The sequence below is a fragment of the Triticum urartu genome, chromosome 2A (assembly GCF_056163025.1).
Source record: "Triticum urartu cultivar PI428250 chromosome 2A, HENAU_Tu73, whole genome shotgun sequence".
In the NCBI taxonomy this organism is placed as follows: Eukaryota; Viridiplantae; Streptophyta; class Magnoliopsida; order Poales; family Poaceae; genus Triticum; species Triticum urartu.
Genome location: NC_141874.1, coordinates 650,137,480 through 650,209,158, shown reverse-complemented (window position 1 = coordinate 650,209,158; position 71,679 = coordinate 650,137,480). Strand labels below are relative to the sequence as shown.

The window sequence follows — 71,679 nt, the reverse complement described above, 5'->3', positions numbered from 1 at the left end:
TTACCCAAAGCGCAGGTTGCTACCCCAAGTTGAGGAGGAAGCATTAAAGCCTACACCACCAGTGTATGATGCGGCTGACCGGCCACCTTGTGGCCGAGACAAAGCGGCATATCAGCCCGAAGTCCAGACCGCACCCCGTCGCCAGTCAAACAAAAATACCAAGGCCCGGGGTAACATGCAGGACCTGCGAGAAGTATTGGAAAACAAATCGGAACATAAAAGATCGATCTACGGATCACAGGGGCACGCCCAACGCGTGACGACGACTGTCACGCCGGATACACTAAAAGCAAATCCGGCCGGGCCGAATACAACAGACAAGACTCATATGAACTGCGTCGTGATATAGACCGGCACAGAGGCGCCGCTCACCCCCTATGCTTCACTGATGAAGTAATGGATCACGAGTTCCCAGAAGGTTTTAAACCCGTGAATATCGAATCATATGATGGCACAACAGACCCCGTGGTATGGATCGAAGATTTCCTCCTCCATATCCACATGACCCGCGGTGACGATCTACATGCCATCAAGTACCTCCCATTAAAACTCAAAGGGCCTGCTCGGCATTGGCTCAATAGCATGTCGGCAAACTCCATTGGTAGTTGGGAGAATTTGGAAGATGCATTGCTTGACAACTCCCAGGGCACTTATGTGCGACCACCATATGCCGATGACTTGAGTCACATAACCCAACAGCCAGGGGAATCAGCCAGGAAATTCTGAACTCGGTTCCTAACTAAAAAGAACCAAATTGTTGATTGTCTGGATGTCGAGGCCTTAGTGTCATTTAAGCATAATATCCGCGACGAGTGGCTCGCCCGACATCTCGGCCAAGAAAAGCCAAAATCCATGGCAGCCCTCACGACACTCATGACCAGCTTTTGCGCGGGCGAAGATAGCTGGTTGGCTCGTAGCAACAACACAGCAAGCAACCCTGGCACATCAGAAGCCAGAGATAGCAACGGCAAACCCCGATGCAACAAACACAAGCGCCGCAAAAATGGTGAAAACGCCGAAGATACGGCAGTCAATGCCGGATTTAGGGGCTCTAAGTCCAGTCAGCAGAATGGGCCACTGAAAAATGACAATCCGGGTCCGTCCAGCCTGGACCGCATACTCGACCGCCCATGCCAAATTCACGGCACCCCAGGAATACCAGCCAATCATACTAACAGAGAATGCTGGGTCTTCAAACAAGCCGGCAGGTTAGGTGCCAAAAACAAAGATAAGGGGTCTCAAAGCGGCGATGGAGACGAGGAGCCCAGCTCGCCGAGTACAGGAGGGCAAAAGAAATTTCCACCGCGAATCCAAACGGTGAACGTGGTAAACAACACCTACACTCCCAACCCGGACTGAATGCACACCCTCAGGGATGTCGACTTAACGGAACCAGTCGTCCCACAATATAAACTGGGGCCAATCCCCTTCAACCACATGGATCGTCCGATTAACACCACTTAGGGCAATCTAGCCTCACTAGTCCTCGACCCAATAATTAACGGGTTCCACCTCACACGAGTCCTTATGGACGGAGGTAGCAGTCTAAACCTGCTCTACCAGGACACAGTGCGCAAGATGGGCAACGATCATTCGGTGATCAAGCCCACTACAACCACCCTCAGAGGTATCATACCAGGTGTGGATGCCAGCTGTAGAGGCTCCATCGCCCTGGAGGTAGTCTTCGGATTACCAGACAATTACCGTGCCGAAGAGTTAATCTTCGATATTGTCCCCTTTAGCAGTGATTATCAGGCACTGCTCGGACAAATCGCGTTCGCTCGATTCAACGCGGTGCCACATTATGCCTACCGTAAGCTCAAGATGCCCGGTCTGCGCGGCGTCATCACGGTTAATGGCAAGGCCGAACTTTCCCTTGGCACCGAGGAGTATACCGATGCCTTAACAGCAGGAGCTACAAGTGGCACCTTCCAACCGAACCTCGAGTCAACGGCCCGATTCTCGGACACCGCCAAAGGACATCGAACTACTTCGCGGCAGGATAGCCTGGCTCGTCTAGAGCACAATTAAACACTCCGGCGAGGGCCAGGACATGCCACATACCGCGGCTCAACCGCTCTGTGGCACACAAGCATTTCTTACATTTTGTTTGTAGGTTCAACTTTGCGCAGACCAGGACTGGCGATATGGAAGCAGCCCGAACGCACAAGGGAATCCTTATATATTCCCCGCGATGACCATCCGACTATACTCCGGATCCGCACACAGCTTCTTCCCCCCTGGTCTAAGCAGGTTCCACAGTCATATTTCTTTTCCATCACATTACATGTACTCACACGCATCGACGTACTACTCAAATACAACATGTGGATTTATATAACACTTATCTACTGTTATTTCTTGTTGAAACTCTTTTGTCAAGTGGCATCCGCACACCGCGATATGCCTTAAATATGCCAGGGGCTTCATTTTACCCATAATACGGCAATCAAGTCTGAACACCTTCATGGAAGTTCGACACCCCGAACTTATAGCATTATATGCATCAGCTCTGAATCATGTCTTGGGTCAATAGTTGGGTTTGCCTGGCTCCCACGTTTTGGTACCTTACGTTCCGCTATATCGGCTAAGGTAGCACTGGGAGAACTACTGCAATTGTGTCCCGGTTCTTCCGGACGAGCACCTCAGTAGAGAAAGCCGAAAACTGACTGTCATGATGCGGCGAGAGCTGGTCAGTTGTTCGAGAGGTTGTAAAATCTTTAAGGATTTTCCGCATAATGTCATAACCAATGCAGTGTGCAATGGATCGGCTTTCTTCCGATCAGGCGCTTATATAGCCCCTCTTGTGGTCTTCCGAACACCAGGGGCTGCGCCTACCTTACTTTTCTAAAGCTCCTATGGCTAAGTGAGAGTGATAAAGCCCTATAGTCTGATTGCCTGGTTCGTTGTGCTGAACACCTCCTTCGAAGGACCCAAAACTGGGATAAAGAGTGATCAGGTTTATCCCGAACACCCCCGTACTTCCTACGTGGGGGCAGAAGCCGACGACTGGCCAACTCTCAAGATTAATATATAAAACGGCCGGGCAGGAGGATAATTTTTTATATAACAGGCAATAAATAATATCAATGACCTTGTTCAACATTACAAAGGACAACATGATTGTATTCATGGAAATATAATGTCCTTGGTGCATTGCTCCGCCACTAGGCAGGATCCCTTTAGGACACTTTCATAATATAATTCGGGCTTGCGGTGCTCCTTACCCTCTGGCAGTCCCTCGGTCATCAGCTTTTCAGCATCCATCTTCCCCCAGTGCACCTTTGCGCGGGCGAAGGCCATTCGCGCACCCTCTATGCAGACCGACCGCTTGATGACGTCAAGTCGAGGGCAGGCACTCACAAGCCGCTTCACGAGCCTGAAGTACCTACCTGGAATCGGCTCGGCAGGCCATAGCCGGATAATTAAATCCTTCATGGCTAGTTCGGCTGCCCTATGCAGTTCAATCAGCTGTTTCAGTTGGTCGGCAAAAGGCACCGGATAATTCGGTGCCAAATACTGCGACCAGAAGAGCTTATCTGCAGTGTTCCCTTCTTCGACTCGGTAGAATTGGGCGGCATCCGATATTCTGTGGGGCAGTCCCGCAAATACCCCTGGAGAAATCCGAACTCAAAATTAGAAACATCATTTTCTCCTCTTATACTTGCTTTACATGGAAAAAGCCTTACCCGCCGCGATCGTCCTCGCCTCTTGGATCTCCAGCAGGGCGCCTTGGGTTTCCCCCTGGGCATCGCGCGTGGCCTGATGAGCCCTGGCGAGTTCGGATTCTTTCTCCGTTAAACTCTGCTCCAAGGTCTTGCATTTCTTCACGGAATCTTGAAGCTCCTGCTCAGCTTCAATAACCCTGGCCTCGTACTTCTCACAAAGAGCCTGCTCCGCGGCTGCCTTTTCCTCGGCCTCGGCAACAACCTTCCTCAGAACCTCGACTTCGGTCATCGCCCCTGGCGCAAATAATGAAAGATATTTTATCATACTGAGAATTTGTTCGCACTAAACACGAACAAGGCTAGCGCATACCTTGTTTATCCTCCAACTGCCTTTTCAACCGGCCAAGTTCTTCTTCGGCCCGCTCCAGACTTTGATTCAGTCTGGAGACCTCCGCAGCATGAGAGGCAGCAGCTGCCACAGACGCCTGCTTATAAAAGAAGAGAGATAGATGTCATCAAGTGAGTCTTCCTGCGAAAATAAAATTGATCCTCTGTCCGGTCCTTCCTTGCACCGAATAGTGTATCAGGGGCTGCTATCCATACTATGACACTCTCTGAAACCTCATAAAACATACCTCAAAGCCTTTTATAAGGCTGATACAGGCTTCATTTAGTCCACTCTCAGCAGACTGAATCTCCTTAATCACCACACCCATCAGGGCACGGTGCTCATCGACGATGGAGGCGCTCTTCAGCGCCGCCAACAAAACATCCGGCACCTCTGGTTGGACAGAGATTGCCAGTGGAACAGGCATGCCCCCTCCAGCCGAGGGAGGCCGCCTGCTTGATTCTGGAGCCGTATTGGTCTCCGAAATTGCGTCCGGCTGGGAGCCGAATTCAAGATGGCTCCCGCCGTCGACCCCCATGTCTCCGGCCCCCGAAGTTTGACCTCCAGGCGCCACTTCCACGATCCCTTCCCCCTCCTTGGTCGGGGTCCTTCTGGGACGAAGCCTCGGTATTATTCACATATTTGGGGGAAGGGGCCTTCGGGGGCGTCCCGCTCTCCATAGCATCCGAGCTCAGCAAATCCTCTGATGAGGATCGTTCGGTGCGGACCTTGCCAGACTACAAAAAATATATAGCTCGGGTTAAAATATTATGCCATGATGAGTCCGGACGCCTAAACGTGTTCAGATTTTACACTCATGAGTTCACCAGGGGCTGGGCCCTGGGATCCCATGCAGGGTTGCTATCGGCGGCGAGAGTGGACTCTTCTGGAAGAGGAGCTTTTCCCCTTTTAGGCGACTCGGCCTCCAAGTGTATGGAGGCCGCCCTCTTCTTTCTTCCCCCTGCCGGGGATTCGTCTTCCTCATCCTCCTCGTCCTCTTCGAAGTCAGAACGGATGTTGGAGCCTTCGGGTATTGTGCCCGAAGTGCCGCAGTGGCGAAGGCCGCCCCGGGTCTTTTTGGCCTCCTTCTCGGTCTTCTTCTTCTTCGGCGCCTTGTACGGCGCTGGGCCAACATCTTCGTCAGAAGTGGGCCGACCGGTTCTTCGGGCAACGGGGCTGGACAATGGATCCGCCCCGCCTTCTTCATCCAACACTAGGAGAGTTGAGGAAAACACATTAAGAATTTCCCTTGGGTTATGCGGATAAAACGCATAAAAACTTGTCGAGCTTGCAAGGCGGGACAGTTGATACCCGCGGTCCTCGGCCGAGTCCGGCCATGACTTGTCGTACTTGAAAAGCACCTTCCAGATGTCTTCGTGCGAAGAGCCGTAGAGCTTTCGCATGGTCTGGTGCTTGGCCGGATCAAATTCCCATAGATTGCAAGTCCGGTGCTGACAAGGCAGGATCCGGCGAACTAACATCACCTGGATTACATTGACAAGTTCGATGTTCTTGTCTTCCATATCTTTAACTCGCGTCTGGAGCATAGACAGTTCGTCCGACGAAGACCATTTCAGGCCCTTATGGGGCCAGGACGTAAGCCGCAGAGGGGCTCTAGATCGGAACTCTGGAGCAGCAGCCCATTCCGTGCTACGCGGCTCAGTGATGTAAAACCACTGCTGTTGCCACTCTTTGACGAAATCATTAAAAGCACATGTTGGCCTTGTAATGTTGGGCATCTTGCTCACCATAGCGCCTCCGCACTCGGCGTGCTCGCCGCTCACCACCTTGGGCTTCACATTGAAAATCTTCAGCCACAAGCCGAAGTGTGGCGAGATGCGGAGAAAAGCCTCGCACACGATGATGAATGTCGAGATGTTGAGGAAGGAATTAGGGGATAGATCATGAAAATCGATCCCGTAGTAATATATGATGCCGCGAACAAATGGGTGGAGGGGAAACCCTAGCCCGCGGACAAAATGGGGGAGGAATACAACCCTCTCTTGGGGTTCCGGAGTGGGAACGGTCTGTCCTGCTGTCGGGAGATGGTGGCCGATTTTTTTGGCCAGATACCCGGCCTCCCGAAGCTTTTTGATATGCTTCTCCTGGACGGTAGAGGCCATCCACTTGCCTCCTGCTCCAGATCCGGACATTTTCGGAAGGCCTTTGTGGGCGTAGAAGACGAACGCTCAGGTGCTGGGGCTCGAGCGAGGGGGAATGGATCGGGAAGAATAAGGCGTGGGTGAAAAGGAGGAGTCCTTGTCCCTTTATAAGGGCAGAAGAAACTATGTGTCTCCCCACTTGCCTCGTAAACTCGCTTATTCCCCAAGCACCATAATTGATGGCGCGGTTGGGTTACCCACGCCCGTATTGATGAGAATCCCGTGATAAGGGGACACGATCTCTGCTTCGACAAGACGTGCCCAGAAAACCGCCTCGCAATACGCGTAGTAGCTGGTTGAGAAAAACAGTTCGAATAATGACCGGGCCATGGCGTGATGTCACATTATGAAAAGTTGTCAGCAGATTAGATTTGTGGGAATATTATACTCTCTATGATGGTATGTGGAATTTGTATTGCAGAGCCGGACACCATCCTTGTGTTCAAAATCTTCTATGGAGTATTCGGAGAAGGAACCCGCCTTGCAATGCCGAAGACAATCTGCGCGCCGGACTCATCGTCATTGAAGCCTGGTTCAGGGGCTACTGAGGGAGTCCTGGATTAGGGGGTCCTCGGACAGCCGGACTATATACTTTGGCCGGACTGTTGGACTATCAAGATACAAGATTGAATACTTCGTCCCGTGTCCGGGTGGGACTCTCCTTTGCGTGGAAGGCAAGCTTGGCAATTCGGATATGTAGATCTCCTCCCTTGTAACCGACTCTGTGTAACCCTAGCATCCTCCAGTGTCTATATAAACTGGAGGGTTTAGTCCGTAGGACAACAACCATCATAATCATAGGCTAGCTTCTAGGGTTTGGCCTCTACGATCTCGTGGTAGATCAACTCTTGTAATATTCATATCATCAAGATCAATCAAGCAGGACATAGGGTATTACCTCCATCGAGAGGGCCCGAACCTGGGTAAACATTGTGTCCCCTGCCTCCTACTACCATCCGCCTTAGACACATAGTTCGGGACCCCCTACCCGAGATCCGCCGGTTTTGACACCAACAGTGAGTTCCCAATTCCGCCTCCCAAAACTCCTTATCTGGAAAATACACAGCTTTTAGTATTCTTGCGCTGAGTGATCCCTGCTCCTGTAAAACGTTCCATGATGGTTTTGCCAACACGGCCAAATTAAACATTTGGGTATCTCTGAACCACAATCCTCCAAGATATTTTGGCATGGTCAAAATTTCCCATGAGACTCATGCGGTTTTTCTTGCCCCGTTTTTGTTGCCCCAAAAGATTGGGATTGCTTATGCCACAAACTTGATCAACACTTATTTTCCGGCGGCTGCCATGCACTTCTCCACCCACCCCTGAACTTTGAACCATATCTGGTCTTTTATGTACTTAAAGGATACATTCTTTGATCTTCCAACATCAGACGGTAACCCCAAGTACCGTTTAACCAATGCTTCATTTGAAACATCAAGAACACCTTTAGTCAGATTCCTCCTGCTCTTAGGACACCCTTTGCCAAAAAAGATAATTGACTTCAATAAATTAACTCACTGCCCCAATGCATAACAGTAGTCTTGTATCGCATCTTTGATGATAGTTTCCCCTTCCGAATTTTCTTTAAACATCAAAAGGCATTCATCCGTGAACATGAGATGGTTGACCGTAGGCGCTGTTGGAGCCACCACCACTCCTCTCGCATTCTCTTTAATGCTTCTCGACTTCAGAACACTTGATAAACCCTCGACCGCAAGTAAAAATAGGTAGGGCAATATGGGGTCCCCCTGCTGTATCCCTCTAGTTTGCATGAAATCTTCCTTCTTCACACCATTCACTAACACAACGAACGAAACTATCGTGACACATTGCATCACTTTTGACACCCAGCCCCTATTGAAACCCATATTTAGCATGACAACCTCCAAATAACACCACTCCACCCTATCAAATGCTTTCATCATATCTAGCTTCAGCGCACAATGTGAATTATTTTTGCTTTGAGACCTCTTCATAAAATGTAAACACTCATAGGCAGCAATGATATTATCGGTCATCAATCACCCCAGTACAAATGCCGATTGCTCTGGTGAGATGATCTCTGGTAGCACTCTTTTCAACTGGTTCGCATGCACTTTTGAGATGATCTCATAGATCACATTGCATAACCTAATTGGTCGAAATTGAGTTAGAGAGGTTGTATTCAATACCTTAGGAATTAACACAATGAACGTCCTATTTATCACCTCCGGAGATTCTTCCTCATTCAGCACTCGCAGCACAACCCGAGTAACTTCATCACCACACACGCTCCAGTTCTTCTGGAAAAAATGGACACAGAAACCGTCTGGACCGGGTGCTTTTGTTGGAAACATCTGAAAAAGTGCTTCCTTCACCTCTTTTTCCGTATAAGCCTCATTTAGCATTGCATTCATATCATCATTCACCTTTCATGGTATGTGGGATAATACCTCATCCATCCCAATAGTAGGCTCACTATCGTATAAGTTTTCGTAGAAATCAGTTGCCATCACACCTATTTCCTCTTCGTGAGAGCGGATTATTATTCCATCTTCTCTCCTAAGCTGAGTGATCTTATTACGCCTTCTCATATGTGTAGCTTTTTGATGGAAAATTTTGGCATTCCCATCACCCTCCGCTAGCCATTGGATGTGTGATCTTTGGCGCCACATAATCCCTTCCCGAAAATTAAGTTCAATAATCCTCGCCTCAATTTTTATCTCCTCGTGCGTACTCTTCATGCTGCTCCACGAAGGATTTTAAGTTTACCCTTCAAACTTCTGAGTTTGGCACGGACATTATCAAATTCATGGGAACCCCAATCAGCTAAAGTTCTTGCAGGTCTTTTCAACTTCCCTTCCAGACCCATGGTTGTGTAGCACTGACCATCGGCTTGCCATTCAATTTGTAACGGTAACATCCCAAAATTCTAAATTTTGGAATGTTATATTATATAAATTATTATGATTGCTTGTTTGATTGTTGTGTGATTGATTGTGTGAAACTTAGTGGAAATTGAAACTTTTTGAAAGTTGAATGAGAGGGAATAAAAGGACTTTCCCAAAACTTTTCATCTTGCATTTTGATCTCCATGTATTCAAATTCATTTCATTACAAAACCCTAGAGTGAAGATAATATGACTTCTTCCATTTAAAGAAATGAAAAGGGGTTCGAAGATGATTTGAATTCCATTTGAAATATTTCAAATTTAGAAACTTTAAGCAACTCAATGAGTTCATGAGGGAAGATAAAATGACTTCTTCATATTTGAAGAAAGAGAGTTGGAAGTTTCAAAGAAATAAATTGGAACTCACTTTGAAGTTATTTGAAACTCATTTTCCATTCGAAGTTGTTTGAAATTCCAAATTCAAATCCTCTTGGGAGTTATTTAGTTTTGTATTCAAATTATTTTTCTCCTAAAAATAAATAAATGGAAATAAGGGTAAAATGATTCCCTTCAATAGAAAATTAGGAGAAAATAAATTTGAAATCATTTTGCTATTTTAAAAATGATTTTTTATTGATTTTAAATGCAACAATAGCGCTCTTTGACTTTTAGGAATTTTTATGGGATTTAGTTGAACTTGAAAAATAGTTCATCTTATTGCTGCTATTTTTCTAAGCATTTTGGTATATAATATGCTTATATAGTTTTTTTATTATTACTCAGTTTGTTTGTTTTTCTGACTGTTAAAAAAAAGAGAAAAACCTTTTATTAAAAAAAACTCTGGCCGGCCAGGCCACCGGCCCAGCCAGCCAGACAAGCGCCAGGAGGCCTAGCGGCCGAGCCGGCAATTGGCTCATGGCCGACCTCCCGCGCCCGAGACCCCCAGCGCCCGCAGGCCTCCGCCTCGTCGCCCGCTCCTCGTCTCCCTCTCGCACGTACGCTGCTCCCGCTGCCAGGAGGGCCCCACCCAAGTCGCCCCCAACCTCCCGCTCGCCCTGCACGGGATCAGGACGCCGCGCCGGCATGCCGAAACCGTCGGGAAAGCTCTCGCGGATAAGCTTATCCTCGCGACTCCGCAGCCTCTGCTCGCGCCTATAAATCCCCCAGGACCCCCTCTCTCCGTTCTGCCAGTCCGTTTCGCCCCACACCAACCATAGTCGAGCCCTACCGCCTTGGATCTCGCCGGAGCCGGAGCATCTCGCCGGAGTTTCCGTCGCTGTAGACTCCCTTACCTTCTTTTTCTTTCTGTCAACCTTTGTAACTCGCCGAGTCTCATCCAGTTGACATCGTTTTTGCCCCTAGGGACCACTGGAACCGCCGCCCCGACGACCTGCATCCTCGCCGGAGCACGGTGTCGTCCTCCCCGTGCAACACAACCCCGACGCCCTCGAGGACACCCGCCTCCACCACCGGACTGCCCACGCCGTGCTCGACCTCCCTGACTCCTTCCCTGCCGCTGAAAAGCACCGCAGGCGCCGCCCCGTCCATCGCCCGAGCCAGCGCCGCCGTCCCTGTTCGTCGTCGTCGCCACCGTAAGCGAACCTCCTGTTTGTTTCGTTTAGTTTTTTTATTTAGTATTAGATCGGTTAACCGCGGTTCGTTTAAACCGAACGGTTTTGATTAAAATCGGTTGTTGGATTTCTTTAGTTTAGCCGCGGTAGTTGTTTTCCTTTATTTAGTGGTCGTTCGCCGTTTAGACTAAGCTGCGAACGCTGCTCAGCTACCCAGAAGCCGCCACGTGGCTAGGGACCTTGGCGAGAATAAAATTTTCATAGTCAAGTCCCTGAGTTTTCAGATTAGTCCCTGAACTTCGGATAGCCATATCTTTTTAATCGTAGATCCAAATTCGATGAAACCAGCGGCAAATTCTTCGTCATGATTAGATCTATCTAGTAGCATCATGTTTGTAAACTTTTCCAGATTCAAATTTGAACTTTATTCAGATTTGAATTCAAACTTCAAATGGCCATATCTCCTAAACCGTAGCTCTGATTGATGTGATTCTTTTTGCACCGTGTCACCGTAGCCAAACCCTACCACCTGGACCATTGTCACTATACTTCTCATAGGATTAGTATCTGTCCATGATAGTTTTATTACTATACCAAGTATGCACGATAGATCACATCACAGTTTTGCACCTTATGTCACTTATTGTTAGCACCTAGGATTATTTGCATGCAAGTTATGTGTGCTGGATTTCCATTTGGTTTTACGAGTCTTTTATGTTGCATGTTATTGCTCTCTAGAATGATTGCTTATGTATGTTATTTTACTTTGACGATAGATTGTCCGAAGTGCGAAGCCGAGTACTATCGATCTCTAGAATTCAACTGCCAGTATCAAGGCAAGTTCACATTTGATCATTCCTTCAATTACCTATGTTTTATATTATGCACTTAGTCCTTTTGTGGTAGGATTGCGTGGTAGGATTTATTGTTGCCAGATGGCTATGCCATTACCTAGTAGTACATTTGAGGTAGGTCTGATCTATACATCCTTGTCACCACCGTGTAAGTTTATTTTTGCCTTGCTAATTGTAGACATGGTTTAGGAAGCGAACATGGCGAGACATGAGTGACAAAGTAGTAATCAGGACCAAGACATGTAAATGAACTTACTAGGCGGTATTTGGTTAGAATGGTGGCGAAGTACAGTGGGAGCATGCATGGTTATTCCATGGTGGTGCACCACTAGTGGTCGGCCGCCCAGGCTCAAAGAGATCAATCGTATTCTCATGTCTAGAAGCTTACGTGTGCAGCCAGAAGCCAATATGGGCTCTGGCTTAGTTGAGTAGTTAGTGTGACCCCTTCCGAGATGGGCTAGCAGATGTAGAATGATGTAGGTGTACCGTCCTATCCGTGGGTTAAGGGGGAACATTTCCGAAAGACTATGTCTCGGTCATCCTGTTCTCAAATGCCAGGCAGTGCGAGAACTTCAACGGAGGTGATCGATTCTTGTGGGGAAAAGTGCGCAAACCTCTGCAGAGTGTTAAAACCTAATCAATTAGCCGTGTCCCCGGTTACGGACAACTTGAGCATCTAGTAGTGGAAATGCTGGGAGATCTCATCACTCTTAATTAAACAGTTGGGTTTTAAATGAAACTTTGGGAATGGATTGAGTTGGGTTTACCAACTCATCCTATGCTATACAATAGTGGTAGAATAATATCTTTTATTCTAGGGGAAAAAACTAGCTTTATGCAAAAAACTAAACTTTGAGCTTTCCACCAGCCAAATTGCATGTACAAATAGGTTTATTATTCTTATGATGTGACTTGCCAGTACATTCAATGTACTGACCTACAGGGCTGCAACATCTCATGTTGCAGGAATTTCTACGACGAGTAAGAGTTACATTGTAGGGTTACGGTCTACACTCAACTTGCCGTTGGCGTTGATGGGACTCCACACCCGTTCGATTGTTTCCGCTAAGACTTATGAGGTATATATCAGTTTCACGTTATTTATACATGTGATTGCACTTTGATATGTACATTGATGTATTGTGTGTGCCAGCATACCGATCCAGGGATGGCATAGATACACAGAGGCTTGACCGTTTGAGGTCGGGTCGCTACAAAGATGGTATCAGAGCACATGTTGACTGTAGGACGTGACCCTAGAAACTAGAAAGCCCTTAGGAAAGGATTTCTCTTAAACTTTATTTTCAAAAAGGTCCTTTACCTCACTACTTTTCTAAACTTCATCAAATATCCACTCTTACCTCAAATAGTTAGAGAATACCCCTTTTCCCTTTGACCACACGGAGGATCAATTGATGAGACCACTCCGAGAAGGACAAGATATCAGACTTCACCATACACTAGAAGAGTTGAAGCTACAATAGTCAAAGCCTCTGAAGAATTAAAGAATTTGAAGACACTGACGAATTTCAAGATGTATATGACCTTTAGAAGACCAAACCCTTGTTGTATACTCACGTTAGATGCGATGATTTGTGAGCTGTCATATTTTGTGTGCGTTTTCTGACAGCAACGAATAAAAATTATTTTCAAAACTGTATTGTTTGTATTGTGTGTATCTCTTTCTATCCCTCTTATCTCATCCCCAAAACCCTTGGACCCAATAGATGATGAATGAAGATGGACTTGTATTCTCTGGGCCGATCACTCAGTTAGAGGCAGAGCTATGGATTCAAAACATGGAGAATCACTTCAGGATCAATTTCGTTGCAAGGAAGTATGAGGTTCAATACGCTCTTCGGTACTTTACAAAAAGTGCTGCAACCTGGTGGAAAATGCATCAAGCCATACAAGTATGTAATGGAGCAAAAACATGGGAGGAATTGAAGAAGACTCTGTTGGGATCCCGTCTTATCCGGAAGCACGGTGATAACCCGATGAAGAAACCTTGTGCCTGCAAGATATGCGGAGAAATAGGACACACCCATGAAGAACACAAGGATGGATGCCCTCATTGTGAAGGAAATCACCAAGTTGAAGAATGTCCAACCATGAAGGTCACTTGTTTCTTGTGTGAAGGAACTACGCACTACCCTGCCAAGTGTCATATTTATCCCAAGGTACAAGAAATTACCAAGCAGCAAAAGGAAGCAGTGAAAGAAGCCCTCAGGGAAAGTTTAAGAAAACCAGTGATGAAAGAAGATGTTGACGACCCTGATGGAGAAAGCGTAAACAGATTTTACTCCAATGCTTGATATTCATGTGGAGAAGAAGGACATTTTCACAATATTGCATGAAGGAAAACCAAGAGTATCTGGGAGACTTCCCGATAGAAGAAGTGGAGTTTGATCCACATGAGATAGAAGAATTGGTCGGAACAAAGAAGTCCAGGAAGAGAAAGCACACGTGTCCCCAGAACAACCCAGTTTCTGCAGAAAAGGACCTAAAGTCATATCACTTGTTACAGGTGTAAGGATTTAGGCCATTATGCTAGCAAATTCCCAGCAAGGAAGCCAAGAACCCAAGGAGCCAAGATAACCACCAGGAAGCCCCTGGATTTGTCTGACGCCATTTGTTTACGCTGCAAAGGAGTAGGACATTTTGTCAGAGAATGCTCAGACCCGAGGAAAGCTTGAGCAGGGTAGTTGAGATCTTGATACTGGAATAAAGCATGTAATAAATGTGGAATACACTTTTATTTTTGGGGATGTTGAGTTGAGTTATGAAATGGGAATTGTAATAGTTCGTAAAGCAATAAAAGTTGAGGTGTTTGGAATATCATATGAAATGTTATGAGTTGTTTGTTGATTGTGAGTGCCTCCCTCACTATGTCACCCAGACTTAAACCTTGAACCCATGTACAAGCTGACCCAAACCTTTCCCCAAAAATAACCACATTTCACCCAAGGAAATAGATACATTATCCTGAGTACCCCTTCTATCTTATTCCTGCAGATGACAACCCTTTACGACTCTTTTCTCAAGGGCCCGGAAACGATCATGACCCTGACTAGTGATCTGGATTACCCAAAAATCCTGAAGGACATGATGAAGCATATTCATCTTGAAGGAGATGCAGTCTACAAGGGTTAGCCTTTCATGGAGAAGGGAGTTGAACTTTGGTATGTGGAGGCACACCTTCACCACGTGAAGGGAGTTTGCCCAAAGACTATGGGTCAATACTTTGTCATTTCTCGAGTACCACGAGCAACATTCTTTGACTCTGTTTGTGAAGCTGCTATGGAAGCCATACGTCAGGTTGGGGAAATACTAGAAGAAAGACTCCGTCACACTCAGGAATACCCGAGGGAGGTGCATGCAGAGATGATGGAGATGAAGCTCATGGCCACCATGATGAAGCAAAAGGTCGATGATTTGAAGGACCACATAGCACAATTCTAGTGGGACTGAAGCATCTTCAAGAAGGGCAAATGAATAAAGATGGAAGTAATGCTTGACCATACCAAACTATGTGGATGGCAGCTTTTGTAATAGAGTGCTTTTGAAATTTGAGTTTTGAGTAGTGGTTAAGGATGTAATAAAGGATTTGATATGAAGAGAATATGAATTATGGATGAACAAGTGCATTTTTTGGCGATACTTGTCTGTGTGAACACTTGACCAATGGAAAAGAAAATGTATTCTATAGAGTGGAGTTTGGACAAATGAGTTGGAGTTTGGTTTTAGTTATGATGGTTACCCCAAGAGTATGAAGGAATGAAGTACTGTTGGATTTAAAGGAGATGTAGTGTTGGAATATGGAACAATAGTAACTCCAAGGATGAGTTAAAGATATACAAGTTTGAAGTGGGCCCATAACCCACAGGACCCAGGATTTGATCAGGAAACAAGCACAATCTTGTTGAAGAAAAGAATTCTAGAAGAAGCTGTGATTTCATCAGCAGACGTTTCCTAGGAGGTTACGTAAACCCGAGAGTTGTGAAGAAACGATAGAGGTTTTGCTGGCTTGCAGGACCAATGGATTTATCCGAACCCAGTTCATGGAGAAGAGAAGTTCTGCAATGCTTGTGAGGATGACCAAGTGTTAGGAAACATGATTCACTATCTGCGTATGTAGTAATGATTCAAGTACGAGATGGATTGGCCCCCATACCGGAGACTTCTATCATGAGCTATCAGATGTTGATGGAAAATCAGAGAGCTTTAAAACCCTAGAAGAGTGTCGACACGATAAGCCAAAAATCTTAGAATGGCAGGACGATGGAAACCCTGTACAGGCACCTATTGCCAATCGTAGGTTATGCGGTGAGGTTTAACCCAGACCCATTTCCTGCAAGAGAAACCAAAAATTGTCGACCACCATGGGGTTTTCGATAGTTGTTTAGCATTGGCGCCAGACCTATCAATTCTCAGAAGGATCCTATTTTGATGCAAGGACTCCTGATTTTGAGGAAAAGGCCATGCCCTTACCAGAAGAGCAAAAGTGAAGGAGTTATCTCGGAGAATATGAGAAGACCGACACCGTCAACGCAAAGGATGGAGTACATGAGTTTTGTTGGAACCGTGACCATGCTTCTAAGGGTGGTAGCACCCCATACCTTGTGTTGATGAATGGATTTTCAAGGAGACCCCCAAACCTAACCTTCTTTCTAGCCTCTCCGAATCTCGAGGACGAGATTCATTTAAAGGGTGGTAGTTTGTAACATCCAAATTTTGGAATGTTATATTATATAAATTATTATGATTGTTTGTCTGATTGTTGTGTGATTGATTGTGTGAAACCGAGTGGAAATTGAAACTTTTTGAAAGTTGAATGAGAGGGAATAAAAGGACTTTCCCAAAAATTTTCATCTTGCATTTTGATCTCCATGTATTCAAATTCATTTCATTAGAAAACCCTAGAGTGAAGATAATATGACTTCTTCCATTTAAAGAAATGAAAAGGGGTTCAAAAATGATTTGAATTCCATTTGAAATATTTCAAATTTAGAAACTTTAAGCAACTCAATGAGTTCATGAGGGAAGATAAAATGACTTCTTCATATTTGAATAAAGAGAGTTGGAAGTTTCAAAGAAATAAATTGGAAGTCACTTTGAAGTTATTTGAAACTCATTTTCCATTTGAAGTTGTTTGAAATTCCAAATTCAAATCCTCTTGGGAGTTATTTAGTTTTGTATTCAAATTATTTTTCTCCTAAAAATAAATAAATGGAAATAAGGGTAAAACGATTCCCTTCAATAGAAAATTAGGAGAAAATAAATTTGAAATCATTTTGCTATTTTAAAAATGATTTTTATTGATTTAAAATGCAACAGTAGCGCTCTTTGACTTTTAGGAATTTTTATGGGATTTAGTTGAACTTGAAAAATAGTTCATCTTATTGCTGCTATTTTTCGGAGCATTTTGGTATATAATATGCTTATATAGTTTTTTTATTATTACTCAGTTTGTTTGTTTTTCTGGCTGTTAAAAAAAAGAGAAAAACCTTTTATTTTAAAAAAACTCTGGCTGGCCAGGCCACCGGCCCAGCCAGCCAGACAAACGCCAGGAGGCCTAGCGGCCCAGCCAGCAATTGGCCCACGGCCGACCTCCCGCGCCCGAGACCCCCAGCGCCCGCAGGCCTCCGCCTCGTCACCCGCTCCTCGTCTCCCTCTCGCACGTACGCTGCTCCCGCTGCCAGGAGGGCCCCACCCAAGTCGCCCCCAACCTCCCGCTTGCCCTGCACGGGATCAGGACGCCGCGCCCGCATGCCGAAACCGCCGGGCAAAGCCCTCACGGATAAGCTTATCCTCGCGACTCCGCAGCCTCTGCTCGCGCCTATAAATCCCCCAAGACCCCCTCTCTCCGTTCTGCCAGTCCATTTTGCCCCACACCAACCATAGACAACGCCCTACCGCGTTGGATCTCGCCGGAGCCGGAGCATCTCGCCGGAGTTTCCGTCACCGTAGACTCCCTTACCTTCTTTTCTTTCTGTCAACCTTTGTAACTTGCCGAGTCTCATCCGGTTGACATCGTTTTTGCCCCTAGGGACCACCGGAACCGCCGCCCCGACGACATGCGTCCTCGCCAGAGCACGGAACCGTCGTCCCTGCGTAGCACAACCCCGACGCCCTCGAGGACACCCGCCTCCACCACCGGACTGCCCACGCCGCGCCCGACCTCCCTGACTCCTTCCTCGCCGCTGAAAAGCACCGCAGGCGCCGCCCCGTCCATCGCCCGAGCCAGCGCTGTCGTCCCTGTTCTTCGTCGTTGCCACCGTAAGCGAACCTCCTGTTTGTTTCGTATAGTTTTTTTATTTAGTATTAGATCGGTTAACCGCGGTTCGTTTAAACCGAACGGTTTTGATTAAAACCGGTTGTTGGTTTTTTAGTTTAGCCACGATAGTTGTTTTCCTTTATTTAGTGGTCGTTCGCCGTTTAGCCTAAGCCGCGAACACTGCTCAGCCACCCGGAAGCCGCCACATGGCCAGGGACCTGGCCGCGAATAAAATTTTCACAGTCAAATATCTGAGTTTTCAGATTAGTCCCTGAACTTCGGATAGCCGTATCATTTTAACCGTAGATCCAAATTCGATGAAACCAGCGGCAAATTCTTCATCATGATTAGATCTATCTAGTAGCATCATGTTTTAAACGTTTCTAGATTCAAATTTGAACTTTATTCAGATTTGAATTCAAACTTCAAATGGCCATATCTCCTAAACCGTAGCTCCGATTGATGTGATTCTTTTTGCACCATGTCACCGTAGCCAAACCCTACCACCTGGACCATTGCCACTATACTTCTCACAGGGTTAGTATATGTCCATGATAGTTTTATTACTATGCCAAGTATGCACGATAGATCACATGACAGTTTTGCACCTTATGTCACTTATTGTTAGCACCTAGAATTATTTGCATGCAAGTTATGTGTGCTGGATTTCCATTTGGTTTTATGATTCTTTTGTGTTGCATGTTATTGCTCTCTAGAATGATTGCTTATGTATGTTATTTTACGATGATAGACTGTCCGAAGTGCGAAGCCGAGTATTATCGATCTCTAGAATTCAACTACCAGTATCAAGGCAAGTTCACATTTGATCATTCCTTCAATTACCTATGTTTTATATTATGCACTTAGTCCTTTTGTGGTAGGATTGCATGGTAGGATTTATTGTTGCCAGATGGCTATGCCGTTACCTAGTAGTTCATTTGAGGTAGGTCTGATCTATACATCCTTGTCACCACCGTGTAAGTTTATTTTTGCCTCGCTAATTGTAGACATGGTTTGGGAAGCGAACATGGCGAGACATGAGTGACAAAGTAGTAATCAGGACCAAGACTTGTAAATGAACTTCCTGGGCGGTATTTGGTTTGAATGGTGGCGAAGTACAATGGGAGCATGCATGGTTAATCCATGGTGGTGCACCACTAGTGGTCGGCCACCCAGGCTCAAAGAGATCAATCTTATTCTCATGTCTAGAAGTTTACGTGTGCAGCCACAAGCCAATATGGGCTATGGCTTACTTGAGTAGTTAGTGTGACCCCTTCCGGGATGGGCTAGCAGATGTAGAATGATGTAGGTGTACCGGCCTATCCGTGGGTTAAGAGGGAACATTTTCGAAAGACTATGTCTCGGTCATCCTGTTCTCAAACGCCAGGCAGTGCGAGAACTTCAAGGGAGGCGATCGAGTCTTGTGGGGAAAAGTGCGCAAACCTCTGCAGAGTGTTAAAACCTAATCGATTAGCCGTGTCCCCGGTTACGGACAACTTGAGCATCTAGTAGTGGAAATGATGGGAGATCTCATGACTCTTAATTAAATAGTTGGGTTTTAAATGAAACTTTGGGAATGGATTGAGTTGGGTTTGCCAACTCATCCTATGATATACAATAGTGGTAGAATAATATCTTTTATTCTAGGGAAAAACTAGCTTTATGCAAAAAACTAAAATTAGAGTTTTCCACCAGCCAAATTGCATGTACAAATAGGTTCATTATTCTTATGATGTGACTTGCCAGTACATTCAATGTACTGACCTACAGGGCTGCAACGTCTTATGTTGCAGGAATTTCTACGACGAGTAAGAGTTACGTTGTAGGGTTACGGTCTACACTCAACTTGCCGTTGGCGTTGATGGGACTCCACACCCGTTCGATTGTTTCCGCTGAGACTTATGAGTTATATATCAGTTTCACGTTATTTATACATGTGATTGCACTTTGATATATACATTGATGTACTGTGTGTGCCAGCATACCGATCCAGGGATGGCACAGATACACAGAGGCTTGACTGTTTGAGGTCGGGTCGCTACAGTAACATTGGGAAAAGTTCACATGCTACTCCCACATTTTCTCATATCTAAATATTTTATCAAGTACAATTTTTCTGTTTGCATCTTGGAGATCATTGAACAACACAATTGGTGTGTGATCAGATTTGACAGGGCAAAGCCCTCGCAGATAAGCTTATCCTCGCGACTCCGCAGCCTCTGCTCACGCCTATAAATCCCCCAAGACCCCCTCTCACTCCACTCTGTCGTTGCCAGAGCCTGATCTAATCGTACTCTACAGAACTGGTATGATTGATCTTTTTTTCGAACATCCAATCAAGGTCGATGTGGTCGAGATCATTCAGACTACACAAATCCATAGCTTCTCTGAACCCTGCCATTTGTGCTGCATCCCTTTCATTTGGTCCAAATTGTTCCTCACTTCGGAGTATCTCGTTGAAGTCACCGATACAAATCCATGGAAGTGTGGACTCACTTCGCAATCTGGCCATTGTCTCCCATGTGTTGTGCCTCAAGCTATGGTTTGCCTCTCCATAGAAGCAAGTCAACCTCCAATCTTCCTTAGCATGTTCTTGTACACACGTATCAATGTGATAACGTGAGTAATGCTTTACTCGAACATTCAGACCATGCCTCCAGAACAGCCCCAATCCACCACTACGACCAGTACTAGAAACAACAAAACCCCCTACAAAGCCTAACGTTGTTGTGCACACATTTTAAATTTGATTGTCCAAGCTGGTCTGAAACTTATTGATAAATCTATTGGGAATCGTTGCATGGAAAAACAAAAAAAATTCTACACACACGCAATGATCTATCCATGGAGATGCATAACAACGAGGGGGAGAGTGTGTCTACGTACCCTCGTAGACCGTAAGCGGAAGCGTTTCTCAACGCGGTTGATGTAGTCGAACTTCTTCGCTCTTCAACCAATCAAGTACCGAACGCACGACACCTTCGCGTTCTGCACATGTTCAGCTCGATGACGTCCCTCGCCTTCTTGATCCAGCAAGATGTCGATGTAGTAGATGAGTTTTGTCAGTACGATGGCGTGGTGATGGTGATGGTGAAGTGATCCTTGCAGGGCTTCGCCTAAGCACTACGAAGATATGACCGTGGGAGTAAAAGGTGGAGGGGGGCGCCGCACACGGCTAACAATTGTATGGGGTGTGCTAGCCCCCCCCCCACATATATATAGGTGGGAGGGAGAGGGAAGGCAGCCAGGGCACGCCCCAAGTAGGATCTGAATCCTACTTGGGGTTTCCCCAAGTGGTGCCCCTCTTGCCTTATTTCATCGGAGAAGAAAGGGAAGGGGGAAGATAGAAAGGAAGGGGGGACCGAACCCCGTTTTTCTTTCTCCCAATTCGGCCTCCTGCCATAGGGGGGGCGCCACCCCTTGTGGGGTGGTGTGCTCCCCTCTCATGGCCCATATGGCCCATATATTCCCCCAGGGGTTCCGGTAACCCCTCCGGTACGGCGGTACTTCGATAAATACCCGATACACTCCGGAACACTTCCCGTGTCTGAATACTATCATCCTATATATCAATCTTTACCTCTCGACCATTTAGAGACTCCTTGTCATGTCCGTGATCTCATCCGGGACTCCGAACAACATTCGGTCACCAAATCACACAACTCATATAATACAATAGCGTCATCGAACGTTAAGCGTGCGGACCCTACGGGTTCGAGAACTATGTAGACATGACCGCGACACCTCTCCGGTCAATAATCAATAGCGGAACCTGGATGCCCATATTGGATCCTACATATTCTACGAAGATCTTTATCGGTCGAACCGTTATGACAACATATGTAATTCCCTTTGTCTATCGGTATGTTACTTGCCGCGATTCGATTGTTGGTATCTTCATACCTAGTTCAATCTCGTTACCGGCAAGTATCTTTACTCGTTCTATAATACATCACCTCGTGACTAACTCCTTAGACGTTTGCTTGCAAGCTTATGATGTGTATTACCGAGAGGGCCCAGAGATACCTCTCCGATACTCGGAGTGACAAATCCTAATCTCAATATATGTCAACTCAACAAACACCTTCGGAGATATCCTATAGAGCATCTTTATAATCACCCAGTTACGTTGTGATGTTTGATAGCACACATGCATTCCTCCGGTATTCGGGAGTTGCATAATCTCATAGTCGAAGGAATATGTATTTGACATGAAGAAAACAATAGCAATAAAACTGAACGATCAATATGCTAAGCTAACAGATGGGTCTTGTCCATCACATCATTCTCCTAATGATGTGATCCCATTATCAAATGACAACTCATGTCCATGGTTAGGAAACCTTAACCATCTTTGATCAATGAGCTAGTCAAGTAGAGGCTCACTAGGGACACAGTGTTTGTCTATGTATTCACACATGTATTTAGGTTTCCGATCAATACAATTCTACCATGAACAATAAAAAATTACCGTGAATAAGGAAATATAAAATAACAACTTTATTATTGCCTATAGGGCATATTTCCTTCAAAATCTATTGACAAGATTAGAGATGGCATTCGGTATATCAAAATTTCTTCCAATTGTATTCACAAATTCTATGAAACTGGCCAGAACATTTACCATTCGAATGAAGATAGAAAGCTGGGAGTAGATATGCCCGTCCGTTGGAATTCAACATACATAATGCTTGAGAACTCTTTGTATCTCAAAGATGCATTACTGTGGTTTGGTAATAGGGATGGCACATTCAAGTCCAATTTTTCTCTAACTCATGATGAATGGGAAAAAGTTGCTATCATGCATGATTTCTTGAAAACTTTCTATGAAGTGACCAACATAATTTCCGGGACAAAGTATCCTGCATCCAATTTGTATTTCAAGTGTGTGTTCCTGGTGCAATCATGTCTCTTGAAAGCATCTAGTGAAAGAAAGAAGTTGATGGCACCAATGCTAACTCCAATGAAAGAGAAGTTTGATAAGTATTGGGCTGATTATAATGTATTTTTGTCTTGTGCTGCTGTCTTGATCCCCATTGCAAGCTTGCTTTTGTTAGCTACTGTTATGGAAAACTTTATGCCCCCGACGAGGCCGAACGCTGGGTGGATGAAGTTAAGAAAACTTTGGTGAATTTGTTTGCCGAATATAGTGCTGCTGCTATTAGTGAAACACCATCAGATGGTGCTACAGACAGTAAGGGAAGTAGGGGAGATGATGCTGATATGTTCAATGACTATGAGAATTACATACAATCTCAACGCACAACTATAGAGAGGTCTCAATTGGATCTTTACTTGGAAGAAACACCTAGAAAATTGAATGACAAGTTGGATGTCTTGGAATTTTGGAGCAAATCATCTATGCGATATCCTCAGCTTGCTTCAATGGCTCGGGATGTTGTTGTTGTCCACATTTCTAGTTTTGCTATGGAGCAGGACTTTAGCATGAGTCACAAAGTTATAACGCCTAACCGAGCTTCACTTAAGCCTAAAACCATCGAGGCTTTAATGTTTCTGCAAGATTGGTATCGTTGGTAGATGTCTCGTAATGAAGGTACAATCGGGTGTGCTTTGTTGTTTCATATTTAACATCATGGTTACTCATGTTATCATTGTTTATTGTGTTGTTTGTTTTGTAGAAATGAGCACTGCGGGAGGTGGACCTTCAAGTTCTCATGCGGAGGAGTTATCTTTAGATTCAGTTTGTGTTCATTCTTTCTTCCTTACTATCTTGTGCACTGATATCATGTTACCATTGATTATATCTTGTTAGTTCATATCATTTCTCTCTTGCTTTGTTCCAGGAAAATGATTAAGTTATTATAGCTTGATGGAACAAGAAAGAGATGAAGTCAAAAGAGTCATCAACTTGTTTCTTCGTTATTTGATATGATGTTCTGTAATGAACTTGTCGGACTATGTTATGGAGTATGGACTTGCTATTATGTATTTTGTAACAGACTAGCTATTTGTTATCTTGTGAGACTATGTATTTATTATGTAGTATGGACTTGCTATTATGAACAAGAAATATGATGCTGTTATGTAATGATGTAACGGACTTGCCTTTTGCTATCTTGTGAAGAATTTATGTTGCTGTTATGTGAAGATTTCATATGTGTATATGCTGATGTTTGCTGGAAGCCTGGAATATATATGATGTTTTGTTCGGATAACATGTCTATAGTGTTGTTTGTTGGAATATACTATATAGTGTTGTGAAGAGTAGTTGTGTATATAGGCTGCTGTATATGTTGCTGACCTGCTGTTTGCTGGAATAGTGGAATGTATGTGCTGTTTTGTAAAGATCATATAGTATTGTTTGCTGAAATATATATGCTGCTGTGAAGATACCATATATATGCTGCTATTTTGTGACATATGATGTTATTATTCTGCTGTTTTGTAAAACGTTGATGTTCTAATGTGCTGTATACCAGGAGCAGCCGGGCTTTGGGCTTTTCATCCGGGCCGGGCTCGGGCTTATAAATCTAAAAAACTCTTGGGGGCTTTTTCCGGGCTCAGGCTTCACATTGTAGCGTCGGGCTTTTAAGAGCCCGTCCCGAGAGATGCCCAGGTTACTCAACCCCAATTCACCACTTCCCCTGCCCGCCGCACGCACCTGCAGTCAACACCTACTACACCGCTAACCTGTCCAGCGCCTCCACCTCCCTTCCGGCTAGGCATTCCGTCGAGCACCAGCCCCCGACCAACCGCCGCCGCCGCAGCCATGCTCCCCACGAAGCCCCAGCTATCTTCCTCTCTGCTCGCATCCACGCCGCTCTTTAACCCCGCATCCAATCCCAACCACGCCAAGCCAATCGCCGCCTCCCCCTCCCCCCGCCGCCGCCTCCGCATCTCCGCCGCATCCACGGCGGTTTCGCCGGGGGCGACGGCGCTCAGCCGCGTCGACGTGCTCTCGGAGGCGCTCCCCTTCATCCAGCGCTTCAAGGGCAAGACGGTGGTGGTCAAGTACGGCGGCGCCGCGATGAAGTCCCCCGAGCTGCAGTCCTCCGTGATCCGCGACCTCGTCCTCCTCTCCTGCGTCGGCCTCCGCCCCATCCTCGTCCACGGCGGCGGGCCAGAGATCAACTCCTGGCTGCTCCGCGTCGGCGTCGAGCCGCAGTTCCGCAACGGCCTCCGCGTCACCGACGCGCTCACCATGGAGGTCGTCGAGATGGTGCTCGTTGGCAAGGTCAACAAGAATCTCGTCTCCCTCATCAACCTCGCCGGAGGCACCGCCGTCGGCCTCTGCGGCAAGGACGCGCGCCTCATCACCGCGCGCCCCTCCCCCAACGCCGCAGCCCTTGGCTTCGTTGGCGAAGTCGCGCGGGTGGACGCCACTGTCCTCCACCCCATCATCGCCTCTGGTCACATCCCGGTCATTGCCACCGTTGCTGCCGACGAGACAGGGCAGGCCTACAACATCAACGCGGATACGGCGGCAGGTGAGATTGCCGCTGCGGTGGGCGCCGAGAAATTGCTACTGCTCACAGATGTGTCTGGGATACTGGCGGACCGTAATGACCCTGGCAGCCTGGTGAAGGAGATTGACATCGCTGGGGTGCGGCAGATGGTATCCGGTGGGCAGGTTGCTGGTGGAATGATCCCAAAGGTGGAGTGCTGCGTGAGAGCCCTCGCCCAGGGTGTGCACACTGCAAGCATCATCGATGGGCGTGTCCTGCACTCGCTGTTGCTTGAGATTCTCACAGATGAGGGCACTGGCACAATGATCACCGGCTAAGGTGTAAAATGCCTCCTTGGTACTTCCTTATGCCTTTCTGTTCATACTGCCAATCTGCCATGTAATTTATGCCAATGTAGCCTCACCTCATGATTGCAATAAGAGTACCTTCCTGACATTTGTGAACTGTAGGAGAGTAATGCTGACTGAGGTTGCATTTGATTTTGATAAAGCTTCTTTTGTTGGGCCGTGGTATGAGTTTTTGTCTAGCAAAGCAAGAATAGTAGCATCTGTGCCATTTCTTTTCTTAGTGATAAGCGTAGTTTTGCAATTCTGCATGACTGTAAATTCTTCCTTTTTTAAGCATAGTTCAAAATTTCCTATGGGATTCAGTTGCAAAGATTGTAAACTGATGTGTCACATATGTACTTGAATACATCTTGAAAATTCATGGGAAAGCTAGTATAGAAAATGGGTAGCTGGTGATTTCAGTAAGTTCCAATTTTTTGTTTTTTTTTTGCGGGAAGTAAGCTCCAATTAGCAATGTTGTTTCACAAAAATATTGCCTATGCTTTGAAGCCACTTAATGATAAAATCGTAAGCTTATAAATATTGTACACAAGTATTGTTTGGAACAGTAATATTGCTTGTGAGCCTTTTTACACATTCCTGGCTGTCAAACTGTGATGGCACAATAAAAAGGAAAACTAGATATAAGGCCATCCATCACTAGGGCCTCTTGCAGTCTTACCGGAGCTAACCAAATTATAGTTTTCATGCCATGACATTCATGATCTCAACATGTTTAGTGTCAACATTTCTGTAGAAACAATGGTACCAACTGCAGTGTTTCACACAAGTCATTTCTTCATTCACATTTCACATATTTTTAGTGATCATTTTAGGTAATACAAGAGCTAAACTTTGCCTTTTCTTTTGCTCTTGACTTCACTACCCAATCATTCTAATTCCAATTAAAACAGTTACATTCTAGCATAGTATTAGCATTTATCTCAAGTTTACGTAGTATTCTGGCTTGGGTTGATCCTTTATATGTTGCTCAAAGGATATATAATCTTTCTCTTACTGAAGTAATTGAGTAAACGTTATTTCATGCTTGATTGAAGTCACCAAATGATATATTTCAGTTATGCACTTCTTCCCTTTTGATAGAGCTACTTGTCTGAGAGGCAGGTAAATTACATTCTTTACGATTTGATGAGTTCTGTCTCATCCTTCTCACTACAGTCGATGCTTGGTACACCCGTCTATGAAACTAAGAACACTCAAAAACATCTTTTCAGTACATAATTAACTACTCACTGCAATAGATAAAAATAGGTGGCGGGGGTGATTCACCATCTCTAAACCTTATTGAGAGCCAAAAAGAGTATGGCTGGAGTAGTCTTGTCAATAAGCATTGACTGACCTGCAACTGCATTTACCCACTGACCAGCTACAGGTTTTCATTCTGAAGGCCTCTTAACTTCAGCAGAAGGCCTTCCCTTTCCCTGGTCTTTGGCAAATACTGTATTAATCATGAAAGTTGCTAGTAATAAAAGATGCATGCACCAGCACTTTCTCCATATATCCCCCTTGTCGCTGCAGTAGTAAAATAATATAATCAGTGTGTTAAGCTATCTTAACATAGAGAACATTTAACATTCTTCTGTTAACTTTCTCCTGGGATGTCCACTGATCGGGCGTCGGGCCCTTGTAACTATCACCTCCTAGGTGGTTTGTACTCTCTCATCTTTTCAATGCAATGAAACGCAAAGATCCTTTTGCGTTTTCTTGAAAACAAACACATAGAGAACATTCAACATTCTTCTGTTAACACACTGCTGTTAAATTTCACATGTCCTGCCGAGGCTGCTCCTAGCATTGTATCCATGCACTGGTAGTCTTGGCAATTGCGGCGCCTACTTTTACTTTCTCTAGCATTCAGATTTACCTTACGTTTTGAACTTTCTTCATATACTTTAGAACTGTTGTTGAAAAGAAACTATGGATACAGAACCTGCTTTAACGTTGTGAAAATTGGAATGGAACAGTTTACAAGTGAACTGTGCTTTTGCTTATCACCAGACTAGTACATCTGCTATTTGTGTCCAGTATATACTGCTAAGTGTTTCTTTTTGGGAATATACTGGTTAGTGCTGTTCCATTATTCTATCCCTATGTTCAGTGGGCTGCTTGCTAGTGATACCTTTTGGTGGTAAGCATTGAATCTCACAAAAAAGATCCATCCCAATGGCCGACATTGGTTTTTGAGAATTCCTTCTGTGCCACCTAATAACACTACAATCCCTGATTTGCCACCGAATAATTTATTTTTTTCCCGGAAGAAGAGCAAATCCTTATTCCTTCTGTGCAATCAAATTTTGAGTTTTCGTCCTTGCATACCATTAGTGCGACCATCTTGACAGTTTGGTATCTATTTGTCCGTGCACTAGACAAGGGGACAATGATGGTGCTGATGCCATAGAAGGAAGAAAAATTCCAAACCTATTGACATGGAAGTATAGGGTTTTGTTGGTAAATCATGAAATGAAGCTATTCAGTGGTAAAATGATTTTTTCTTTCTGGCATTCACCTATTTCAGTCTGAACTTGCAGCCATGTACTATTGGTCAAGAATAAAAGAAGTTCATTTATTCGCAGCTTCCGCTTTATATTTTTTTTTCATGTGAACTGAAACCACGGATGCAATATCCATTCTACTTGGAACTCTTTCTAGGAATTTCTAAGCTAAAACCTTGACTTTACTCTTTTCTTTTCTTTCAGGTTTTCTTGTAAATTTTAAAGCGCCAGCCCAGGCGCAGAGCTAAGTGCAGCGTGATGGATAGAACTGCGGAAACCAAGTGGATGGGGAAAAGGACTTCGATTGAGCGCCGCTACGTCAAGGTCCAATTATGCTAGCCATGAGGATGCGGGAGACTGATATGGGTTTGATTCTTCTCGTCGGTTTCGACCACCATGTTGTCATGGGCATAGCATAGTGAACTCCACTCATAGCTAAAAAGGAACGGTGCCTGCCTTCTTTTCAGTATCTAATTACCGCATTCGTCGGAGCTCTTCCGCTGCTGCATCTCATTTGTTGGACGGGGATATGCTGAGAAAACGAAGGGCAAATCTGTGCCCACTGTGCTGGTCGCTGCAGAATCTATTCCCCATTATGTTGCCTGCTTGCTTTTCTTGTGTGATACTGAATAATACCGGTGTGCATCGTTTACCAGCATTGTTTATTAGTAAGTACGTGTTTAGGGTATTGTTTATTGCCTGTTGTAGTCTTTGTTACCGTCCGACCCGTGGAGCAATTTGAGCTTCCCTTGATTTTTCATCTCTGCATTGCATGTGGTCTGCTCAGTCTGGTCCGTCGACGTAAGTGGTAAAGTTGCATTTACTATGCACTCCCTCCGTTCCAAAATAGATGACCCAACTTTATACTAATTTAGTAAGTTAGTACAAAGTCGGGTCATCTATTTTGGAAGGGAGGGAGTAATCACTTGGGGCTATGTGCCTGTCTGTCCATGGCTGATACGTCGTTCGGTGCCGCAATGCCATCAGATTTGCAGTTCTCAAGTGTGCATCACGTTCTTCACAAATTAAACTTGGGTCTAACCATCTATTCAGAGGCCACGTGGCGCAGGGAATCGTCTCGTCGTATTGCCTGGTGCTAATGGTGTGTGTTCAGTTTGCTCAAGCGAAGATGCCAACACGCTCGAGACAGAACGGTGGGGAGGACCGGATCTTAAGCAGCCCATTGGAACTGATCGACGACAGCGAGTGGCGCTTTGTTTATAAGTAGACGTCGAAAAATTCTGTGCTTATCAGGGAGTATTGCGGCCTTAATTAGTCAGTCAGTACTGTGATGTCCCAATGTAGAATAAGCAGAGGCACCACTGGCAAATTTGTTCGGCGCAAGCGGATAACCGCATTTGGTGACTGTGCGAACGAACATCCCTTGGATTCCACTCCGGAAATAACAACGATTCCCTGCCCAAACCCCTCCAAAACGCCTCACAAAACCGTTGGCGCTCGCTCCAAACCCCTACGTGTACCATCTGATGTTTATACAACTATTGAACGTCGATTCTTCCCATCAAGAAAGTGCGCTCCTGCGATTATACATATTGGACGAGACAAAAATGAAGTATTCCAAAGGCCAAAAGGCGCAACTTGTCACTCTTGCGAGCTGCGGAAGTACCAGCGGGCGTCATTATAGGCTACGAACCGCAAGGAACCTAACCAACGACCGAAAGAGACCAACGCCGAAGCATGGCGGTATGCACGATCGCGACCATGCACGCCGTCGTGCACCACGGCCACCACCCTCGCCTCCAGGTCCCGCCGCCGCGCCGGCTCGTCCGCGTCGCAGCCGGCGCCACCGCTGCCGCGGCGACGGAGCCAGACACGCTGTCGAAGGCGTTCTGGGACTACAACCTCCTCTTCCGGTCGCAGCGCGGCGAGACGTCCGCCCCCGTGCAGCTCCGCGTCACCGAGGGCGCCATCCCGCCCGACTTCCCGGCCGGCACCTACTACCTCGCCGGGCCCGGCATGTTCTCCGACGACCACGGCTCCATCGTCCACCCGCTCGACGGCCACGGCTACCTCCGCTCCTTCCGCTTCCACCCCGACGACGGCGTGCGCTACTCCGCAAGGTACGCCACGCACCACTTAGCAAGCAAGCCGGCCGCCGTGCCACCTTGGGAATTCGGCGGCGTGTACTGTAATGTCGTCCGTCGACGATCCCGGTGTGAGTTTACAGAGCACGCGTATACGCAGGTACGTGGAGACGGCGGCGAAGACGGAGGAGAAGGGGGACGGCGCGTCGTGGAGGTTCACGCACCGGGGCCCCTTCTCGGTGCTGCAGGGCGGGCACAGGGTGGGCAACGTGAAGGTGATGAAGAACGTGGCCAACACCAGCGTGCTCTGGTGGGGCGGCCGGCTGCTCTGCCTCTGGGAGGGCGGCATGCCGTACGAGCTCGACCCCAAGACGCTGGAGACCGTCGGCCCGTTCGACCTGCTCGCGCTCGGCGACCGCGCCGACGGGGCGGCCCCCGCACGGCGCCGCCTGGGGCACCGCCGGCGGCCGTGGCTGGCGGAGGCCGGGCTCGACGCGGCCACCCGCTTGCTGCGCCCCGTCCTCAACGGTGCGTGCTGTTCACTTTGAGTAGAGTAGACTAGTCGTTGCGCACCGAGCTAGCGTGGATGATCTGACGTTTGTGCGCCGGCCCGGTCGCCATTATCCCGTGCAGGCGTGTTCAGCATGCCGCCCAAGCGGCTGCTGGCGCACTACAAGGTCGACCCCAAGCGCAACCGGCTGCTCATGGTGGCCTGCAACGCCGAGGACATGCTCCTCCCGCGCGCCAACTTCACTTTCTACGGTCTGCAGCACGCCCTCGTCCATCTCCATCCATATGCCCATTAAAATCAAATCACTGATGGTACGTATGCAGAGTTCGACGCCGGCTTCAGGCTGGTGCGGAAGCGGGAGTTCGTGCTGCCGGCGCACCTCATGATCCACGACTGGGCCTTCACCGACTCCCACTACGTCGTCCTCGGCAACAGGATCAGGCTCGACATCCCGGGGTCGATGCTGGCCATGACGGGCACGCACCCCATGATCGCGGCGCTGGCGCTGGACCCGAGCAGCCGGACCACGCCGGTCTACCTGCTGCCACGCTCCACGGAGGCCGTGGCCAGCGGCCGCGACTGGACCGTGCCCGTCGAGGCGCCGTCGCAGATGTGGTCGCTGCACGTCGGCAACGCCTTCGAGGAGGACAACGCCCGCGGCGGCCTCGACCTGCACCTGCACATGTCGGGCTGCTCCTACGACTGGTTCCATTTCCACAGGATGTTCGGTAACGTCGTCGACATGGCGCCAAACATTCAGTTGATCTTCGTCTGCACTTTTACTACTGCTCAAGTGCGACGATGATCCCAGTGAGGCAGTGACTGACATATCTGTGCTGCGATGGTGCGATTCTCACAGGTTACAACTGGAAGAACAAGAAGCTGGACCCTTCGTTCATGAACGCGGTCAAGACCAAGGAAATGCTGCCTCGCCTTGTGAAGGTGAACGAATGCTTGTTTTAGTAAATCATAATTCAAACTTTTGTCAAATTTCAGTAGGTTTCAGTTAAATTTGAGTCCTGTTCGAACTGCTTGTTCGGGCCTATGATAATTTAACTGCTAATTTCAGAAATTTTATCTTGTCAAACGCAGGTGGCAATTGAGCTCGACAAGAGAGGAGGAGCATACCGGAGATGCACCGTGAAGAGATTATCCGATCAGTGGAACAGACCGGCAGACTTCCCTGCGATAAATCCAGGCTACGCCAACAAGAGGAATAGGTTCATTTACGCGGGCGCTGCCTCCGGTTCTCGCAAATTACTCCCATATTTTCCGTTTGACAGCGTTGTCAAGGTCGATGTCTCGAATGGGTCAGCGAGGCGGTGGTCTTCCGAGGGGCGCAAGTTCGTCGGGGAGCCGGTCTTCATCCCCACCGGCGGTGGGGAGGAGGATCACGGCTATGTTCTTCTTGTAGAGGTAACTACATATGCCCTGTCAGTATGTACATAACTCTTCGAAGCTATTATTGGAATTCAACAACTTTCAAAGATTCCAGGTGTTTCAAACATCTGCACCATTTGACGCCCCCAATCTCCTTTTGCAGTATGCAGTATCCGAGGACAGATGTAACCTGGTGGTGTTGGATGCAAGGAAGATAGGGAAAAGAGGCGCACTTGTGGCAAAACTTGAAGTACCAAAGCACCTCACCTTCCCAATGGGATTCCATGGGTTTTGGGCTGATGAATGAATGGCAAAAATCGCAGGCAGCCACTCTGATAAGCAATTGTTAGGCTCGCAAAACTGGGCAAAATCTGATCGATTTTGATATGAGTGTAAAATGTATGTATATCCTGTGGGATCCCATATCCTGATCCGTTCTTATACAGCAACCATTCATAGGGAGCTTGTCAAATCTCGCATCACTGATGAACCGTTCGTACTGCATTTAGTATTTCACAGCAGGATAACAAGCATGACTGATGCAGTTGATATGAACTATGGATGATAAAAACAATTATTACCACAACCCACAGAGTAAACATATTGAATTTCCACTGACAATTGTAACAGCACGGCAACTTTTAATGTTCTAGACCTGGAAACTAAGACGGACACTGTCCCTGATCACAACCATAAGAAACCCATACGAAATCACTAGGACTATAACTGATCCTGTACAATACTAACCACCAAGTGTGAAGTCGACGAATTGTTGTGCTCACTTTATGCGAGCTATTGTTACGACGATGAAGACGAACACCGAGAGCATGAAGGACATTCTCACTACATCGTCAGACAAATCGTAGTCCATGCTCTGGGCCTGGAAGAGCGTGTGCACGAGCTGAAGTATCTTCTCAAGGAACTCCTTGATCTTCGCCTGGGTGTTCTCCAGGACCCATTGCATCATTCCAGGAGGAGCACTAGAGCTCCCCTTATTATCAGTTTCCTTAGCTGAAAAGTAGGATAATTTGCATCAGATGCAGATCCACCCAACATAATACTGGAATTGGAAGAAATACACCTTACATTTTGGAATTTTATCAAAAAACAAATACACCTTATATAAAGGAACAGAGGGAGTAGATGCGATGTACTAAATCAGAGACAATTAATATGGATCGGAGGGAGTACCAAAGTTCATAAAATTTGACGTTAACAATCAAAAGGTTATCTTTCATCCACGTCAAGTCAATATAAAGATGTACGCACAAAGATCATTAAGAAGGGTCACGTACCATCCTGGAAGGACTTCTTAAATTCTTGCACCACCTCATTGTTCATGACAGCGTCCCATACAGCCTTATCAGTTGACAAGGCCATAACCATTTTCTGCATCGAGGAAGAAAAATGTCACAGCAAAGAAGAAAAAATAGTGATTTTTGGTCAATATTTCGTGGCACTGAGAAATTTGAGATTCTTCTATGCATAAATACCATACAATGACTCAAATCAAGCAGTATTCACCTGAACAGAGGCATCTTCTTTCAACAGCTGGAATGCGTCCAGTACATTTTGATGTTCCCTTGTCATAAGAGCAGTCGAGTTAAGTGCAAGTGTGCCAGGTCCAGTGCACTCGTCTAATCCGATGTTGGATGGAGAACTCCCTAAGTTGGCTATTTGGACAGTTTGCTTCTCGGATGCATCAGAATCGGCAGCAAAATAGTTAACAAACATCCCAGATGAAGAGAGTCCTGCGATGGGCAGTGCGAGCGCTTGTAACTCGAGTGCATCAGAATCCACACCCGAAGGATTCTCAAATACCCTGCATACGACAGAGTTTTGTTTAATTTGTTCAGATGGAACATGTAAAAACCAGATACCATCAATTAAACTACTAAGGAGCGGACAAGCTTTAAGTAATGATAACAAAGGAGAGTGTGCGCCCTACAACAGGGTAGCAGGCTAATTAAGCAATGATGGAGTGTGTAAACTGCAATTGGTGCATGATCATGGAAGTGGGATCCAACTGAACTTTGTAGCATATGACAACAATTGGCGCACACCCCTGAACCTGAACAGTTTCAAAAATACAAGCAAGAGTAATCTGCAAGGAAAGTAGCATGGTTGGAGCTGTGTCCATGACATAGACGTGATAAATCACGGGAAAATATCCATCTAAATTCCAGAACAATCACATGATTAAAATAGTCACTAAGTAATAATTGTTCAAGACAGTTCCGATCTTCCAATCATCCGGAGATGACGAACTGATCATCAGCAGCATAACGTACAAAAAAATAATACTCGATCAATCTAAGTGGATGCTTTTTAAGATTCTTCTTTGGAAAACAAGTTGATAGATTAAGCATAAATCTTACTGCTGGATGCTGGCGACGGCGGCATGGACCTCCTCATCTGTAGGGGGGGCGTCGAACGTCACCTCGTCCCCGCCCGCCGGCCACTCGCTCGCGTAAACCGCCGCCTCCTCCTCTGCCCCCACGGCCTTATCCCCGACGGCCAAGAACTCCTTCAGCCCCTCCTCGCCGTCGAGCCGCAGCTTGATGGAATCCCAGCCAGCGACGGAGGCGATGGAGACGGTCGGCGGCGGCGGAGAGGTGGCGCGCAGAGAGAGGCCACCGTTGCGCGCGCCGGCGGGGGAGGCGGGGGCGTGCCCGAGGCCGCCGCGGCCGGCGAGGCGGACCTGGTGCTTGCTCGGCGGGTTGCTGCTCATGGCGGCGCCCAGGAACCGCACGGACGAGTCGGCCCCCCTCCAGCTGTTCTCCCGCCTCCTGTACACGACGTGGACCACCATGGCTGGACCTCACCGCCGCCGCCGCCGCTCGCCGCGCTTTCCCCTCGCCCGAGGTTTGTTTAGGAGGAGGCCGAGTTGGTTAGCCGCGATGGTTGAAGCAACCGGTTTGTTTGGGTATTTACGCGGCGTCGTCGGTTAATTTATTATCTCCTTGGCGTTCCTTGTGGAACTTTGGAAGGAGATTCCGCGATAAATATTTGTTGTTAAGATGTCCTTTCAACCATAAATATTTTATCTGATGCCGTGAGGTGTTTTCATTTGCGTGGAGTGTAATATGCGAGCAAATCCACGTCGGATGTTCTTTTCGATGGGTTAATGCGCTCTGTGATTACGACCCCTGCGTGCCGCCCAAGATTTTCTGCCACCTTGTTTAATGTGCTCCTACTACTTTTTATATTTAAAGGAAAATCGGGGGGTACAAGACCATCTCCAATAGCCTCACTGAAAAGTTTACGGGCCTCTCTTCAAAATCCCAATAATCTCTTTCTAATATTATTATAATACTTGCCGCTTTAATGGATATATCTAAATATATTTTAGTATTAGATATATCCGTTTGAGCGACGAGTGGTATGGATCGGAGAGGGTACAAAATCTTACCTTGAGGTCCTAATGTGATGGCCTTCTCTTTCTCCGGTGGTGGCGTGACGGCGGCAACGAGCAGTGGCGGCGGACGAGGGGGCAGCAATAGTCGGTGGCAATGCATGGTCTTTGGCGGCCGACGGTGATGGTTGACGATGGCGGTGTGGTGGTCTTCGGTAGCGATCGACGGCGATAGCGGCACGGTAGCCTCTGTCGGCGGGAGGTGGCAACAATGGGGTGGCAAACGACGGCGGCACAATTCTTCTGCGACGGACTCTAACGCATGCATGCTGATGTGACATTTATTAGAAGTTTTGGGAGGATCAAAATTTTCGAAAGAGATGATGGTTTGATTATTGTAACATCTCAAGAATTTATTTGGAAAGAGGCCTGCTGGAACAATTTTCTTCTCAACTCTTTCTATGCAGAATATTATGAGGGAAAAGTAGCCGCTCATATGTTTTTTTACGAGAAAATTTTCAATCTATTCATTTTCAATCATGACAGTACAACGAATATTAGAAATGAAAAAAAATTACATCTAGATCCGTAAACCACCTAGTGACGACTACGAGCACTGAAGCGAGCCGAAGACGTGCCGCCATCATCGCCCCTCCATCGCCGGAGTCGAGCACAACTTGTTGTAGTAGACAGTTGGGAAGTCATCATGCTAAGGCCCCGTAGGACCAGCGCACCAGAACAACAACCGCCGAAGATGAAGAATAACATAGATCAGAAGAATCCAACTCAAAGACACACGAACGTAGACGAACAACGACGAGATCCGAGCAAATCCGCCGGAGACACACCTCCACACGCTCACCAACGGTGCTAGACGCATCGTCAGAACGGTGTCTAGACGAGGAGACCTTTATTCCATCTTCAGAGAGCCGTTGCCGCTCGTCTTTCTGAGCAGGACACAAACCCTAACAAAACTGAAAGAAACGACTAAAGACGGAGCCCTCCCGCTGGCCCTTGCCGAGATCCACTGCGCCCCATGGTCCTAGGGCCACCGGAGAGGAGTGGATCTGCGGCGGCGCCGGCGGGAGGCAGAAACCCTAGCTCTTTTTGTGGAGGAGGAGGAGGAGGCATGCTTTATTTTTTTAACATGGTATAAACATAGAGAAGGTATTCGAGATGATGAGCCAGCACAACATTTTAAGATCAAGATATGTGTCTTCGCAGTGTCTTTATAGTTGACGAAAATGTCTCCTCCTACTGAATATACACGTCAAAAAAGTTGAAATAAATCCAAAAAAAATATAAACACGTGTCAAGTCCATAAATTAAAGCCTAATGGGCTGGTTGTATTTTACATATCTAGTGTTTATCATACACATTTTTTTTTGCATGGGTTTATCATACACATTTGCTCGTGCCAACAACAGACTCCAAAACCGTAAGGCAATACCACACCAAAGCAACAAAGCGTGCATGCGCGCAGTCACGGTAGAAAAAAAAACAAAAATGGTGGAATCAACTACTGCCTCCGTTTTAGTTTATTGGCCCCGTAATATTTTGTGCCAAATTTTGATCATGAATTTAATTAAAATAATAATAATAATGCATGTCATCAAAAATTATATAGTTGGATTCGTATTTAAACATAATTTCTAGTGATATTATTTGTGGTTACATGCATTAATATTTTGTTCGCTAAATCTAATGTCAAAATTTAGCACAAAATATGAAGGGACCAATATTAAGTACTCCCTCCGTTTTTAAATATTTGTTTTTTTAGAGATTTTAAATGGATTACCACATACCGATGTATATAGATATATTTTAAAGTTTAGATTCACTCATTTTGCTTTGTATGTAGCTATTTATTGAAATCTCTAAAAAGACAAATATTTCGAAACGGAGGGAGTAGGTACGAACGGGTCGACCATTTTCCCTCCTTGCATTGAAGATGGTGGTTTAAATTACGATGTGGACTTGATGGAAAATTGACACTCGTCAGCGAGTGCATGAAGTGCAGAATAGTTTAGTTTGACAGTACATAAGGATAGCGTGCACTCCTTCATGATCGACATGGCAATGTCGTTGCTAGATCGGGGCCATCAGAACAAAGTCTACTGTTATCCAGTTAGAAGCCGACTTTTTTTTAAATACAATATAGATGTAGGCGCTTATATATCGTGCATCTTCAATACATAAATTATCTTTATCTTTATCTTTACCTACTAATAAAGCATACATTGTTTCTATCGGGTTCACCGTAATGACGTTTTTGCCAAAAGGCCCCTGACTTTTTGTAGCATCAACCTACACTCCCTTTTTTAAGTGGCTAAACAAAAAAGCGATTCGTTCTTCAACCCACAATCCTTTTTGTTGCGCTCGGGTGTCGCATCAGGCGGCGACAGCAGCGATGCGGTGGCAGCGAGGCGGGTGGCACGCGCGGAGATGGAGGAGAACATGGAGAGTCGTCCGGGGGCGAGTAGTTCGCCGGCGTTGACGCCACAGACCATGGCAGCGCAGGCTTGCAGGGGGCAGTAGGAAGACGAGCAGAGGGGAGCGTCGGGGAAGGGGAATGTGATACGTCTCCAACGTATGTATAATTTTTGATTGCTCCATGCTATATTATCTACTGTTTTGGACTATATTGGGCTTTATTTTCCACTTTTATATTATTTTTGGGACTAACCTATTAACCGGAGGCCCAGCCCAGAATTGTTGTTTTTTTGCCTATTTCAGTGTTTCGAAAAAACGGAATATCAAACGGAGTCCAAACGGAATAAACCTTTCTGGAACGTGATTTTCTTCCCGAATATAACCCATGAGACTTGGACCCTACACCAAGGAAGCTTCAAGGTGGGCACGAGGTAGGGGGGCGCGCCCTATACCCCCAGGCGCCCCCCACCCTCGTGGGCCCACCGAAGCTCCACCGACGTACTTCTTCCTCCTATATATACCTACGTACCCCCGAACGAATAGAGACGGAGCCAAAAACCTAATTCCACCGCCGGATACCCATTCACCAACATGAGCTTGATGTCTTCGTTTTGTGTAGCTCCTTGACGATTTTTCCTTCCTTTCCGAATCCTTACTTCTCCGTGAGTATCTTCGTTCATAACGATCATCTCTACTCCTTCTCTCTCTTGGTGGTGATTCTTTGCTTCTTCTTTTTGGAGAATCTTCTCTTCTCTTGTAGGGAGCCGTACACTCATTAGAATAGTGTCCGGGTCTTCCACAACTGTAGCAGTTTCGCTCTCGACTAGAAGATCTTTTGTCATTGTAGGACCTTGACTTGAAGCTTCTATCTTTGCTTCTACTCTTGTAGAACTTGTTGAAGTTCTTCACCATTAAGCTCAATTCTTCATTGAAGTTTTGTTTCTCACTTGATGATGTAGGGGCTTCACATGAGACTTTGTAGGCACCACTTGATTTGTTGTGAAGTTCCTCTTTATCCTTAAGTGACATCTCATAAGCAACAATTCTTTCAATCACCTCCGTTGGCTTGAGATCTTTGTAATTGGGCATCATTTGGATCAATGTGCACACGGTATCATATTTAGCATCCAAGGCTCTTAGAATCTTCTTGATGATGAATCTATCGGTCATCTCTTCACTTCCTAAGCCGGCAATCTCATTTGTGATGAGAGCAAGCCTAGAGTACATTTCAGCGACACCTTCACCATCCTTCATTTTGAACTTGTCAAGTTGACTTTGAAGCACATCCAACTTGGATTCCTTGACGGAGTCGGTACCTTCGTGCATATCAATCAAAGTGTCCCAAATTTCCTTTGCATTCTCAAGACGGCTGATTTTGTTGAATTCTTCGGGGCACAATCCGTTGAAGAGAATATCACAAGCTTGAGCATTGTATTGCAACATCTTCAACTCATCCGCGGTAGCTTCACGGTTTGGTTCTTTCCCATCAAAGAAGTCACCTTGCAAACCAACACACACAATAGCCCAAACGGCGGGGTTATGTCCAAGAATATGCATTTTCATTTTATGCTTCCAACTAGCAAAATTAGTACCATCAAAGTAAGGACCTCTACGGTGATAATTTCCCTCACTAGACGCCATACTCTCCTAGGTTGTGAAATCAAGGCTATGACCACCAAAAGCTATGGAGATCAAAGCAAATGGAGACCAAAGCTCTGATACCACTTGTAGGATCGAAAGTATGTCTAGAAGGGGGGGGGTGATTAGACTACTTGACCAAATAAAAACTTAACCTTTTCCCAATTTTAGTTCTTGGCAGATTTTAGCTATTGTAGGACAAGTCAAGCAATCATCACACAATTCAAGCAAGCATGCAAAGAGTATATTGGCAGCGGAAAGTAAAGCATGCAACTTGCAAGAATGTAAAGGGAAGGGTTTGGAGAATTCAAACGCAATTGGAGACACGGATGTTTTTCCCGTGGTTCGGATAGGTGGTGCTATCCTACATCCACGTTGATGGAGACTTCAACCCACGAAGGGTAACGGTTGCGCGAGTCCACGGAGGGCTCCACCCACGAAGGGTAATGGTTGCGCGAGTCCACGGAGGGCTCCACCCACGAAGGGTCCACGAAGAAGCAACCACCCACGAAGGGTCCACGAAGAAGCAACCTTGTCTATCCCACCATGGCCATCGCCCACGAAGGACTTGCCTCACTAGCGGTAGATCTTTACGAAGTAGGCGATCTCCTTGCCCTTACAAACTCCTTGGTTCAACTCCACAATCTTGTCGGAGGCTCCCAAGTAACACCTAGCCAATCTAGGAGACACCACTCTCCAAGAAGTAACAAATGGTGTGTTGATAATGAACTCCTTGCTCTTGTGCTTGAAATGATAGTCTCCCCAACACTCAACTCTCTCTCATAGGATTTGGATTTTGTGGAAAAAAGATTTGAGTGGAAAGCAACTTGGGGAAGGCTAGAGATCAAGATTCATATGGTAGGAATGGAATATCTTGGTCTCAACACATGAGTAGGTGGTTCTCTCTCAGAACATATGAGTTGGAATTGTGTATGTGTTCTGATGGCTCTCTCCACGAATGAAGAGGAGGTGGAGGGGTATATATAGCCTCCACACAAAATCCAACCGTTACACACAGTTTTCCAATCTCGGTGGGACCGAATCAACAAACTCGGTCGGACCAAAAAGGTAAACCTAGTGACCGTTAGAGATTTTCCGTGGGACTGACATGCAACTCGGTAGGACCGATATGGTTAGGGTTTGGGCATAACGTAATCTCGGTGAGACCGATTACACAAACTCGGTGAGACCGAGTTTGGTAATAAGCTAACCAGAGAGTTGGTCAGGTAAACTCGGTGGGACCGATTTGCTCTTTCGGTGAGACCGAAAAGTTACAAAAAGGAAACAAAGAGTTTACACTGCAATCTCGGTGGGACCGATTCGCTCTTTCGGTGTGATCGAAAAGTTACGGAAGGGAAACAGAGAGTTTGCAATCCCATCTCAGTGAGACCGAGATCCCTATCGGTAGAACCGAATTGCTAGGGTTTGGTAGTGGCTTATGACAAGTGAAACTCGGTGGCGCCGGATAGAAAGAATCTGTAGGACCGAGTTTGGCTTAGGGTTTAGGTCATATGTGGATATGTGAAAGTAGTTGAGGGTTTTGGAGCATATCACTAAGCACATGAAGCAAGAGGCTCATTAAGCAACACATCATCCCTCCTTGATAGTATTGGCTTTTCCTAAAGACTCAATGTGATCTTGGATCACTAAAATATAAAATGAAGAGTCTTGAGCTTTTGAGCTTGAGCCAATCCTTTGTCCTTAGCATTTTGAGGGTTCCACTTTCACATCCATGCCATGCCAATCATTGAGCTTTCCTGAAATAGTCATCTTGGAATAGCATTAGCTCAATGAGCTATATGTTGTTATGAATTACCAAAACCACCTAGGGATAGTTGCACTTTGAATCTTCCCCTTTTTGGTAATTGATGACAACATATAGATCAAAGTTTCGACAAATGATAATAAGCATGAAATATATCGTCGCTTTGAGAAGTATGTGATAAGTAAGAGCTCCCCCTAAATTTGTGCATATTTAAAATTTGCTTTGGACTGCAAATGCACAAGGAGTTAGAGTCATGGGTTACTCTTCCATGTCACATACATCTTGGTGGAGCGCTTAAAATGATAAGAATGAAATACATGCACTCATCACCAAGAAAAGTGAATGATCACATAAGATAGATAAGATAATAGCATTCACCAAGCATTAAGTGTAGCTTATGATCAAACACATGATCATCAATGTCTCACAGATAACGGCATAGTATCTCAAGCACTCAAAAGCAAACAAAGTTCGAAAAACCACCAAATAAAGCAAGAGAGAAAAAAGCAACACTCTCTCTCTCGAAGCCTATGATCTATACATTTTTCTCCCCCTTTGGCAACAAGTTACCAAAAAGTTCCTAGAAAATGCATAGTGCTAGATCGACGCTCAGGCTTGATCTTCTGGTGGTGGTGGAGTCCGGAGCACTCCAAGAACGAAGGCTTCCGTAGACGCTGAAGTAGACGTTGGAGTTGGAGCTGAAGTAGATGCTGGAGCAGGTTGGGCTGGTGCTACGGCTGGAGCTGAGGCAGTTGCTCTTGTGTCAGGAACTGGCACTGCAGACGACCTCGGACCTCGTGGCACTCTGGCAAAGGCATCAGTGGTTGTCTTCCCTTTCCTTTCCTGCATGTCATCTTGGAGCTGCTCCACTGCAGTCTGAATCTCTGTCACTTTGACATCCAAGTCATAGAACTTTTGTTCCATGATCCTCTCTAAGCTCTGCTAATTCTGAGTGAGGGTGGCCAGTCATTGCTCAATCCTCAGTGTGGATGCAATCAAGTAACCAAGCTGCTCTTGTTTGGTTTTCAAGAAATACTCAGGTGCCTCCTCTTGAGTTGGCATCTTGGCAGCTTTCTCCTTCATTGCCTTCTCCTTCTTTGCTTGTGCTTGTGCAGATGATGGTTCATTCTCATTCATGACAACTTGATTATCTTCAAAATCTGGACGGATGGGCAGGTGTTCCTTGTCCAATAAGTATATGCCTGTGCCCATCTTGGAGTTGATTAACTCCTGAATTTGTGGGGCATATCCATAGCTCCTCTTCTGATCAACTGCTGTCCTCTTAATGGTCTCTACCATGAGGCTCATCACTTTGAACTTCTGTGGCACATCAAATATATGAAGCAAATTGATCGCATGGCCTCTGATCATCTTGTGATCACCTGACTTGGGCAACAAGGTGTGCCTCAGTATCCAATTGATGGTTGGCAGCCCTGACAGAAGATAGTGTACTAAGCCAAACTTGAAAGTGTCAAGTGCTTCATTTGGAATTTCCTTGTACATGTTTGACATTGAGTTATGATCCATCTTCTTCTTGGCATATACATCCAAGTCATCTTCCTGCTCTTCTGGGGCATTAATCAGCTGAGCCCATTCAGCAACTGTAGATTGGTACCTCATACCTTCATACATCCATGTTATCCTACCATCTGGATAAAAATGTGCCGTGGAGTAGAACTGCATGATAAGCTCCTCATTCCACTTTGTGAGCTTCTGCCCAACAAAGTCCTCTACTCCACATGCCTTGAAGCTGTCCTGCACTCCAGGGTAGTGCTCTTCGTTTTCCTTGATGTATTCCCAGTCGACCCATCTCATATCACATACAATTGGCTTCTTGTCCAACAAAACTGTCTCATAGAAGTCCTGCTGTTCCTTAGTGTGGAACCTGTAGTCAACAGCAGTCCTTCTCCTTGAAGCATACGGATTTGCTTCTCTCCACTTCCTGAGCCCTGAGTCTCTCCTGAGCTTCATGTCCTCAGCCACAGGATGAGCATCATTGTGGTCTGGGATCTTGGGCTTGAGCTTTCTAAGAACTTGCTCTTCATCATCTTCTGCAGTGTCAGGCACTGGGGCCTTGTTCTTCTCAGCAGCTGGGATGCTTCTTGTATTTCTCTTTGGAGCTGTCTTGACCTTTGATGCAGCCTCGGGTGCTTCCTTGGGCTTAGATGCAGTAGCCCCTGATTTGATAGCATCACCCATTAGCTTGGGTGCCTTAGGTGCTGGTGCAGCAACCTCTTCTTCTTCCTCTTCATCTTCCATGATGGAAGCCTTGCCAAGCACTCTGGCTACAGTTTTCTTCACCCTTTCTTTCCTCTTCTTGCCTTCAGCAGCAACTGGCTCAATGGGAGTGGGCTTCTCAGTTGAAGCTCTGGCCTTTGACATAGGCTGCCTACATGCTGGCCTTTTGATCTTCATCCCTGGTTTTATGCCCTGTGCTGGCTCAACTCTCTTGGAAGTTGCTTCCTCTTCTGCCACATAATCCTCATCTTCTGAGTCTGAGGTTCTCTTCTTTCTCTGTCTTGTGGCAGCTTTAGGCAGATTGCTAGGGGTGCTCCTGCTGCCATCATCTGAGGAACTTGAGGGACTAGTGCCCTCACTCATCTGCACTTGCTACTCTGACAAGTTCTGGCTATCACTTTGGTCTGACATGATGCAAACTCTGACTGCTGACCCTGTGAATAGGTTATAGATGAGATAGAGTGGATGAGCATCACAAAATGCAGAGATTTTTGCAAAAAGAATAATTCAAAAACTTAGTTTTAGTTTCCCACTGAAAGCATCTCGGATCTACCGATTTCTAAACTCGATGATACCGAAGCAGTTTTGGCACCTAAACTAGTGAACTCGGTCAGACCGAGTCACAGTTCGGTGGCACCGAGACTGCTAGGGTTTCACAGAGTTCCAAAATCGGTCACACCGATAAGTAATTCTCGGTCAGACCGAGTCTCACTTGTGCAATGGCATAAGCCAAATCGGTGGGACCGAGTTTTTCAACTCGGTGGGTCCGAGATGGTTTCGGCGGAAACCTAACCCTAAATTTTTTGAATTGTAACATCCCAAAATTCTAAATTTTGGAATGTTATAAACAAATAAATAGATTTGATTGATTGTTTGATTGATTGCATGAAATTGAGTGAAATTCGAATTCTTTTGAAAGTTAAATGAGAGGGAATAAAAGGACTTTCCCAAACTTTCATATTTGCTTTCTAATCTCTATGAATTCAAATGCTTTTCAAACACTAAACCCCGGAGAGAAGATGACATGACTTCTTCCATTTATTTAAATGACAAGGGGTGTTGAAAATATTTGAATTTCATTTGAAAATATTCCAATTCTGAAACTTTATGCAACTCAATGATTTTCACGAGAGAAGATAAAATGACTTCTTCAAATTATATGAAATATGAGTTGGGAGTTTCAAAGAATTAAATTCAAAATTCTTTTGAATTTATTTTCAATTTGGAATATTAGATCATCGTGCATATCTTATTTTCTTGATTTTTGGTCGATCCTAGAAATTTCACGCAGCTCAAGGACCTTCGGAGAGAGTTGGAGATTTCGTTATTTTCTTATTTGAGAGTTTTCTCGAATTGGAAAAGAGGGTCATTTGATTTATTTATTTCATCTTCAATTATTTTTTCGTTATCAAAAAAATATGAGAGAGGGAATAATATGACTTTCCCAAAATTTAGGAAAAAATGAAGATTTAATAAATAGATCAAATTTTGCTTTTGCCGGAGTTTTGTTCGCGTTTTATTTGGATAGGGGAAAATGCGCGTTTTCAAAATTTGATTTTTAGGCCCGGAGAAAAGTTCATTTTGTTCGACTCATTTTTAGGAGTCGGAGAAAATTTACTTTATTAGATTTGGAGTTCGTTTAGATCTCGTTTTGTTTTTTTTCCGAGCGCGGAACAGTTTTTAAAAAAAAGAGAGAGAGAGAGCTCCAGCGACTTGGGCCTAAGGCCCAAGCCACCGAGCCAGCCAGGCCAGAGGCCATCACGCGCCACGCCCAGGGAGGAGCCGCACCAGGCGCAAGGCGCCAGGGAGCCGCCGTCCTTTGTAGATTCCTAGTAGGATTCATCTACTTTCGTTTTTTTCTAGATCTTTTCCCTCTTTTCTTTCCTAGTCCTAGTCCAATTCCTTGACCCCTACACCAAGTTTTCTCCCCCTCCCCAATATAAATACTCCCACACCCCCTCCCTCTAAACACATCAAATCCAAGGCCCCAAAGCCCCAAGCACACCGCGCCGCCCCTTGTGCCCCGCGCCGCGCCGCCCTGCGTCACCGCCATCGCCCCACCTTGCCGCGCCGCCGCCGCCCTGCGTCACCGCCACCGCCGCACCTTGCCGCGCCGCCGCCGCCCTGCGTCACCACCGCCGCCGCCTTGTCAACCGCCGCCGCCGCCCAACGCCGCCGTCGCCGCCGTTCGCCGGAGGTACCGCGCCGCGTCTCTTTTTTCCCTCGGTTCGGTTTTTCTTATAAACCGTTCCGATTCTTTTCTTCTCTATCGATTCGTTTTCTTTCCGATTTTCCGCTAAACCGTTCCGGTGTTCTAGATCGTTTTTTCGTTTCGATCTCTTTTCCGAAAACCCTAGATTGGTTTTCGTTCTTCTTTCGGACCGTTCGTCTCAACGAACGTGATCACCGATTATTTCCCGGTTAACGACGCCTGTTCGTATAACCGTTCTTCTTTTTCTTCTCGTCGGATTTATTCCGCGATCGCGATCTCAGATCCGATCTTCGTTCTAGTTTATCTTCTCGCTCGTTTATCGGAATCAGGTGATTCAAGCGCCTGGAGTTTCATCTCGAAACCGCCGTTCCGTCTAATCAACTTGAACAAGCTTTTGCTAAAGTAAAATTTGACCTAGTTTCAACTTGCTAGAACCGAGTTGTTTTCTTCCGCCGTTTGTTTTTCGTCGTTTGTTCGGCTCGTTCTTTCTTTGCAACCGGAGTTCTTAAGTTGAACTTTCTGGTTCGTTCTCTCGTTCGAGTTTTACTTGTGCATTAGATGAGTACTTATTGTGTGGTTACTATTGCTTGCCTACGATAGATTGACCGGAGTGTGACGAGTAGATCTATCAAGAGTTTTGAGTGCGCATCATCTTCATCAACATTGCAGGCAAGTTCACACTTTGATCATACCTTTTCTACAACCCACGTTTTATTGCATTAGATCAATCCTCACACATTGCATGATTAGGATCTAATTAAATTGTGGGATGGGAAGTAGATGAGGTAGTACCTATTACCTGTATTATTATGAAACCTTTGGGAGTTACTTCTACGTTTGCTTATTATGCCATGCTATGCTAGTAGACGTGGATTGGGTGAGTGATATCCATGACAGATGTGAGATGATAATTTTAATGGTTTATTTAAGGTGGCAACTTAAACACACATCTGGGTGGATTGAGGCACCTGATGTCTATCAGGACTTGCCTGTTTTTTTTTGGACCGCCACCCAGGCTCAAAGGGATCATAAGATCTTTCATGCTAGAAACTTCCGTGTGCAGCCACATGCCACTATGGGCTCTGGCATAGTTGACTAAGTTGTGCGAACTCTTACGGGGTGGACTAGCAGATGTAGGGGATGTAGGTGTACCGGTCTACCCCACATGTAAGGTGCTAGTGCTTCTGAAAGACTATGTCTCGGTCATCCATTTCTCAAACACCATGTAGTGCGAGAAAACAAACGGAGGCGATCGAGTCATGTGGGGAAAAGTGCGCAAACCTCTGCAGAGTAACAAACTAATCATGATTAGCCGTGTCCCCGGTTATGGACAACTTGAGTATCTAGTACTTGAATATCGAGTGAATCTCAACATGTTACCTCTAATTAATGTTATTGGGTTTTAATTACTTTTAATTGGGATTGAGAATGCTGTCAACCATTCTCAATGTTTCACAACCACCATGATAGTAAATAAAATTTATTCCTTTGCAGTAGGGAAAAATTGGCTTTACGCAAAAACCTTATAACCATAGAGCTTTTCCACCAGCCAAATATGCATGTAGTGATAGCCTTTATTCATTATTCTCTATGGTGTGAATTTGCCAGTACATTCAATGTACTGACCCGTTTCGGACTGCAATGTCTTATGTTGCAGGTTTCTTACGACGAGTAAGTGATACGTTAGGGTTACGATTTCTACACTCAACTTTGCCGTTGGTGTTGATGGGTAACCACAACCTTGTTGCTTCCGCTATGTGGATTGAGGTAATAGTATTTACGTTACTTTATACATGTGATTTACCTCTGTTATAAATCCTTCGAGTACTGTGTGTGTCAGCATACTGATCCAGGGATGACACATAAGCACAGAGACTTGATCCATTCGGGTCGGGTCGCTACAAGATGGTATCAGAGCACATGTTGACTGTAGGACGTGACCCTAGAAACTGGCAAGCCCATAGCAAAGATTTTTCTCTACAACTTTCCCTTTCAAAAGATCTTTTACCTCTCTTCTCTTCTGAGCTTATTCAAAAATTCCCTTTAGTGAGACCATACCCCTTTCCCTTTTGACCCCACGAAGATTCGACTGATGAGACCACTCCAAGAAGTACAGGATATCAGACAAGTAAGGCCATTCGGAATGAAGAGGATTTTTACCATACATTATGATAATGGAAACTACAACGGTTGAAGACTCCGAAGACTAGGAGAATTGAAGGCTCTGAAGAATTCCCAGATTTGTATGCCCTAGGAAGGCTACCCTTATGGAACTTGGCAGACTATGGAAGCTGTCAATACCCGAGATCAAGGTGTATTGGAGAAAGACTGAAACAAGGAGTATGAGAACTCAAAGTTTTGTCAAAGAAAACCCTAAGGAAGGAGATATCAACTATGGAATGATAGCTCATGGGAATGACAAGAGCAGAAACACGGTTATCCGTGACGTCATCGCCGCTGATGCTATTGTCACCGTGCTGAGTTAAGGATGCAAGTCTTCAGAATGGATTGGATGGTAGAAGGCTGATGGAGCATCTATTAGCAAAGGATAAAGTTTTAACCTTAGCCGGTGTATCACCCGGATCTGGAGTAGTACATCAAGAAGTTTAAGGTGCAGCTCCATGAAGTCGTATTAGACAAGGAAGCCTTTCGTGAAGAACTTAAGACCAGAAGTTGAACGTAGCCAAGCTGGAGGAGCTACAACCACGAGATACCGGAGATTTGTAAGGAACTAAAGGACAGTATGACCATGGTTCATGTGAAGGATGTTGAAACCAGAAGTTTGGAACGCAACTCCAGAATATTAAAGGACGTCACGAGAGACTTTGCTACAGCAAAGATGAGCTGGCAAAAGAACTTGAGAAGGACAAGCATGATTGGAAGAAGCCATTGTAGGCTTGAACAAGGCTTGAAGAGTTTGGAGACGTTGGAGAGTTATTGACCTTTAGAAGACCAAACCCCTGTTATATACCTACGTTAGATGCGATGATTGTGAGCTGTCATTGTTTGATGTTTTCCCGACAGCCACAAATAAAATCTGTCTTTTCAAAACTGTTGTTTGCATTGTGTGTATCCCTCTTGATCTCTCTTATCTCACCCCAAACCCATGGACCCAATAGAGGATGAACGGAGATGAGCTTGTATTTTCTGGACTGATGAGTCAATTGGAGACAGACCGATGGATTCAGAACATGGAGGATCATATGGAGAACAACCCTATAGTCGGAAAGGATATGGCCCAGTATGCCCTTTAATGCTTTGAAAGAGGTGCTGCTACTTGGTGGAGGATGTACCAAACCATCAATGGATGGCAAGGAGTAACCACTTGGAAAGAATTTAAGTTGACTTTGCTAAAGTCTCAGTTTGTGTCCCAGAAGTTGAAGCCTTATGGAAAGGATATGAGGAAACCATGTGCATGCAAGATTTGTGGAGAAATAGGACACACCCATAAAGAACACAAGGAGGAATGCCCTAATTGTGAAGGAAGTCACCCAGTTGAAGAATGCCCAACTAGGCAGATCACTTGTTTCTTGTGTGAAGGGACTACCCACTACCCTGCATAGTGTCACATTTACCCCTTGGTACAAAGAACCATCCAGCAGAAGGAAGAAGCAATGAAAGGAGCCCTAATGGAAAATTTAGAAGAACCCGTGATGAAGGAAGAGGTGGAGGACACACCGAAAGAGGAACCAATTAAACCCTGCACCAAGTCTTGCTATTCATGTGGAGAAGAAGGACACGTATCTCAAAATTGTATGAAGGGGGATCTAGTAGAATTCCCGACAGAGGAAGTAGAATATGACCCACAGGAAATAGAAGCCATGATTGGAATGGAAAGGTCCAGGAAGAGAAACCGATTGGAGCCCAGGAGGAACCTGAGTCATATCATCTGTTACAAATGCAAGGAGTCAGGGCACTACCTCCACAGTTGCCCAAAAAGGAAGCCAAGAACCCCAGGAGGCTATATAATCACAAGGAAACCTCGAAACTTGTCAGAAGTAATATGTTTTAGTTGTAAAGGAGCAGGGCACTTTGCTAGAGAATGCCCCAAGGAGAAGGAAACTTGTGCTAGATAGTTGAGTTTGCAACAAAAGAAATGGAGTAGTAGAAGTGAGAACATTTTTTCTTTTATATTGAGGTATTGAGTTGAGACATGTAATGGAGAAACGAGAGATTGTAATCATTTGAGAAGGAATAAAATAGCAATGTTGGTACTGATATGGATTTTATGAGTTGTTACTCTATGAAGAAGGATTTTTGACCATTTTTGAGGATAAGAGAAATATGGTCTATGGAAGATTTGTGCATTTTAAGGGTGGTTGTACCCTGTAAGAACCATTGACCCCTGGAAAAGATAAGGATATTCCACTGAGTGGATTTCGGACAAAATGAATACGAGTTTTGTCTCGATATGTGTGATGCCCCAAGAGTATGTGGGATGAAGTTGGAGACCGACAGTTGTTTGGACCAAAGGTGATCAAAGGAGTCAGAAGAGAATGTTAAGTTGATTCGAGATAGGCTGAAGGTAGCTCAGTCCAGGCAGAAGAGTTATGTAGACTCACAAACTCAAGGAGGTAGTCTATGAAATTGGAGACAGAGCATGTCTTCATGTGTTCCCTCTGCGAGGAGTTAAACGGATTGGAGTTAAGGGACAGTTAGCCCCGAGATTTGTAGGACCATACCGAGTTTTGGAGCGTATGGAGAAGTGGCCAACAAGTTGGAGTCACCCGAAGGACTGTCAGGAGTTCAAGATGTGTTTCACGTTTCCCAGTTGAAGAAGTGCCATGCAGAGATGGCCAATATTCCCCTGTAAGGACGCTTGACCCTGGAAAGGATAATGATGTGGAATATGGACTCCATAAGTATAAGTTTTTATCTCGGTATGAGGGATACCCCGAGGATGAAGAAATAAATTACTATTGGATATAAAGGAGGTATGATGTCGGAAATATGGAACAATGGAAACTCCATGATGAGTCTGAGTAAACATGTCCTAGTTTGGAGCCAATAGAAGGAAGGAAGACAGTAAAATTGGATGGATTTAAGTATACTGGGAAGGCTGGAAGTTGGATGTTGGATTAGAGATCCGCTGCCCCGATGAAGAGCTCAAGGTTTGCAAGTGATGAGATGTGCCATAACCCACAGGCCCCAGGACCTGCCAAGAAGCAAGCACCCTCTTGCTGAAGGAAAAACCCTGGAAGTGGATATACCTTTGTCGATAGACGATTTTATAGGAGTAACGCAAACCTGAGAGTGTGAAGGAACGATAGATGTTTGTCTGGCTTGCAGAATCCATGGATTATTCGAACTTAGTTCGTCGACAAGAGACATTATGCAATGCTTGTGAGGATGACCGAGTGTTAGAATGCGAGATTCGCTAAACTGTATACATGGTAATGATTTGGGTGCGGGATGGATTGATCACCATACCGACTTACTCTTATTATTCGCCTTGCTATATGGGATGGTAAATCTGAGTGACTTGCCTATAGTAGAGAGACGACGATATTAAACCTTGTTAAACCTTATAATGGTATACGTAATTTTTCCCTTGTACACGGCAGCTTTTGCCAACCGTAGGTTATACGGTGAGGATCAACCCAGACCCATTTCCTGCAGGAGAAACCATAAATTGTTGACCACCATGAGATATCGATAGTTGTTTAGTCTTGGCGCCAGACCGTCAGCTAAGAAGACCCAATCTCGGAAGAACCTTACCTAGATGAAGGATAGAAAAATTGTGGTAAAGGTTATGCCACTACCTGAAGAGCTCAGAGAAGAAATTTTCTCGAGGATTTGAGAAGACCGACGCTGTCAACAATATGGATGAAGTATATGAGTTTTGATGGAACTGTAACCATGCTTCTAAGGGTGGTAGCACCCCAAACCCCGTGTGATGATCGATGGATTTTGAGGAGACCCCCAAACCCTAACCTTTTCTTGCTAGCCTCTCCGAATCTCGAGGACGAGATTCATTTTAAGGGTGGTAGGTTTGTAACATCCCAAAATTCTAAATTTTGGAATGTTATAAACAAATAAATAGATTTGATTGATTGTTTGATTGATTGCGTGAACTTGAGTGAAATTCGAATTCTTTTGAAAGTTAAATGAGAGGGAATAAAAGGACTTTCCCAAACTTTCATATTTGCTTTCTGATCTCTATGAATTCAAATGCTTTTCAAACACTAAACCCCGGAGAGAAGATGACATGACTTCTTCCATTTATTTAAATGACAAGGGGTGTTGAAAATATTTGAATTTCATTTGAAAATATTCCAATTCTGAAACTTTATGCAACTCAATGATTTTCACGAGAGAAGATAAAATGACTTCTTCAAATTATATGAAATATGAGTTGGGAGTTTCAAAGAATTAAATTCAAAGTTCTTTTGAATTTATTTTCAATTTGGAATATTAGATCATCATGCATATCTTATTTTCTTGCTTTTTGGTCGATCCTAGAAATTTCACGCAGCTCAAGGACCTTCGGAGAGAGTTGGAGATTTCGTTATTTTCTTATTTGAGAGTTTTCTCGAATTGGAAAAAAGGGTCATTTGATTTATTTATTTCATCTTCAATTATTTTTTCGTTATCAAAAAAATATGAGAGAGGGAATAATATGACTTTCCCAAAATTTAGGAAAAAAATGAAGATTTAATAAATAGATCAAATTTTGCTTTTGCCGGAGTTTTGTTCGCGTTTTATTTGGATAGGGAAAAATGCGCGTTTTCAAAATTTGATTTTTAGGCCCGGAGAAAAGTTCATTTTGTTCGACTCATTTTTAGGAGTCGGAGGAAATTTACTTTATTAGATTTGGAGTTCATTTAGATCTCGTTTTGTTTTTTTTTCCGAGCGCGGAACAGTTTTTTAAAGAAAAAGAAAAGAGAGAGAGAGAGCTCCAGCGACTTGGGCCTAAGGCCCAAGCCACCGAGCCAGCCAGGCCAGAGGCCATCGCGCGCCACGCCCAGGGAGGAGCCGCACCAGGCGCAAGGCGCCAGGGAGCCGCCGTCCTTTGTAGATTCCTAGTAGGATTCATTTACTTTCGTTTTTTTCTAGATCTTTTCCCTCTTTTCTTTCCTAGTCCTAGTCCAATTCCTTGACCCCTACACCAAGTTTTCTCCCCCTCCCCAATATAAATACTCCCACACCCCCCCCTCTAAACACATCAAATCCAAGGCCCCAAAGCCCCAAGCACACCGCGCCGCCCTGCGTCACCGCCGCCGCCCTGCGTCACCGCCACCGCCCCACCTTGCCGCGCCGCCGCCGCCCTGCGTCACCGCCACCGCCGCAGCTTGCCGCGCCGCCGCCGCCCTGCGTCACCACCGCCGCCGCCTTGTGCACCGCCGCCGCCGCCCAACGCCGCAGTCACCGCCGTTCGCCGGAGGTACCGCGCCGCGTCTCTTCTTTCCCTCGGTTCGGTTTTTCTTATAAACCGTTCCGATTCTTTTCTTCTCTACCGATTCGTTTTCTTTCCGATTTTCCGCTAAACCGTTCCGGTGTTCTAGATCGGTTTTTCGTTTCGATCTCTTTTCCGAAAACCCTAGATTGGTTTTCGTTCTTCTTTCGGACCGTTCGTCTCAACGAACGTGATCACCGATTATTTCCCGGTTAACGACGCCTGTTCGTATAACCGTTCTTCTTTTTCTTCTCGTCGGATTTATTCCGCGATCGCGATCTCAGATCCGATCTTCGTTCTAGTTTATCTTCTCGCTCGTTTATCGGAATCAGGTGATTCAAGCGCCTGGAGTTTCATCTCGAAACCGCCGTTCCGTCTAATCAACTTAAACAAGCTTTTGCTAAAGTAAAATTTGACCTAGTTTCAACTTGCTAGAACCGAGTTGTTTTCTTCCGCCGTTTGTTTTTCGTCATTTGTTCGGCTCGTTCTTTCTTTGCAACCGGAGTTCTTAAGTTGAACTTTCTGGTTCGTTCTCTCGTTCGAGTTTTACTTGTGCATTAGATGAGTACTTATTGTGTGGTTACTATTGCTTGCCTACGATAGATTGACCGGAGTGTGACGAGTAGATCTATCAAGAGTTTTGAGTGCGCATCATCTTCATCAACATTGCAGGCAAGTTCACACTTTGATCATACCTTTTCTACAACCCATGTTTTATTGCATTAGATCAATCCTCACACATTGCATGATTAGGATCTAATTAAATTGTGGGATGGGAAGTAGATGAGGTAGTACCTATTACCTGTATTATTATGAAACCTTTGGGAGTTACTTCTACGTTTGCTTATTATGCCATGCTATGCTAGTAGACGTGGATTGGGTGAGTGATATCCATGACAGATGTGAGATGATAATTTTAATGGTTTATTTAAGGTGGCAACTTAAACACACATCTGGGTGGATTGAGGCACCTGATGTCTATCAGGACTTGCCTGTTTTTTTGGACCGCCACCCAGGCTCAAAGGGATCATAAGATCTTTCATGCTAGAAACTTCCGTGTGCAGCCACATGCCACTATGGGCTCTGGCATAGTTGACTAAGTTGTGCGAACTCTTACGGGGTGGACTAGCAGATGTAGGGGATGTAGGTGTACCGGTCTAACCCACATGTAAGGTGCTAGTGCTTCTGAAAGACTATGTCTCGGTCATCCGTTTCTCAAACACCATGTAGTGCGAGAAAACAAACGAAGGCGATCGAGTCATGTGGGGAAAAGTGCGCAAACCTCTGCAGAGTAACAAACTAATCATGATTAGCTGTGTCCCCGGTTATGGACAACTTGAGTATCTAGTACTTGAATATCGAGTGAATCTCAACATGTTACCTCTAATTAATGTTATTGGGTTTTAATTACTTTTAATTGGGATTGAGAATGCTGTCAACCATTCTCAATGTTTCACAACCACCATGATAGTAAATAAAATTTATTCCTTTGCAGTAGGGAAAAATTGGCTTTACGCAAAAACCTTATAACCATAGAGCTTTTCCACCAGCCAAATATGCATGTAGTGATAGCCTTTATTCATTATTCTCTATGGTGTGAATTTGCCAGTACATTCAATGTACTGACCCGTTTCGGGCTGCAACGTCTTATGTTGCAGGTTTCTTACGACGAGTAAGTGATACGTTAGGGTTACGATTTCTACACTCAACTTTGCCGTTGGTGTTGATGGGTAACCACAACCTTGTTGCTTCCGCTATGTGGATTGAGGTAATAGTATTTACGTTACTTTATGCATGTGATTTACCTCTGTTATAAATCCTTCGAGTACTGTGTGTGTCAGCATACTGATCCAGGGATGACACATAAGCACAGAGACTTGATCCATTCGGGTCGGGTCGCTACATGAATTAAACCTAATCTACGAGTTCATTGACTGGATAGAAGTTTAACAAACGTGGCAAGAATCATGATGATCACAATGTGCTAAGAATCGGATTGGGGAATAGCACAAAGATCGAGTCCATACCCTAGTTTGGCGGAGACTCGCTACGGCGGCAATGGCGGGGTTGAATTTCCGTTGACGGCGACGGAGACCAGCGATTGGAGGCGGCTGGCGGCGAGGAGACGATCCGGAGACCAAGTTGGCAGAGCAGGCTATCGCGCGGGCGAAGGGGTTCGAAGAAATTTCCAAATTTTTGCCTGTGACTATATAGCCCGACCCTGTCGGTGTGACCGAGTGGAACAACTCGGTGGCACCGAGATGCAAAACTGTATACAGTTGTTGCAACTCGGTGTGACCGAATGGTTCAAATCGGTTGCACCGAGATCGAAAACCTAGATCAACTTAATGATCTCGGTAGGACCGAAAGTAGGGTATCGGTCAGACCGAGAATCATAAAGAGGTTTTGGAAGTTTAAGTCTATGACGAATCGGGGACTCTGAGCGCTCCTCACACAGAGTGGTTCGAATCTGACTTGATCAAATTTTGTGATGTAGCATGAATAGAGTTTGAGACGAGAAAAGCATAGATAGCTAGAGGAGGTTCTTAGGCATTCTTGTCCATACACTTGGCAAAAGGAAATAAAACCAAACAATCAAAACAACAAGTGGATGTCCTCGAATGAGTAAAATATGCAACCAGCATGCTCACACAATAAGATGGCAAATGAAATATGTGACAAGGCATGCACAACCAATTCTAGCATCTATCAAGCAATTTGCGATGACAAGGTCATCTATATATGAGTATATTGACTTAGGAGTCAAGTGAGAACACTTGATCATAGGTCATACTCATCGTTTAAGCTCAAGTGGGGTTACCACTTTTACATAAAGCATTGTTGTGTTCACATCTTTAGAGTTGCTTTAGCTCAAGTCTTAGAGTAAAGCTCCCCCTAGATGTGATATCCCCCCTTAGAGGGATGAACTAACCTCGGGTTTTGTCGATGATGACTTCATGTAGATGTTGAAGATGTGGGTGCTCAATGTTGATGTAGATCACTTGGAGCTATCCATTTGAGTGAATTGCACTTTCAATACCTACATGGGTTAGTCCCACAAGGAACAAACAAGGATATCCATAGACATAGAGTGATGCACACACAAGATGATGTCCATGAAAACTTTTAGGTTACCTTGTCCCTTGTCTTACCAACAAGAGGGTTTGTGACTCCTTGAACTAGTGCAAGATGTGGAAGTTGATTGCACTTGTTCTTGCCAAAATGATAAGAGTGAAGTATGTTGGCGGAGTCACCCTCAAGAACTCTCTAGTTCTTCTTCTTTTGGATCCACACCATCTTGATGGGAATCCTTGGAGTTGTAGTCGTACTTGATGAAGTGGAACTTGAAGTAGTCCTGGGAATCCACTTGACTAAGGTCTTAGGAGCTTCTTCAAATGCATCAATTTCCTCTTGAAGCTTGTCCTTGTCTTTTTGCTTGTAGTCTTGTGGTGGAAGATCATCTTGAGCTTGTGTCCCCTTGAAAGAAGTATCATACTTCTCTTGTTGAGGAACAAACTTTGTCTTGGGGTATTGATCTTCTTCCCACTCAACTCCATTGGCATTGAACTTTCGTTCAAAACCAACACCTTGATTCTTCCGGTGCATTCCTTGCTTGCACGCAATTTCCTCGAATTGCTTACTCCCGGCAAGGCTTTTGTACACTCCTTTCTCTATAATTCCCTTCAATAAGCTATTTTCTTGCTCAAGTGTAACTTGGCTAAGAGAATCATTAGTGGAATCAAGAGAACTACTAGAAGCAACAATATTGGATTTAGCATGATCATTGTTACTGCTAGAGGAAGAATCTTTCTTGTTCTTGATACTAGACTTGACTTGAGGCATGTAAGTGGATAAGAGTAAACGCTTGGCAATGTAAGAAGAACTTTTCTTGCGGAGATCATCATTGATTGCTTTTAAGAACTCATGCTCTTGCTCAAGATTGAGCTTTTCAAAGCGTAATTTCTCATGAGCTCTTAAAAGTTCTCGATGATCTTCGAAGATAGTTTCATGAGCTAACTTAAGAGTGTTTAGTTCTTTAGTTAGAGCCTCAATCTTCTCCTTATCACTGTCATTCGTTTTATCTTGATTAGCATGATTAATTGATGTTTCATCATAGTATTCATCACTAGAGTTGTCAACAAGCAAATCATCACCTAACAAGTCATCTTCATCACTATTGAAATCAACATACTCGGGGTGTGTTACCTTAGGACCTTTGGCCATGAAGCATCTTCCAATTCCTTCATTTGGTGAGTCAAATATGTCGTAGGAGTTGGTTGTCACAAGTGCTAGACCGGCAACACCTTCATCTTGAGTATCTTTGGAGTCGGAGTGATAACTTCTCTCGGAGTGGCTGTCGGAGTCGGAGCCGGATACCCATTCACCAACATGAGCTTGATGTCTTCGTTTTGTGTAGCTCCTTGACGATTTTTCCTTCCTTTCCGAATCCTTGCTTCTCCGTGAGTATCTTCGTTCATAACGATCATCTCTACTCCTTCTCTCTCTTGGTGGTGATTCTTTGCTTCTTGTTTTTGGAGAATCTTCTCTTCTCTTGTAGGGAGCCGTACACTCATTGGAATAGTGTCCGGGTCTTCCACAACTGTAGCAGTTTCGCTCTCGACTAGAAGATCTTTTGTCATTGTAGGACCTTGACTTGAAGCTTCTATCTTTGCTTCTACTCTTGTAGAACTTGTTGAAGTTCTTCACCATTAAGCTCAATTCTTCATTGAAGTTTTGTTTCTCACTTGATGATGTAGGGGCTTTACATGAGGCTTTGTAGGCACCACTTGATTTGTTGTGAAGTTCCTCTTTATCCTTAAGTGACATCTCATGAGCAACAATTCTTCCAATCACCTCCGCTGGCTTGAGATCTTCGTAATTGGGCATCATTTGGATCAATGTGCACACGGTATCATATTTTCCATCCAAGGCTCTTAGAATCTTCTTGATGATGAATCTATCGGTCATCTCTTCACTTCCTAAGCCGGCAATCTCATTTGTGATGAGAGCAAGCCTAGAGTACATTTCAGCGACACCTTCACCATCCTTCATTTTGAACTTGTCAAGTTGACTTTGAAGCACATCCAACTTGGATTCCTTGACGGAGTCGGTACCTTCGTGCATATCAATCGAAGTGTCCCAAATTTCCTTTGCATTCTCAAGACGGCTGATTTTGTTGAATTCTTCGGGGCACAATCCGTTGAAGAGAATATCACAAGCTTGAGCATTGTATTGCAACATCTTCAACTCATCCGCGGTAGCTTCACGGTTTGGTTCTTTCCCATCAAAGAAGTCACCTTGCAACCAACACACACAATAGCCCAAACGGCGGGGTTATGTCCAAGAATATGCATTTTCATTTTATGCTTCCAACTAGCAAAATTAGTACCATCAAAGTAAGGACCTCTACGGTGATAATTTCCCTCGCTAGACGCCATACCCTCCTAGGTTGTGAAACCAAGGCTATGACCACCAAAAGCTATGGAGATCAAAGCAAATGGAGACCAAAGCTCTGATACCACTTGTAGGATCGAAAGTATGTCTAGAGGGGGGGTGATTAGACTACTTGACCAAATAAAAACTTAACCTTTTCCCAATTTTAGTTCTTGGCAGATTTTAGCTATTGTAGGACAAGTCAAGCAATCATCACACAATTCAAGCAAGCATGCAAAGAGTATATTGGCAGCGGAAAGTAAAGCATGCAACTTGCAAGAATGTAAAGGAAAGGGTTTGGAGAATTCAAACGCAATTGGAGACACGGATGTTTTTCCCGTGGTTCGGATAGGTGGTGCTATCCTACATCCACGTTGATGGAGACTTCAACCCACGAAGGGTAACGGTTGCGCGAGTCCACGGAGGGCTCCACCCACGAAGGGTAATGGTTGCGCGAGTCCACGGAGGGCTCCACCCACGAAGGGTCCACGAAGAAGCAACCACCCACGAAGGGTCCACGAAGAAGCAACCTTGTCTATCCCACCATGGCCATCGCCCACGAAGGACTTGCCTCACTAGCGGTAGATCTTCACGAAGTAGGCGATCTCCTTGCCCTTACAAACTCCCTGGTTCAACTCCACAATCTTGTCGGAGGCTCCCAAGTAACACCTAGCCAATCTAGGAGACACCACTCTCCAAGAAGTAACAAATGGTGTGTTGATGATGAACTCCTTGCTCTTGTGCTTCAAATGATAGTCTCCCCAACACTCAACTCTCTCTCATAGGATTTGGATTTTGTGGAAAGAAGATTTGAGTGGAAAGCAACTTGGGGAAGGCTAGAGATCAAGATTCATATGGTAGGAATGGAATATCTTGGTCTCAACACATGAGTAGGTGGTTCTCTCTCAGAACATATGAGTTGGAATTGTGTATGTGTTCTGATGGCTCTCTCCACGAATGAAGAGGAGGTGGAGGGGTATATATAGCCTCCACACAAAATCCAACCGTTACACACAGTTTTCCAATCTTGGTGGGACCGAATCAACAAACTCGGTCGGACCAAAAAGGTAAACCTAGTGACCGTTAGAGATTTTCCGTGGGACTGACATGCAACTCGGTAGGACCGATATGGTTAGGGTTTGGGCATAACGTAATCTCGGTGAGACCGATTACACAAACTCGGTGAGACCGAGTTTGGTAATAAGCTAACCAGAGAGTTGGTCAGGTAAACTCGGTGGGACCAATTTGCTCTTTCGGTGAGACCGAAAAGTTACAAAAAGGAAACAAAGAGTTTACACTGCAATCTCGGTGGGACCGATTCGCTCTTTCGGTGAGACCGAAAAGTTACGGAAGGGAAACAGAGAGTTTGCAATCCCATCTCAGTGAGACCGAGATCCCTATCGGTAGAACCGAATTGCTAGGGTTTGGCAGTGGCTTATGACAAGTGAAACTCGGTGGCGCCAGATAGAAAGAATCGGTAGGACCGAGTTTGGCTTAGGGTTTAGGTCAAATGTGGATATGGGAAAGTAGTTGAGGGTTTTGGAGCATATCACTAAGCACATGAAGCAAGAGGCTCATTAAGCAACACCTCATCCCTCCTTGATAGTATTGGCTTTTCCTAAAGACTCAATGTGATCTTGGATCACTAAAATATAAAATGAAGAGTCTTGAGCTTTTGAGCTTGAGCCAATCCTTTGTCCTTAGCATTTTGAGGGTTCCACTTTCACATCCATGCCATGCCAATCATTGAGCTTTCCTGAAATAGTCATCTTGGAATAGCATTAGCTCAATGAGCTATATGTTGTTATGAATTACCAAAACCACCTAGGGATAGTTGCACTTTCAATACATGATCATGCCTAGATATTCTCATAACTATGCTCAATTCTTTCAATTGCTCAACAGTAATTTGTTCACCCACCGTAGAATACTTATACTCTTGAGAGAAGCCACTAGTGAAACCTATGACCCCCGGGTCTATTCTCATCATATCAATCTCCATCACTTTAATCTTGCTTTGCTTTTTTACTTCGCCTTTTACTTTTCACTTTGCATCTCTATACCAAAAATACCAAAAAATATTATATCTATCAGATCTCACTCTCGTAAGTGACCGTGAAGGGATTGACAACCCCTAATCGCGTTGGTTGCGAGTAGCTATCGTTTTGTGCAGGTACGAGGGACTTGAGCGTGGCCTCCTACTGGATTGATACCTTGGTTCTCAAAAACTGAGGGAAATACTTACGCTACTCTGCTGCATCATCCTTTCCTCTTTGGGGAAATCCAACACAAGCTCAAGTGGTAGCAAGAAGAATTTCTGGCGCCGTTTCCGGGGAGTCTACGCAAAAAGTCAACATACCAAGTACCCATCACAATCCCTATCTCTCACATTACATTAGTTGCCATTTGCCTCTCGTTTTCCTCTCCCCCACTTCACCCTTGCTGTTTTATTCGCCCTCTCTTTCCCAATCTCCTTCTCCTTCTCCGCCTCTCTTTTCCGTTTGCCTTTTTCTCGCTTGCCTTTTTGTTTGCTCGTGTGTTGGATTGCTTGTTTGTCGCGATGGCTCAAGATACTACCAAATTGCGTGACTTCACCAATACCAATAATAATGATTTCCTTAGCACTCCGATTGCTCCTCTTGCCAATACTGAATCTTGTGAAATCAATACTGCTTTGTTGAATCTTGTTATGAAAGATCAATTCGCCGGCCTTCCTAGTGAAGATGCCGCTACTCATCTGAATAGCTTCGTTGATTTATGTGATATGCAAAATAAAAAAGATGTCGATAATGATGTCGTTAAATTGAAGCTATTTCCTTTTTCGCTTAGAGATCGTGCTAAAGCTTGGTTTTCGTCTTTGCCTAAAAATAGTATTGATTCTTGGAACAAGTGCAAAGATGCTTTTATCTCTAAGTATTTCCCTCCCGCTAAGATCATCTCTCTTAGAAACGATATTATGAACTTTAAGCAACTTGATCATGAACATGTTGCACAAGTTTGGGAGAGAATGAAATTAATGATACGTAATTTCCCTACTCATGGTTTGAATTTGTGGATGATTATACAAAATTTTTATGCCGGATTGAATTTTGCTTCTAGAAATCTTTTAGATTCGGCCGCGGGAGGCACTTTTATGGAAATCACCTTAGGAGATGCTACTAAACTCCTAGATAATATTATGGTTAATTATTCTCAATGGCATACTGAAAGATCTTCTAATAAAAAAGTGCATGCGATAGAAGAAATCAATGTTTTGAGTGGAAAGATGGATGAACTTATGAAATTATTTGCAACTAAGAGTGTTTCTTCTGATCCTAATGATATGCCTTTGTCTACTTTGATTAAGAATAACAATGAATCTATGGATGTGAATTTTGTTGGTAGGAATAATTTTGGTAACAACGCTTATAGAGGGAATTTTAATCCTAGGCCATATCCTAGTAATCCTTCTAATAATTATGGGAATTCCTACAACAACTCTTATGGAAATTATAATAAGATGCCCTCTGAATTTGAGAATAGTGTTAAAGATTTTATGAATTCACAAAAGAATTTTAATGCTTTGCTTGAAGAGAAATTGCTTAAAGTTGATGACTTGGCTAGGAACGTTGATAGAATTTCTCTTGAGGTTGATTCTTTAAAGCTTAGATCTATTCCTCCTAAGCATGATATCAATGAGTCTCTCAAAGCCATGAGAATTTCCATTGATGAGTGCAAGGAAAGAACCGCTAGGATGCGTGCTTCCAAAGATGCCTTTATTAAAGCGTGTTCTTCCAATTCCTATGAAAATCAAGATGAAGATCTAAAAGTTATTGATGTGTCTCCTATTAAATCTTTGTTTTGCAATATGAATCTTGATGAAACTGAATATGATCTTCCTTTACCTAGAAGGCGTTCTAAAAATTCGGAGTATTTAGATCTTTATGATGAAATTGATGAACGTGGGATTGAAAGAAATAAAAATCTAGATGTTGCTAAACCCACTATATTGGATTTCAAGGAATTTAATTATGAAAGTTGCTCTTTAATTGATTGTATTTCCTTGTTGCAATCCGTGCTAAATTCTCCACATGCTTATAGTCAAAAGAAAGCCTTCACCGAACATATTGTTGATGCCTTGATGCAATCTTATGAAGAAAAACTTAAGTTGAAAGTTTATATCCCTAGAAAAATCTATGATGAGTGGGAACCAACTATTAAAATTAAAATTAAAGATCATGATTTTTATGCTTTGTGTGATTTGGGTGCTAGTGTCTCCACTATCCCCAAAACTTTGTGTGATTTGCTAGATTTCCGCGATTTCGATGATTGCTCTCTAAACTTGCATCTTGCGGATTCTACTATTAAGAAACCTATGGGAAGGATTAATGATGTTCTTATTGTTGCAAATAGAAATTATGTGCCCGTAGATTTCATTGTTCTTGATATAGATTGCAATCCTTCTTGCCCTATTATTCTTGGTAGACCTTTCCTTAGAACAGTTGGTGCGATTATTGATATGAAGGAAGGGAATATTAGATTTCAATTTCCATTACAAAAGGGCATGGAAAACTTTCCAAGAAAGAAAATAAAATTGCCATATGAAACTATCATGAGAGCCACTTATGGATTGCCTACCAAAGATGGCAATACCTAGATCTATCCTCGCTTTTATGCCTAGCTAGGGGCGTTAAACGATAGCGCTTGTTGGGAGGCAACCCAATTTTATTTTTATTCCTTGCTTTTTGCTCCTGTTTAGTAATAAATAATTTATTTAGCATCTGTTTTGGTTGTGTTTTTTGTGTTTAATTAGTGTTTGTGCCAAGTAGAACCGTTGGGAAGACTTGGGGAAAGTCTTGTTGAACTTGCTGTAAAAAACAGAAACTTTAGCGCTCACGAGAACTGCTGTCATTTTTATTTGGAGAGTGATATTGTAACGCCCCGAGACCGTTGTGCCAGGTGTCTTCCTATTATTCGCTGTTGTTGCCATGTCATTTGCTTGTGTGTTGCATCTTGTCATGTCAGCATATGCATTGCATCATCATGTTTTCAAAACTTGCATTCGTCCGGGGTATCCCAGTTCTTTCCGTTGTCCGTTCTGAGCCCGGACACACTCGCACGCGCCCGCGGCATGTCCGAAATAGTATTTTTATAAGTGGCTGGAAAACGTTCTCGGAATGGGTTGAAAGTTGGCGTGTGGTCTTATTATAGTGTAGATAGACCGCCTGTCAAGTTTCATCGCATTCGGAGTTCGTTTGATAGCCCAACCGTTAAACTATAGCGGCATTATAGCCGGTCTAACGTCGGACGTTTTCGGTCTCTGGAAATAGTCGCCGGGCCTCCCTCTCTTCTTTTCTCTTAGCTTGAGACCGTCTACACAGCCCATGACCTACCGCCAGGTCCAACCTAACCTCTCTCGTCAGCCCGCGGCCCTCCTCGCGCGCGCGCTCGAAAGCTGTCCAGGAACCGACCCGGGGAGTCGTCACTGTTGTGTCCGGATCATCCCCAAACATCTACAAAATATCACCATTTCCATATTTGGGCTACCTAAGCTATTTTTCCGTCCATCCGATTACGATCGGAGGGACCTTATACCCCCTAAACCTATCCGGCTTACTATATATAGATCAACCACTAGACTATTTTGCCAAACCCTAAATTCTAGGACTTTTGTCCCTGTCGCCGCCGCCACCCGGTGTCAATCCCCCTCGGGATCCACCCATCACCAACCATCGCTCGCCACCTATCGCCTCCAAATCCTCCTCCCTGCCTCGATCTGGACCGAGCGCCCGCGCCCCTGTTTGTCTGCAACTTCTAGTCCCGCACCAGCCTCTGCATCGAGCAGAGACGGACCATGCCGCCCCGATCCCCTTCGGCAGCAGTCCGCCGCCGCGCCACCTTCAAGCCTTTGGGCGCCTGGTCCCCTTCCTGGCCCGCTCGTTCTCTGCACGAAGGAGGCGCAACGCCAGCGCCTCGTCTGCCTCCCCTGCTAACGCCTCGTCGCCGGGAGCCCCGCTTCAAGTCCCTGCCATGGCTGCTGCCCTTCTGCAGAACCTCGTCGCCAGGGAGCCGTCGTCCCCACCTGCCTCCGCCAGTTTCCCCACCCCCGGCACCGTCTGCAGCTGTACGAAGAGACCAGGGAGTCTTTGCCCCGCCAAGTCCCTCTGTTTGACCCGCATCGATCGCCGGCGTGCGTCCCACCGAGTCCCTTCGCCATCCCACGCCGAGACCCGCTGCCGCCTCCATCGCCTGCTCGCCGCCGTTCTACTTCATGCCGCGCCGCCGTCCCGTTCGTCCCTGACGAACTGCAGCTGCCGCTTGGGTCAACGGTCGTGCGCACTTGACCGCACGCGCCTGATCTACCTCCAAGCCAGGCCTTGGGCCGCCTTCCCATGCCGGCCTGCTCCACGCCTCTGGCCTGCGTGGGCTATTTCCCCTCCAACGGCCCATTTTGGCCCATGGTGAGCGCCCCAGCGCCTAGCAGTTTCGGCCCGAGCGCCTGTTTTTTTTCCCGCGACCGGATTTGCTAATTAACCAGGGTTTGGCAGATTTTCAGAAAACCCTCCATGTTCACGCATTTTATAACTCTCCAACCGTGCATTGGATTAAAACAAACTTAATATGAAACTTGCTTAGAATTTCATCTAGTTTCATAATATGTCTTTTTCATCTATGTTTAAAATATTTAAAAGGATGTTTGGTTAAATTTACTCCTATGCCATGTTAAAATGCTTTAATTCGTAACTAAATAACCGTAGCTCCGAACCTAATAAACTTGATATGTAAATGGGGTAGAATTTTGCCTAGTTTAACATGGTGGCATCATCTTGCATGTTTAACAACTCTAAAATATGGCTTAGGGCAGAACTGTACCAAATCTATAATATGCTCATGGGGTTTTACCGGAATTGTTGTTCGTTACTTCCGGCCTCATTTAAACTTGACTAGATAGGTAGTTTTACTTTGCTTCACCCTCTTGCCATGCTAATAACAATTAATCTTGTTGGGTACATAAACGAGATCAAACTAAATAACTTGAATGTGGTGTTTCGTCAATATGCAACTCGTTGCATATTAAGCTCCACTTAATTTGTAGGATTGCTTGTGCACTTTGCCATGCCATGCCCTCTTTAAACCGGACATGCATCATTCTTGTTTGCGCATCATGCCATGTCTATGTGGTGGTTGTTTACTAGGTTGTTTGCTCTTTTCCGGTGTTGTTTCTTCGGGTTGGTTCCGATAACGTCGCGTTGTGAGGAACCGTTCGACTACGTCCGTTTATCTTCTTCATGGACTCGTTCTTCTTCCTTGCGAGATTTCAGGCAAGATGACCATACCCTCAAAATCACTTCTATCTTTGCTTGCTAGTTGCTCGCTCTTTTGCTATGCCTATGCTACGATACCTACCACTTGCTTATCATGCCTCCCATATTGTTGAACCAAGCCTCTAACCCACCTTGTCCTAGCAAACCGTTGTTTGGCTATGTTACTTCTTTGCTCAGCCCCTCTTATAGCGTTGTTAGTTGCAGGTGAAGATTGAAGTTTGTCCTTGTTGGAACATGGAGATGTTGTTCCTTGTTGGAACATGTTTACTTGTTGGGATATCACAATATATCTTATTTAATTAATGCATCTATATACTTGGTAAAGGGTGGAAGGCTCGGTCTTATGCCTAGTGTTTTGTTCCACTCTTGCCGCCCTAGTTTCCATCATATTGGTGTTATGTTCCCGGATTTTGCGTTCCTTACGCGGTTGGGCTATTATGGGAACCCCTTGACAGTTCGCCTTGAATAAAACTCCTCCAGCAATGCCCAACATTGGTTTTACCATTTGCCACCTAGCCTTTTCTTTTCCCTTGGGAGTCGCGCTCCTGAGGGTCATCATTATTTTACCCCCGGGCCAGTGCTCCTCTGAGTGTTGGTCCAAACTAGAGTCCTGTGCAGCGCCCCCTCGGGGAAACTCGAGGTTTGGTTTTAGTTGTATGGAGCGCTCATCTGAGTGTGCCCTGAGAACGAGATATGTGCAGCTCCTATCGGGATTTGTCGGCACATTCGGGCGGTGTTGCTGGATTTGTTTTAACTTGTCGAAGTTGTCTTGTAGAACCGGGACACCGAGTCTGATCGGAATGTCTCGGGAGAAGGTATATCCTTCATTGACCATGAGAGCTTGTCATGGGCTAAGTCGGGACACCCCTGCAGGGATTTGAACTTTTGAAAGCCATGCCCGCGGTTATGGGCAGATGGGAATTTGTTAACGTCTGGTTGTAGAAAACCTGAAGTTGACCTTAATTAAAATGCATCAACCGCGTGTGTAACCGTGATGGTCTCTTTCCGGCGGAGTCCGGGAAGTGAACACGGTGTTGGAGTTATGCTTGACGTAGGTTGTTCTAGGATCACTTCTTGATCATAGTTTCTCGATCGTGCTTTGCCTTCTCTTCTCGCTCTCATTTGCGTATGTTAGCCACCATATATGCTAGTCGCTTGCTGCAGCTCCACCCCATACCTTTACCTTACCCATAAGATTAAATAGTCTTGATCGCGAGGGTGCGAGATTGATGAGTCCCCCTGACTCACAGATACTTCCAAAACCAGTTTGCAGGTGCCGATGTTACCGAGCAGGTGACGCAACCAAGCTCAAGGAGGAGCTCGATGAAGATCTTGTCCTTTGTGTCACTTTGTTCTAGTTGATCAGTAGTGGAGCCCAGTCGGGACGATCGGGGATCTGTGTAGCATTTGGGGTAGTCTTCTTTTATTTTGGCTCCGTAGTCGGGCCTTGTTTGTATTTGGTTGATGTAATGCTTTATTCATGTAATTGTGTGAAGTGGCGATTGTAAGCCAACTATGTATCTCTTTCTCTTATGTATTACATGGGTTGTGTGAAGATTACCTCACTTGCGACATTGCTTTCAATGCGGTTATGTCTCTAAGTCGTGCTTCGACACGTGGGAGATATAGCCGCATCGAGGGCGTTACAAGTTGGTATCAGAGCCTTCCCCGACCTTAGGAGCCCCCACTGCTTGATCGAATTAGCTGACGAGTTGAGTCTAGAAAAATGTTTTGAGTCATTAGGAATTATATATCGGAGAGTTTAGGAATTCTTTTTACTCCCCAGTCCCTTCATCGCTCTGGTAAGGCATCCTGACGTAGAGTTTTGACTCTTCTCTTCTCAGATTTCACTAAAAAAATTTAGGATCATGCGGGTATCTTGGAATCGTGCCGATGGGTTTGTGACGAGAACATTGTTCTTGGTGCCTCCTGTCATTTAGGGGTTGTGGAAGTGTCCCGGGGAGTTGAGCTCCGAGGTGTTGTCGTCACAATTTTATCGTTGCAGTTCTAGAATACCTGAGATTAGTTTCGCCGACATCGAAAATCTCTTTTATGCAGTTGTTGGTGAGATAACCTCGACGCCACCCAGTACTGGGGCGGGAGTTCGGGAGTATTGCCATAACTCGTATAACGGATGCTTTTCGAAGGTTGAGGTAGATGATTTCCGAAGGTTTCTTGGTTATGTGTTGAAGGATGGATACAGCTGGATGTAGGATTTGTTAGTTTGGGTGAGATATTATGCTTCCCCTGTATCCCCAACACCTGATTGCATAACCGGAAAGTTTCGGGAGTTTATAAGTGGGAAATCAAGTAGCTCTTAGGATATCTTTCCGACAGATGTATGATATGAAATTGGGGTTCGACGTCTAGTGGTCCGCCTATTCACGGTTGGTTTTACAGTGGTCTCTTGTGTCTTAAAGAGTCCTTGGCTATGCCGACTCGGGGACGCTTCATATGTCATGTGCACTGCCTTGTACATGATGGTGCTGTACGACTGAGCCAGTGTAGGCCCCACCACGAAAACTTCGGACGAAATCTCTATCATATGTTTGTTCCGACTTATTCTACAAGCCAACCCTTTGTTTTTGTTTTGAGTTGTGGTATTCGAGTTGCTTCGAAGTCAAATGTTGATTCCATACCTTTTCCAAGCGGTGTTCTCATAATTCTATGTGAATACAAATCCTTCTTGATCATCGAGATTGTCATCTAAATTTCTTCTCTACCGGCATGTTTCTCTTCAAGTGAATCTGATGACTTCAACATTTGCAAGATCCAATCTTAGTTCTTCTCAACGGTGTTCATTTCATTCGTCCCAAGCTGCCTTTGTTTTCCCTCCCTCCCACCCTTTTTCTTCGAGGACTCAGATTTCTTAATCAAGTATCCTTTTATTATTGTGAAGTCTCTCCATTCCTTTTTCCGTCAATGTTCTTACCCGGTGTTTTCCATGAAGATGCTCTACTAGCTCATCTTTCATCATTCTTTTTCTTCTCCGGTGGATTTCAATTCAAGCCTTGTTGATCATATCCTTTTCCTCGTTTCAAATACCTTCTCATGCCGGTACACCTCTTAATCATCCACTTCTCCCTATTCAATTGTTCCGGAGTGTTCAAGATATCTCGAAGATTCGTGGTTCCACTCTACATTCATTCAAGATCTTTCGAGGACGTTACCTCATTCAAGCCATTTATTTCAACCGGCGCAATCTATCTTTTAAATCATTCAACGGTGTTTCTTTTGAGTGGGCCCTAACCCACATGTCTTTTCCCAGGATCTTACCTGACTCTTCTTATTTTCCCGGAGCTATCCCCAAATTTTCTTTTCGAAGTTTGGCGTAAGAATGATTTATCATCAGTAAAATGTCTTTCTCCAAGATTTTTCAAATTCTTTTCATCATTGGCTCAACCTCTTTGTTTTGATTCTTCCGGAGTATCTCAACAATACATGGTGGTGTTTCTCGTCGTAATTCTCAGATTTGGAAGGCCAAAGAAGAATTTTCCCTCCATATCTTGCTCCATTCTCTTCAAGATTCGTGATTCTAGCTTGTTCCACCCTCTCATAATTATTTTTGATTGTGGAAATTCTTTTCACCTATCCGGAGCAATTCAAGAGTCTGCTCAGTTTGTTTATTTGGAACCCATCATCTAAGATTTATTCATTCCAGTTTTCAGTTATCATTCTCCAATCTTACCGGTGTATAATTCAAACATTCTCTATTTAGCTCATGATCTCTTCGTTCTCAGGGATCTAAATTCCCTCAAGCATCTTCATACATTCGTTAATTCTTCCCAGTGATTTGTGCCTTTTTCCAATTCCATTTTGCAAATTCTTATGGTGGTTCGTTCAAGATTTCTCTTCCTTGTTTATCATATCAATTCATTCGTTGTTTTAGTTCTACTGGTGGTTCATGGAACACCTTTCCAAGTTGACGCTATATCTATCTTAATCCTTTCTACGAGAATAAGTAGTATGGAAAATCCGTTGTTTGTCATCAATTTAATTGGTGAAGGATAAGCATAATGTAATTCTTATTCTTGTTTCATCAAGTGAACTCAATTCCCTATTCCGGAGGCTTATCAAATTCTCGGTTTCAATTGTTTCATCTTCTCGTTTTCCCGGAGTTCCAACATTTTACAACTATTTCACCACAGAGATTCATGTAAATCGGTACAATGATTCACCTTGTGTTTTCAACTTCTTTTCCTTTCCATTTGATTGTCCTTTTGTTTAATGGAGTTCTTCATGAAGGTTCTACATGATGGTTCATAAAGGATTTAATTTCTTCTCGGAGTGTTCATCAAGATTCTTTTCAGAGGAGCTCAAGCATTCTTCATCTTGCAATCCGGAGTGCAATTCTTTCTTCCGTATCATTGGAGGTGGTATTATGTCATTCTTGATAATTTGAGTTCATGTTTCATGTTCCACATGTTGTTAAGAATGAGGTATTTTAAATCCATCAACCTCTTCTTTGGATTTATCTTTGGGTATATTTCACCTAAAGCCTTCCCTGAGGATTGTTGCTATCCATGGTTCTTATAAAGGACCCCAAGTTCTTCTTTATCCTCCCGGTGAAATAAGTTTCTCGTCTCCTCGTTCATATCAATCCAATTCTTTTGCCGTAAGTGGCTGGTTGTCACCTCAAAATTTGAGATGTATTCCATAAGACCATATCAAGCGTATTCTTTTCGTTGTTGGTGTTCCAACAATTCCGTTCGACCCTTCTCCTAAAGATGCCTTTTCAAACACTTTTGTGACAGAAGTTGGCATTTTCTTCTCCATTCTTTTATTTCAATTATCTATCTTCTATTTCTTTCTCCCGGAGGCATTGTGTTGCTGCTCTCTTCAAACCTTCTTCTTGTTCTTGTCAAGATCATGTTCTTTTCGTGCTTATCCATTTAACCAGAGGTGTGCCTTTTGGCTCAAGTTCTTTTCATCTTATCAAGCCTTGCATCCCTTCTCAACCGGAGTGCTGCCCAAAGTTGTTCTTCCTTGTTTTCTCTTTGCTAACGGAGTGCTTTCAACTTCATTTATCTCCGTTGTATTCTTTTCTCGGTATGGCTTAACCTTTTCAAGGTTCTTTGGTTTCACTCGTTTGTCAAAGGAGCAACTTAGTTTTACCTATTCTCTTTCTCTTCCGTTTTTCCCTCCGGTGCCATTCTAGATCTCGGGACGAGATCCTCTCGTAGTCGTGGAGTGTTGTAACGCCCCGAGACCGTTGTGCCAGGTGTCTTCCTGTTATTCGCTGTTGTTGCCATGTCATTTGCTTGCGTGTTGCATCTTGTCATGTTATCATATGCATTGCATCATCATGTTTTCAAAACTTGCATTCGTCCGGGGTATCCCAGTTCTTTCCGTTGTCCGTTCTGAGCCCGGACACACTCGCACGCGCCCGTGGCATGTCCGAAATAGTATTTTTATAAGTGTCCAGAAAACATTCTCGGAATGGGTTGAAAGTTGGCGTGTGGTCTTATTATAGTGTAGATAGACCGCCTGTCAAGTTTCATCGCATTCGGAGTTCGTTTGATAGCCCAACCGTTAAACTATAGCGGCATTATAGCCGGTCTAACGTTGGACGTTTTCGGTCTCCGGAAATAGTCGCCGGGCCTCCCTCTCTTCTCTTCTCTTAGCTCGAGACCGTCTACACAGCCCATGACCTACCTCCAGGTCCAACCTAACCTCTCTCGTCAGCCCGTGGCCCTCCTCGCGCGCGCGCCCGAAAGCTGTCCCGGAACCGACCCGGGGAGTCGTCACCGTTGTGTCCAAATCGTCCCCAAACATCTACAAAATATCACCGTTTCCATATTTGGGCTACCTAAGCTATTTTCCCCGTCTGTCCGATTACGATCGGAGGGACCTTATACCCCCTAAACCTATCCGGCTTACTATATATAGATCAACCACTAGACTATTTTG

General features: G+C 45.0%; 3 protein-coding genes across 5 annotated transcripts; 2 read left to right on the top strand and 1 right to left on the bottom strand.

Moving 5' to 3' along the window:
* Positions 1-24,362: 24,362 nt before the first annotated feature.
* LOC125539427 (uncharacterized) lies at positions 24,363-28,819 on the top strand. 3 transcript variants are annotated; one of them, XR_007296859.2, is made up of 3 exons: positions 24,363-25,538; positions 27,934-28,043; positions 28,264-28,819. XR_007296859.2 is itself a non-coding variant. In XM_048702878.2 (2 exons), exon 1 carries the CDS (start codon positions 24,524-24,526, stop codon positions 25,535-25,537), a length of 1,014 nt encoding a protein of 337 aa, XP_048558835.2. In that variant the 5' UTR covers positions 24,363-24,523; the 3' UTR covers position 25,538; positions 28,264-28,819. The 3 variants fall into 3 exon arrangements, 2 of the variants coding, with proteins under 2 accessions (XP_048558835.2, XP_048558834.2); XM_048702878.2 differs by lacking the exon at positions 27,934-28,043; XM_048702877.2 differs by lacking the exon at positions 27,934-28,043 and having other exon boundaries at positions 24,363-25,556.
* An 807-nt stretch (positions 28,820-29,626) lies between these two features.
* CCD7 (carotenoid cleavage dioxygenase 7) lies at positions 29,627-32,451 on the top strand. The gene is made up of 7 exons (XM_048702875.2): positions 29,627-30,140; positions 30,265-30,632; positions 30,738-30,866; positions 30,939-31,343; positions 31,475-31,557; positions 31,708-32,031; positions 32,159-32,451. The coding sequence occupies exons 1-7, from the start codon at positions 29,758-29,760 to the stop codon at positions 32,300-32,302; spliced, it is 1,836 nt and encodes a 611-aa protein (XP_048558832.2). The 5' UTR covers positions 29,627-29,757; the 3' UTR covers positions 32,303-32,451.
* A 95-nt stretch (positions 32,452-32,546) lies between these two features.
* On the bottom strand, positions 32,547-34,922 carry LOC125539426 (uncharacterized). The gene is made up of 4 exons (XM_048702876.2): positions 34,374-34,922; positions 33,520-33,817; positions 33,291-33,384; positions 32,547-33,006 (listed from the first exon to the last, which is right to left on the bottom strand). The coding sequence occupies exons 1-4, from the start codon at positions 34,805-34,807 to the stop codon at positions 32,774-32,776; spliced, it is 1,059 nt and encodes a 352-aa protein (XP_048558833.1). The 5' UTR covers positions 34,808-34,922; the 3' UTR covers positions 32,547-32,773.
* Positions 34,923-71,679: the final 36,757 nt, after the last annotated feature.

Excerpts from the sequence above, each read along its gene's own strand:
- LOC125539427 (XM_048702878.2), top strand. The coding sequence starts at position 24,524 with ATGCTCCCCACGAAGCCCCAGCTATCTTCCTCTCTGCTCGCATCCACG.
- CCD7 (XM_048702875.2), top strand. The coding sequence starts at position 29,758 with ATGGCGGTATGCACGATCGCGACCATGCACGCCGTCGTGCACCACGGC. Across the intron at positions 31,558-31,707 it reads TGCTGCCTCGCCTTGTGAAG|GTGGCAATTGAGCTCGACAA; the intron begins GTGAACGAATGC and ends TGTCAAACGCAG. Across the intron at positions 32,032-32,158 it reads GCTATGTTCTTCTTGTAGAG|TATGCAGTATCCGAGGACAG; the intron begins GTAACTACATAT and ends CTCCTTTTGCAG.
- LOC125539426 (XM_048702876.2), bottom strand. The coding sequence starts at position 34,807 with ATGGTGGTCCACGTCGTGTACAGGAGGCGGGAGAACAGCTGGAGGGGG. Across the intron at positions 33,818-34,373 it reads GCCGTCGCCAGCATCCAGCA|GGTATTTGAGAATCCTTCGG; the intron begins GTAAGATTTATG and ends TGTCGTATGCAG. Across the intron at positions 33,385-33,519 it reads AAGAAGATGCCTCTGTTCAG|AAAATGGTTATGGCCTTGTC; the intron begins GTGAATACTGCT and ends TCCTCGATGCAG.